Consider the following 72,089-nt stretch of genomic DNA (forward strand, 5'->3'; position numbering starts at 1 on the left):
ATTTTCGATTTCTCGGCTTTTCTAATTCTCAATTTTTTAATGTTTCAGTGTTGAAATTTTTCGACATTATTTTCAGTTTTGAGCTTTTTCCATATTAGCCTTTTTGATGGTACAATTTGTTTATTTTTTAATCTTTCGGTTTTTTAAATTTTAGATTTTTCGATTTCCGGAATTTTTTGTATTTCAGTTTTGAGATTTTTCAAGTTTTTGATTCTTCAATTTTACTATTACTCAACATTTGGATGTTGTTTTGTTTTCAGAATTTTTCAATCCCTTAATTGCTCGATTATTTAAAATTTTCAATTTCTCAATTTATTTATTTTTCGATTTCTCAATTTTCCGATTTACAGTTTTCCGATTCTTCAGTTATTTCAATATTTGTCCTTCACAAATTTTTGGTTTTTCGATAATCGATTATTTTTTGATTTATCGAATTTTTGATTTTCTCGTTTCCCGATTTCTCGACTTTTCGATCTTTAGTTACTCGACTTCCCAATTTCTCGATTTTCAGTTTTTCAGTTCTTAGATTTTTGGTTTTGCAAAATTCTTAAATTTTTTATTTCTTAAGTTTTTTTATTTAAATTTTTCAATTTTTCGGCCTTCCGGTTTGATGATTTTTAAATACTCGTATTTCAAAGTTCCAGTTTTGGAATTTTTCAATATTTCGATTTTAAAAATTTTTTCGTTTTTAGATTTTTTCAGGTGTCAATTATTCCAATTTTTAAGTTTTAGATTCTCCAATTTTTAATGACTCAGTTTCCCAGTGTTGATTTTTTCACTTCTCGGTTTTAGATTTTTCAGTTTTTCAGTTTTTCCATTTACCCAGATTTCGATGTTTCGGTTTTTCAATTGTTCAATTTCCCGGATTTTTTAATTTTTAATTTTTCAGTCTACAAATTTTTTAATTTAAAATTCTTCAAATTTTTAATTTTTCGATTTTGGGCTATTCCAATTTCTCGATTTTTCAATTTTTCGTTTTCCTGTTTTTCGATGTTCCGATTTTCGAAATTTTCGATTTCGTAATTTTTCGGGAATTCAGTTTTTCAATTTCTCGATTTTTTTATTTTTCTGTTTCTCCATTTTTCAGTTTTAAAATGGTCCACTTTCTATTTCTGATTCAAATTTTTTTTTGATATTTTCCGATTTATCAACTTTTCAATTTGTTAATTTTCCAGCATATCAATTTTGGAATATTTTCAATTTCTGGATTTCTGGGTTAATCAATTTTTCTATTTATCAATTTTTAACCATTTTTCGATATCTCGACTTCTCGTTTCCTCAATTTTTGAATTTTTCCATTTCTCAGTTTTTTAATTATTTAAATTTTCGATTTGTCGACTTTTCTATTTCTCAATTTTTTAATGTTTCAATGTTGTAATTTTTCGACATTATTTTGAGTTTTGTAATTTTTCCATATTAGCCTTTTTGATGGTACGATATGTTGATTTTTCAATCTTTTGGTTTTTTAAATTTTAGATTTTTCGATTTCCCGATTTTTCGGTATTTCAGTTTTGGGATTTTTCAATTTTTCGATTCTTCAATTTTTCTATTACTGAACATTTGGATGTTGTTGTATTTTCAGAATTTTTCAATCCTTTAATTGCTAGATTATTTAAAATTTTCAATTTCTCAATTTTTTTATTTTTCGATTTCTCAATTTTCCAATTTACAATTTTTTGATTCTTCACCTATTTTAATGTTTGTCCTTCACAAATTTTTCGTTTTTCAATTAATCGATTATTTTTCGATTTATCGAATTTTTGATTTTCTCATTTCTCAATTTCTCGACTTTTCGATCTTTAGTTTCTCGACTTCTCGATTTCTCGATTTTCAGTTTTTCAATTATTCGATTTTTGGTATTGCAAAATTTTTAAATTTGTTATTTCTTAAGTTTTTATTATTTAAATTTTTCGATTTTTCGCCGTTTCGATTTGACGGTTTTTAAATTTTTCAAAGTTTCAGTTTTGGAATTTTTCAAGTTTTCGATTTACCAGTTTTTCGATATGTCAGTTTTGGGATTTTTTAATCTTTCGATTTTAAAAAATTTTCAGTTTGATTTTTTAGTTGCCAATTTTTCCAATTTTTGAATTTTAGTTTTTCAATTTTTTGATGTCTCAGTTTCCTAATGTTTCGATTTTTCAACTTTTCAGTTCTTCTATTTATCGAAATTCCGGTGCTTCGGTTTTTCGATTGTTCAAATTCCCGAATTTTCGACTTTTCAATTTTTCAATTTAGCAATTTTTTTATAAATTAAAATTTTCCAATTTTTCATTTCTCAAGTTTTTGTTATTCCAATTTTTCGATTTTTCGACTTCTCGATTTCTAAATTTATTTTTCTGTGTTTCTGTTTTGGAATTTTTCAAGTTTTCGCTTTATCATTTTATCAATTTTTCTATATTTCATATTTGGAATTTTTCAAAATTTCGATTTTAAACATTTTTCCGTTAATTATTCCAATTTTTGAATTTTAGATTTTTCAATTTTTTGATGTCTCAGTTTCCCAGTGTTCCGATTTTTTGAATTCTCGGGTCTAGATTTTTCAATTTTTCCATTTACCGAGATTTCGATGTTTCGGTTTTTCGATTGTTAGTTTTCCAACATTTCAATTTTGGAATATTTTCAATTTCTGGATTTCTGGATTAATCAATTTTTCTATTTATCCATTTTCTACCATTTTTTCGTAAGTTTTTTTTTATTTAAATTTTTCGATTTTTCGAGCTTTCGATTTGACGATTTTTAAATTTTTCAATGTTTCAGTTTTAGAATTTTTCAACTTATCGATTTATCAATTTATCAATTTTTGCGATATGTCAGTTTTGGGATTTTTTAATCTTTCGATTTTAAAAAAAAATCAGTTTGATTGTTTCAGTTGTCAATTTTTCCAATTTTTGAATTTTAGTTTTTCAGTTCTTTGATGTCTCAGTTTCGATTTTTCGACTTTTCAGTTCTCCGATTTATGGAAATTCGGTGTTTCGGTTTTTCGATTCTTCAATTTCCCGAATTTTCGATTTTTCAATTTTTCAATTTATCAATTTTTTTTATTTAAAATTTTTCAAATTGTTAATTTTCCAACATTTCAATTTTGGAAAATTTCCAATTTCTGGATTTTCAATTTTTCTACATCAAAAATTTTTGAGTTCTTAAACATAAATTTTTTGATGTTTCGATTTTTCGACTTTTCAGATTTCGATTTTTCGGTTTTTCAATTTTGGGATTTTTAAAATGTTTTGTTTTATTGATTTATCAACTGATAAAATTGATGATTCAATTTTTCATTTGTGTGATTTCAAGTTTTGGAAAAACTGTAACATGATTTCAAATTTGTTGTCACTATCTTGTTATATTAATACTGTTCTAATGAAGTGATCCTTCTAATACCCCTTTTGATTGTGATAACTTTCATTAATTTTTGTATTTAACAAAACTATCTTCTAAGTTAACATTATTTGTTTGTAAACGCAATTTTTAATAATCGTCAGTTTTCTCCGTTATTATTCTTATTATCTACATCTCCTCGCATGATTCCAAGACAGCTCCTAACGGCCGCCCTCGCCTAATCCTAATCAATACAAATTCTCGCACCTCCACTTGTGATTAAAAACCAAAGCAAGAAAAACGTTTTGACAGCGCCGACCCTAAGGGCAACAACCCATCCGTCATCCGCGCTTTCCATGCAAACATTTCCCGGGCGTCTTATGTGCGCTGTCTATGTGTGTGTGTATGTGTGTCTTTTCACCCTTCTTTTAACTAGACTCCCCTACGAGTGGGGGCTCTCATTTTCCATCAGCACTGCCTTCTTTCGCTGGGCTCATTAAGTCTTGTATCGATCGAGAGAGAGCAGTCTTCTACACTTCTTACAGCGTGTGAGAATTTTAATATGCGGCACTGGGTACGCGCTACTCATTAATGCAAAGATTGTTGGAATGTAATAGTCTTTCTTGAAGGGGAGATCCGGAAAAATCCGGGAGAGAATAAGATGAATTCGGAGAATCGATGTTTTCGACGAGAAAAATTATATAATAATGATGATAGTTTATCGGGGCAGGTTGAGGTCGTAATTAGGAAGATCGTTGCAGGCGGTATTAATTAGGTGTTCTACATTTTCAAGGTGTTTTTAGTTTTTATTGGATTGTGTGTACCGGTATTTTTTAGATTTAACCGATTTTGTTATTTATGAGACTGTTTCAGGGTTGCTTTGTTGTACTTTCAGGTGAAAACTTCAAACCTAATACATATCACTTTGGCGCTACTAAATCTACCTAAATGTAGGACTGAAGTGACTCGTTTGAGCCCTTGATTGTCACTAAAACTCGAAGTTATATGTAGAAAAAAAAATGTAAATATGTATGTGGATTATTAAATACGCTTTTGAGTTTTTTCGGCTTTTCGATTTCTCGATTTTTCAACTGTGGATGTCTCAATTTTTTCCATTATTCAAATTTTCGATTTCTCGATTTTTATATTTGTCGATCCAATTTGTAAATATTTCGGTTTTTCAATGTTTCAAATTTTGACGTTTCTAAATTTTCAGTTTTCCTATTTCTGAAACAATCTTTCTTTTCTTTTACAATTTTTCAATTTTTTAATTTCCCAATTTTTGGATGTTTCGTTTGATTTTATGATTTTTCATTTTTTCGACTTTGCTTTAGTTTTTCGATTTCTCAGTTTCTTTCAGATTTGGAATTTTTCAATATTTCGATTTTTCAACTTTTCGATTTTTAGATTCCTCGATTTTTTTATTTCTCTTTTTTTTACTTTTTGGCTTTTTTTTAAATTCTAGGATTTTCGATTTCTCGAGTTTTGAGTTCCTCTATATTTCAATTTTTTTATTTTAAATTTTCGTTTTTCCAAATTTTTCTTTTTCAAAATTCCTCGATTTTTGAATTTCTCGGTTTTTCGATTTTTTACCGTTGGGCTTTTCAATTTTTCGATATTTCAATTTTTCAGCTATCCAATTTTTCAATTTTTCGTTTTCTTAAATTGTAGAGTTTAGATTTCTCGATTTGTTAATTTTTAAATTTTAGATTTTCGAATTTTTATTTCTTGATTTTTTTATATTTGGATTTCTCGATTGTTCAAGTTCTAGATTTTAGATTTTTAGATTTCTTGGTTTTTTGGATTTTTCAGTTTTTCAGTATTTTTATTTTGCAATTTTTCAAATTTTGACTTTGGTAAATTTTCAGTTTTCCGATTTCTCAATTAATCTACATATTTTTGATTTTCCCACTTCTCAAATTCTCAATGTTTTTAGACTTCTGAATTTTTCCGATTTTTAAAATTCTTGATTTTTTCATTTCTTGACTTCCCAAAGTTTCGATTTTTCACTTCTTCAATTTTTCGATTTTTCCACTTTGAATTTTTAGTTTTTCGATTTCTCAATTTTCCAATTTTTAATTTCTCAATATTTTGAATATTTCTTTCAGTTTTGGGATTTCTCGATTTTTTCTTTTTGGCTTTTCAATTTTTCGTTAAACTTTAGATTTTTCAATTGTTCGAGTGTTTTATTACCTCGATTTCTCAATTTTTCAACTTTTCCATGTTTTATTTCGTCAGTTTTTAAAATTCTAAGGTTTTCGATTTCTCGAGTTTTCAGTTCTTCTATATTTAAATTTTTCAATTTTCTGAATTTTTCAATTTTCAATTTTCCAACTTTTCTTTTTCAAAATTTTTCGATTTATCAATCTTTCAATTTTTAACTTTTCTTCTCGCCTTTCAACTCCTGGATTTGTCTGATTTTCGATTTCTCCATGTCTGAGTTTCTGAATTTTTCATTGTTTCGATTTCTGGATTTCTCGGTTTTTCGATTTTTTACTTTTGGGCTTTTCAGCTCTTCAGTTATCTGATTTTTCAATTTTTCAAATTCTGGAGTTTCGATTTCTCGATTTTTCAATTTTAGAGTTTTTCAGTATTTCTATTTTTCAATTTTTCAAATTTTCACGTTGCTAAATTTTCAGTTTTCCAATTTCTCATTACTTTACATATTTTTGATTTTCACATTTCTTGACTTCTCAAAATTTCGAATCTTCAGTTCTTCGATTCTTCGTTTTTTCGATTTTCCGACTTTGCTTTTTTGGTTTTTCGATTTCTGAATTTTCCAGTTTTTTAATTTCCCAATTTTTGGATATTTGTTTCAGTTTCGAGATTTTTCAATATTTTGATTTTTCGACTTCTCGATTTTTGGACTCCTGGATTTTTTGATTTCTCGATTTTTTACTTTTTGGCTTTTCAATTTTTTGTTAAACTTCAGATTATTCAATTTTTCGACTATTTTAGTACTTCGATTTCTCAATTTTTCAACTTTTCCATGTTTTAATTTTTCAGCTTTTAAAATTCTAGGGTTTTCGGTTTCTCGAGTTTTGATTTCTTCTATTTTTCAATTTTTTAATTTTCTGAATTTTTAAATTTTCGATTTTCCAATTTTTTTTTCTCAAAATTTCCCGATTTATCAATTTTTCAATTTTTAATTTTTCTTCTCGCCTTTCGACTCCTGAATTTCTCGATCCTTTGATTTTCGATTTCTCCATGTCTGAGTTTTTTTATTTTTCAATGTTTCGATTTCTGGATTTCTCGGTTTTTCGATTTTTTACTTTTGGGCTTTTCAATCTTTCGATGTTTCGATTCTTCAGTTATCCGACTTTTCAATTTTTCAATTTTTTAAATTTTTATTTCTGGATTTTTTTGATGTTTGGATTTCCTGATTGTTCAATGTGGTAAATTTTAGATTTTTCGATTTCTCGATTTTTGATTTTTCATATTTTCACTATTTCTATTTTTCAAATTTTGACTTTGCCAAATTTTCAGTTTACCAATTGCTCAATTAATCTACATACATATTTTTAATTTTCCCATTTCTCAACTTCTCAATGTTTCGATTCTTCGATTTTTCGACTTTGAGTTTTGGAATTTTTCAATATTTCGATTCTTCGTCTTTTCGATTTCTCAATTTCTTTCAATTTTGGATTTTCTCAATATTTCGATTTTTCGACTTTTCGATTTTTGGACTCCTTTTTTGATTTCTCGATTTTTCACTTTTTGGCTTTTCAATTTTTCGTAAAACTTTAGATTTTTCAATTTTTCGACTGTTTTATTACTTCGATTTCTCAATTTTTCAACTTTTCCGTTTTTTAGTTTTTCTGTTTTTTTTTTAATGATAGGGTTTACGATTTCTCGAGGTTTCAGTTCTTCTATACTTCAATTTTTAATTTTTTGAATTTTTAAATTTTCGATTTTCCAATTTTTCTTTTTCAAAAGCTGTCGATTTATCAAATTTTCAATTTTTAATTTTTTTAATGTTTCAATTTTTGGATTTCTCGGCTTTTCGCTTTTGGGCTTTTCAATTTTTCGTTGTTTTGATTTTTCAGTTATCCGATTTTTCAATTTTTCAATTTTTTAAATTCTGGAGTTTCGATTTCTCGATTTGTCGATTTTTAAATTTTAGATTTTCGAATTTAAATTTTTTCATTTTTTGATTTTTCGATTTCTCTATTGTTCAATATTCTAAATTTTGTGTTTTCAGATTTCTCGATTTTGTATTTTTTAATTAGTAGTTCTATTTTTCAATTTTTTGAAAAACAAAATAAAATAGGACTGAAAATTTTCAGTTTTCCGATTTCTTAATTAATCTACATATTTTTGATTTTCTCATTTCTCCACTTCTCAAACCTTCGATTCTTCAGTTCTTCGATTCTTCGATTTTTCGATTTTTCGATTTCGCAATTTTCCAGACTTTTAATTTCCCATTTTTGGATATTTCTTTCAGTTTTGGGATTTCTTTTTTCTTTTTTGGCTTTTCAATTTTCCGTTAATCGATTTCTGAATTTTTCAACTATTCCATGTTTTAATTTTTCAGTTTTTTTTTAAATTCTAGAGTTTTCGATTTCTCGAGGTTTCAGTTCTTCTATACTTCAATTTTTTAATATTCTGAATTTTTAATTTTTCGATTTTCCAATTTTTCTTTTTCAAAATTTCTCGATTTATCAGTTTTTCAAGTTTTAACTTTTGGATTTCTGGGTTTATCGACTTTTTACTTTTGGATTTCTGGGTTTATCGATTTTTTACTTTTGGGCTTTTCAGTTTTTCGATGTTTCGATTTTTTGTTATCCGATTTGTCAATTTTTCAATTTTTTAAATTCTGGGGTTTCGATTTCTTGATTTGTTGATTTTTAAATTTTAGATTTTCGAATTTTTATTTTTTGACTTTTTGATTTTTAGATTTCTCGATTGTTCAATGTTCTAAATTTTGGGTTTTTAGGTTTCTCGATTTTTTTTATTTTTTAGTTTTTTTTAGCAATGTCAAAATTTAAAAACTTGAAAAATTAAATAAAATAGAACTGAAAATTTTCAGTTTTCCGATTTCTTAAATAATCTACATATTTTTGATTTTCCCATTTCTCCACTTCTCAAACCTTCGATTCTTCAGTTCTTCGATTCTTCGATTTTTCGATCTTTCGATTTCTGAATTTTCCAATTTTTGGATATTTCTTTCAGTATTGGGATTTTTCGACTTTTCGGTTTTTCAACTTCTGAATTTTTCGGTTTTTCGACTGTTTTATATTTCGATTTTTCAATTTTTCAACTTTTGGATATTTTATTTTTTAGATTTTTAAAATTCTAGTTCTCGACTTCTCAAAGATACGATTTTTCCCTTCTTCAATTTTTCTATTTTTCAGGTTTTTGATTTTTCAATTTTTCGATTTTCTCAGTTTACGATTTTTCGACTTTGATTTTTTAGTTTTTCGATTTCTCAATTTTCCAATTTTTTAATTTCTCATTTTCTGAATATTTCTTTCAGTTTTGGGATTTCTCTATTTTTTCTTTTTGGCTTTTCAATTTTTCGTTAAACTTTAAATTTTTTCATTTTTCGACTATTTTATTACTTCGATTTCTCAATTTTTCAACTTTTCCGTTTTTTAATTTTTATTTTTTTTTTTTTTAAATTATAGGGTTTTCGATTTCACAAGGTTTCAGTTCTTCTATATTTCAATTTTTTTATTTTCTGAAATTTTAAATTTTCGAATTTCCAATTTTTCTTTTTCAAAATTTCTCGATTTATCAATTTTTCAATGTTTTACTTTTTTTCTCGCCTTTTGACTCCTAGATTTGTCGATCCTCTGATTTTTCAATTTCTCGATGTCTCAGTTTTTGAATTTTTCAATGTTTCGACTTTTGGATTTCTCGGTTTTTCGATTTTTTACCTTTGGTCTTTTGAATTTATCGATGTTTCGATTTTTCAATTTTTCAATTTTTTAAATTCTGGAATTTCGATTTTTCGAATTGTCGAGATTTTAGATTTTCGAATTTTTATCTTTTGATTTTTTAATGTTTGGACATCTCGATTTTCAATTTTGCGATATTTTAATTATTCCATATGTTCTAAATTTTAGATTTTTAGATTTTCCAGTTTTTTTATTTTTCAGTTCTTCAGTATCTATTTTTCAGTTTTTCAAATTTTGACATGCTATTAAATTTTCAGTTTTCCGATTTCTGAATGAATCTATTTTTGATTTTCCCATTTGTTGGCTTCTCAATGTTTCAATCTTTCGATTTTTCGATTCTTGGACTTCTGAATTTTTCGATTCTTTCTTTTTGAAGGATTGAAAAACTGGAAAATCACAAAATTGAAGGAAATATCCAAAAAATTGGAAATTAAGAAGTTGAAAAATTTGAAAATCGAAAAATCTCAAAGTCTAAAATTTAAAACTTTGACAAATTAAAATATCGTAAAATTACAAAATCAAAAAAAAATAAAGATCCGAAAATCTAAAATTTAAAAATCGAAAAACTGAAAAATCAACAAATCGAGAAATCGAAACTCGAAAATTTAAAAACTTGGAAAATTGAAAAATCGGATAAATCAAAAATTGAAACATCGAAAAATTCAAAAACTGACATCCAGAAATCGAAAAATCAAAAGATCGAGAATCAAGAAGTCGAAAAATCAAAAAATTGAGAAAGTATGGAAAATAAATAACCACCAAAATTGTGACTAAAAATATGTAAAAATTGGTATAAAACAGAACACAATGATTTTAAAAAAGTTAAGTAAAAAATTCCAGCAGTACGCCTAATTGAAGTACTTATTTACCTGCATACTGCCAATAACCAACTGTATTAAGATTGTATTAAAAATAATAGGTATGCATAAAAATGCACTTAACATCAAAATATGCAATAAATGCCTAAATATGGAGAATATGCATATTATCCAAGCCTTATTGATTAGTAACCTTAAAAAACAACTTTACAGTTTTCTTGCTAAATATGCTAAATTGTGTAAGATTGTCGTGAATTCAAATTTCGACCTAATTGTTGCCCCTAAAATATCTTATCTCACATGTAAATTTTATGGGAGGTTAAACTAAGAAACGCTTAATTAATATTTTTTATGACTGTGAATAATAAGACTAAAAAATCGCAATAATAGACACAAAACAAAAATTTTCGGAAAAACCGTAGGTAATTGTCGGAATTAATTAAATATTTTAGGACAAATACCCAAAATCCTTGTTTGGTGAAGCTATATGTATGCTTTCCTTCGAAGAAATATCTTGAAATTTCGTCAAATCATTTAAAATTTCCTGATCGTTCTTCAGATTTAAAACCTCTAGTTTATCAGAATTTCAATTCCGGTTGTCCGTCTCGCCTTACCTTCCCCTACCGCCATCAAGTCTGTTGACTCGAAAAAAGAAAATTCGTATTAGCATCGCTCGAAAATAACTACAGAATCGAGTGGTTATTACGCCGGCAGACAATTAAAGTTTTCCCGGAATTTTCCGGAGGAAGCTCGCTTGACCGGATGCGGAAACAAGCCCGTCGAGTGTCCTCAAATATTTTAAAGTATACCGTGAAATATTATCATATTAATTCTCGTACACAATGGTGGAAATATAGTGAAGAGGCGCTTCTTTGTTTATTTCCCAACCTTCGGGAAATTAGTTTTAATACCGTCAGCCCCACGGCGCACGATTTATTCCGCCGGTCTGAATCATATTTTTAAATATTCATCAATTAGCTAAGTACAAAAAAACCCTCCAAGACGCACCCGATAAAATAAAATTCTCTCGGCGAGAGGGGGTGAATAAACACTGAAGGGTTAAAATGTAGTAAAGGAATTCGGACGGGGCGAGGAGCTTTTACGGTTTTAACCCTTTTTATGTGTTCATTGAATTTTCTGGATTTTTCGCTGAGGGAAGCAATTAGGATTTTATGTTAATTGTTTGTAACTGGCTCCAATAAATTTTATGGGCCCTTACGCAATAGGGTGTGCGTAAAAATACAAATAACTTAATGAACACCCTTACATTATGATTGTTCTTTTTTCGCCCACTCGACCTAATTAGGAGACCCCTTTCCTGCACTCGACTGTCTTTTATTGGGAAAAAATGTTTATTGTTTGCTTTAGAGCGTCGATTTACCGGCGAATCAAACGCTCAAAAGTCGACCTTTTTTCCTTTACGTCCGAATAAAGCGAGTCGTCGTAAAACCGAAAAACTGACTTGAAAAATAATAACAAAAATAAAGTACATTCGTGTTAATCCACGTTTTAAATATGCTTACACCAGTCAAAATACCGTGTGTTCATTTATTTTTATCAGTCTTTGATATGTTCAGCCGCGTTGGTGTCTGAAACGCCAAATTTCCGAATTAAAAAAAAAGTGTAGATTCTACAGTGAATTTCGTCAGTCAAGAAACAATAATAGACATAACTTTTGTACAGGACGTAAATTAGTTAAATCATTAATTTTTTTTTTAATTAAATTTTCTGTTTTTCGATTTCCAATTTTTCGATGTTTTTTATTTCTTAAGTTTTTTTTATTTAAATTGTTCGATTTTTCGAGCTTTGACGATTTTTAAATTTTTCATGCTTTCAGTTTTGGAATTTTTCAACTTTTCGATTTATCAATTTATCAATTTTTCGATATGTCAGTTTTGGGATTTTTTAATCTTTCGATTTAAAAAAAAATCAGTTTAATTTTCTCAGTTGTCAATTTTTCCAAATTTTGAATTTTAGTTTTTCAATTATTTAATGTCTCAGTTTCCCAATGTTTCGATTTTTCAAATTTTCAGTTCTTCGATTTATGGAAATTTCGGTGTTTCGGTTTTTCGATTGTTCAAATTCCCGAATTTTCGATTTTTCAATTTTTCAATTAATCAATTTTTCAAATTTTTTATTTTTCGATTTTGGGCTATTACAATTTTTCGAATTTTCAACTTCTTGATTTCTCCATTCCAAAATTTCTCAATGTTTCAGGATTGGAATTTTTCAAGTTTTCAATTTATCAACTTATCAATTTTGCAATATTTCAATTTTGGAATTTTTCAATAATAAATTTCAATTTTAAAAATCTTTCAGTTCTTCGATTTTTTCAGTTGTCAATTTTTCCAGTTATTAAATTGCATATTTTTCAATTTTTTTGGTGTCTCAGATTCCCAATGTTTCCATTTTTTGACTTCTCGGGTTTAGTTTTTTAAATTTTTCAGTTTTCCGATTTATCGAGATTTCGATATTTCTGTTTTTCGATTGTTTAATTTTCCATTTTTCAATTGATCAATTGTTTTTAATCAAACATTTTCCACTTTTTTAACTTCTCGATGTTTCGAATTTTCGATCATTCAATTTTTCGATTTTCGGCTTTTCGATTTCCAATTTGTCCATGTTTCGATTTTTTAATTTTTCGATTTTCCAATTTTCCTGGAATTCCGTTTTTCGATTTATCGATTTTTCATTATTTCAATTTTTAAATTTTACATTTTCCAATTTTTAAATATGTATTTTAACATTTTCAACTTTCGGTTTTTGTTTTCAAAAATTTTTCTATATTTCCCGATTTATCAACTTTTCAATTTCTCAATTTTCCAACATTTCAATTTTAGGAATTTTTTAATTTGTGGATTTTTCAGCTTCTCTATTTTAAAAATGTTCGATTTTCAGATTTAGATTTTTCGGTTGCTCAGTTTTTAGATGTTTTCGTTTTGGGATTTAAGAATTCTTTGATTTCTCAATTTGTCAAATTTTCGGTTTTTTAGTTTAATTTATGGCGTTCCGGATTTCTCGATTTCCGTTTTAATTAATTTTTCTATTTATCCATTTTTTACCATTTTTCGATTTCTCGACTTCTCGTTTTCTCAATGTTTGAATTTTTCCATTTCTCAGTTTTTTGATTTTTCAGTTTTATAATTATTTAAATTTTCGATTTCTCGACTTTTCTATTTCTCAATTTTTTAATGTTTCATTGTTGAAATTTTTCGACATTATTTTCGGTTTTGAGATTTTTCCATATTTTAGCCTTTTTGATGGTTGATTTTTCAATCTTTCGGTTTTTTAAATTTTAGGTTTTTTCGATTTCAAGATTTTTCGGTATTTCAGTTTTGGGGTTTTTCAATTTTTTGATTCTTCAATTTTTCTATTACTCAACATTTGGATGTTGTTTTATTTTCAGAATTTTTCAATCCTGTAATTGCTCAATTATTTAAAATTTTCAATTTCTCAATTTTTTAATTTTTCGATTTCTCAATGTTCCCATTTACAGTTTTTCGTTCCTTCAGTTATTTTAATCTTTGTCCTTCGCAAATTTTTGATTTTCTCATTTCTCCATTTCTCGATTTTTCGATCTTTAGTTTCTCGACTTCTCGATTTCTCGATTTTCAGTTTTTCAATTCTTCGATTTTTGGTTTTGCGAAATTTTTGAATTTTTTATTTCTTAAGTTTAGTTTATTTAAATTGTTCGATTTTTCGAGCTTTCGATTTGACGACTTTTAAATTTTTCATAGTTTCAGTTTTGGAATTTTTCAACTTTTCAATTTATCAATTTATCAATTTGTCGATATGTCAGTTTTGGGATTTTTTAATCTTTCGATTTTAAAAAATTTTCAATTTTTCAGTTGTCAATTTTTCCAATTTTTGAATTTTAGTTTTTCAATTTTTTGATGTCTCAGTTTTTCAATGTTTCGATGTTTCAATTTTTCAATTAATCAATTTTTTTTATTTAAAATTTTTCAAATTTTTAATTTTTCGATTGTGGGCTATATCAATTTCTGGATTTTTCAACTTCTTGATCTCTCAATTTCAAAATTTTTCAATGTTTCAGGAATTGAATTTTTTCAAGTTTTCAATTTATCAACATATCAATTTTGCAATATTTCAGTTTTGGAATTTTTCAATATTAAATTTCGATTTTAAAAATCTTCGAATTTTTCAGTTGTCAATTATTTTTTTATTAAATTTTGATTTTTCAATTTTTTTGGTGTCTCATATTCCCAATGTTTCAATTTTTTGACTTCTCGGTTTTAGATTTTTCAATTTTTCAGTTTCCCGATTTATCGAGATTTCGATATTTCTGTTTTTCGATTGTTTAATTTCCAGAATTTTCCATTTTTCAATTTGCCGTTTTTTTTTTAATAAAAAATTCCCCATTTTTTAACTTCTCGATGTTTCGAATTTTCGATCATTCAATTTTTCGATTTCCAATTTTTCGATGTTTCGATTTTTTAATTTTTCGGTCCCCCAATTTTTCTGGAATTCAATTTTTCGATTTATCGATTTTTCATTTTTTCAATTTCTTAAATTTTACATTTTCCAATTTTTAAATATTTTAACATTTTCAACTTTCGGTTTTTGTTTTCAAAAATTTTTCTATATTTCCCGATTTATCAACTTTTCAATTTCTTAATTTTCCAACATTTCAATTTTGGGAATTTTTCAATTTCTGGATTTCTCAGCTTCTCTATTTTAAAAATGTTCTACTTTTCAGATTTAGATTTTTCGGTTACTCAGTTTTTGGATGTTTTAGTTTTGGGATTTATTGATTTCTCAATTTGTCAAATTCTCGGTTTTTTAGTTTAGTTTATAGCGTTCCCGATTTCTCGATTTCTGGATTAATTAATTTTTCTATTCATCCATTTTTTACCATTTTTCTATTTCTCGACTTCTCGTTTTCTCAATGTTTGAATTTTTCCATTTCTCACTTTTTTTATTTTTCAGTTTTTTAATTACTTAAATTTTCGATTTCTCAACTTTTCTATTTCTCAATTTTTTAATATGTTTCGGTGTTGAAATTTTTCAATATTATTTTCAGTTTTGAAATTTTTCCATATTAGCCCTTTTGATGGTACGATATGTTAACTTTTCAATATTTCGGTTTTTAAAATTTTAGATTTTTCGATTTCTCGATTTTTCGGTATTTCAGCTTTGGGATTTTTCAATTTTTTGATTCTTCAATTTTTTTATTACTCAACATTTGGATATTGTTTTATTTTCAGAATTTTTCAATCCTTTAATTGCTCCATTATTTAAAATTTTCAGTTTCTCAATTTTTTTTTTTAGATTTCTCAATTTTCCCATTTACAGGTTTTCGATTCTTCAGTTATTTCAAAGTTTATCCTTCACAAATTTTTGGTTTTTCGATTAATCGATTAATTTTCGATTTATCGAATTTTTGATTTTCTTATTTCTCGATTTCTCGACTTTTCGATCTTTAGTTTCTCGACTTCTCGATAATTCGGTTTTCAGCTTTTCAATTCTTCGATTTTTGGTTTTCAAAATTTTTAAATTTTTTATTTCTTAAGTTTAGTTTATTTAAATTGTTCGATTTTTCGAGCTTTCGATTTGACGATTTTTAAATTTTTCATGCTCTCAGTTTTGGAATTTTTCAACTTTTCGATTTATCAATTTATCAATTTTTCGATGTCAGTTTTGGGATTTTTAATCTTTCGATTTTAAAAATTTTCAGTTTGATTTTTTCAGTTCTCAATTTTTCCAATTTTTGAATTTTAGTTTTTCAAATTTTTATGTCTCAGTTTCCCAATGTTTGGACTTTTCAACTTTTCAGTTTTCGTGTTTCGAATTTTCGATCATTCAATTTTTCGATTTTCGGTTTTTCGATTTCCAAATTTTCAATGTTTCTAATTTTTAATTTTTGGATTTCCCAATTTTTTTGGAATTCAGTTTTTCAATTTATCGATTTTTAATTTTTTCAATTTCTTAAATTTAACATTTTCTAATTTTTAATTGTTTTAATATTTTCGACTTTCGGTCTTTGTTTTCAAAAATTTGTCTATATTTCCCGATTTATCAACTTTTCAATTTCTTAATTTTCCAACATTTCAATTTTGGGAATTTTTTAATTTCTAGATTTTTCAACTTCTCTATATTAAAAATGTTCGACTTTTCAGGTTTAGATTTTTCAGTTAATCAGTTTTTGGATGTTTTAGTTTTGGGATTTAAGAATTCTTTGATTTCTCAATTTGTCAAATTTTCGGTTTTTTAGTTTAATTTATGGCGTTCCCGATTTCTCGATTTCTGGGTTAATTCATTTTTCTATTTATCAATTTTTTACCATTTTTCGATTTCTCAATTTTCCCATTTACAGTTTTTCGATTCTTCAGTTATTTCAATCTTTGTCCTTCACAAATTTTTGGTTTTTCGATTAATCGATTATTTTTCGATTTTTAGTTTCTCGACTTCTCGGTTTCTCGATTTTCAGTTTTTCATTTCTTCGATTTTTGGTTTTGGTTTTTCACGATGTTTCGAATTTTCGATCATTCAATTTTTCGATTTTTCAGTTTTTCGTTTTCCTGTTATAATATGTTCGACTTTCATCCACAAACAAAACTTTGTAGGTTTAAATGTAAATAATAAACCCTTGAACTAAATAAAAACTATCTGAGTGATGGTATGTAGGTCAAAATTTCATGCACATACATTCTGCCCTTGAAAATGTAACTAACTCTTATCGCATAATTAAATTTTACGCCAAACTAACTTACGGAACACTAAAATGACAACGTGAACAGTCTTCACGATGCAAGTATTCAAGCTAGTCTTCTTCCTTCTAGCCTTATTTTCGTTTTTTTCGGGACATTTTTGTGCAGAAGGTAAGTAAAAAGAAGTTGAATCAACAATTATTTTTTTTGTTCTACGTGAAGGAAATGCAGATTGCCCATGTCCCAGAATCTGGGACCCCCACTGTGGTTCTGACGGAGTGACGTACAGCAACGAATGTGTGTTTAAATGTGCACAAGATCAAGATAAAGATCTGAAACTTGTTGAAAAAGAGGAATGTTAAAAATGTTTCTAAAATAAACAAAACTTGCTGAAATAGTGTGTTTTTATGACTCTTTTTCAATTTAATTATTATAGTGAAACGGTGCTAAAATATTTGTTTGAAGTTAATAATCGGAAAAACGTATTTGAGTTTTTAATATCCTTGTATTAATTCGAAGTATAAAATTGTTTACTTTTAAGAAAACAATTTTAAAAGCGGTTTAACTCTTATCGCACACTTAAATTGTATGCGACACACTAAAATCACGATACAATTTCTACAATGCAGGTATTGAAGCAAGTGTTTTTACTTCCAGCCTTATTTTCCTTCTTTTCGGGACACTTTTGTTCAGAAGGTAAGTAGAAGAAAGTTGTATCGACTTATATTAATTCCATTTTGACAATTTAAATCGATTTTATTAACTTAATAGTAATCTACATAAGGGGTTCGTATGTTGAACAGGATTTCTATAAATGATTATAGGGTCGAAGTATGTCATGAAAACGTGCCGCCTCTCAATTGCAGACGTTACTAAATTCCTTAAATGCTTCTTATCTTATTAAAAACTAAAACGAAAGCACCAAGAGTTTTGGAAACGATTGTTTTGTTGTTTTGAGCTTGGATCAACGAAAATTACAATAATACAAATTTGAAAAACGTTAAAACAATAAAAACTGTATAAATGATTTCATTGGGTTAATTGTTTTGAAGGAAATACTCGAAAAAGTTGTTTTATTTCTAGACGGACCGCGTCTAGATTGTCCATGTCCAAGAGATTTGCAATACCACTATGGATCTGACGGACGAGTGTACACCAACCATTGTTTCTTTTTGTGTGCACAAGCAAGAAATAAAGATCTGAAACTCGTCAAACAAGTGGACATGTATGACTTTCTTGGAGGAAAATAAATAAAACTTGCATGATTATTGTGTGTTACTGATTGCGACTTTTTGTTCAAACTACCCAGTAAACACAGTTACGTCGTAGCGATGTTAATGCCACTTAACTCTGCCTACGATCTTGTTAGCTGTTACATCCCAAACTGCGTACATTTGCTTTCCCTGTGCTATGTAATGTAATCAACAGTGACCCATGCTTGTAACATACTGGTGACATCCACATTGTTTCGGACTAGAGACGTGCTCGCTGGTACATCATCATAAGGTTGTGTTAGTATGTCGCTAGATTCTCTATATTTTGATGTATCTGTTACGTTTTATTTTAAACGCCAATATAACGTATTAAATGGGCATAGACGTTACGTATATATCGCAACATCGTAAACATATTACTCTCAGTATATTTTATTAACATGATCTATGCGATATGAATAGGCATTTCAAAAAGTCTAGTTACCATTTAGGGATATGGATATGGAGAGTAAAATTTAGAGCTTACAGTAAATTATTATTTTATTCAATGTTTGAAAAAATATAATATGTAATAAGTAATAAAATACAAAAATTAATATAAATTCATAATATAAATAAATAAATATATATATGATTTCCTAATTCGAAAATAATACAACATAATTTACACTTAAAAAAAGACACAGAAACTATAAACTGTCGTTGTTTTTTCTTTTTTCAGGCGTTGACTAGAATGCCTTAGCCACTCTGAGCAGCGTTGTTCTACTTCTTTTTCTCTTGCGGAATGGGTCTTCATTGTAATTTCTTCAAAAATAAAAATTGTAATAATGATATTTATTGCAAAAAAATACCTTTCATGATATTCATTGTTTTTGTCCCAGCCATTTTGGAATTTTCCTACCGAACAAACAAGCTACAGCAAATTCGCTGAATTTTTTTTTAAATACACGCCCCACATTGTTCTTTTTCCCATTACCACCTATCTGGGACAATAGCAGTTCCTGAAATAAGAAAAGAAGAAAATATTTTTATGTGTATATATCGAGTGACTCTGAAATAAGTTCGGAAAATAAAACCACAACATCACGAAGTAGAGAAAATTTTAAGTAATTTCTTTTATCTAGTCCTAATTCAGGGGAAAAAATATCAAGATCTACACCTCATTCAGTGCCATTTGTTTTCATCTAAGCAACACACAGCAAAAACAAAGAAAACATTTAGTCACAATGGAAACTGAATAAATCATTGCCGCATCATTTACATTTAACAAGATGTTCCGTATTTGTTTCTTGAAACTGGAGCAGCAATTTAATTACTTTGAATCCGTGTGACAATTAAAGGATTTTTTTTCCGAATCTATTTGGAAGTCACCGCGTATGTATAACATACAGGGTGCTTCACTTAAGACTTTTCTGCAACCCACTATGTATGTAACGTGTTAAGCGAAATGTGTCATGTTTAGTAGGTTCCTAAAAAGTGTTATAGTATTACAGGCATCTACCTGTATATAATATCCAAAATTATGTTATATGTAAGTACACATAAATTTATTGTATTCTTTTAACTTACAAAGAAACCTGCTTGTTGTAGTAGGGAGAGATAATCTTCTAATTCCTCAAAATTTGTTTACCTGTGGTCTTGGCGGCATATCTTCTATCACTGTTTTCTTTTTGATTTGTCACATTTGATGACGTTTTCATATTGGAGATATGTTCACTCGTTTCCTTTAGAATTTCTTTTATTTCGCACATATTTTTTGTATTTGTTTCAAGTCTAGAGAAAAATTATGTTCATTAGCACCTAGTTCATTAAAAATTGCAGTAACATACCTTTACAACATGTTATGGCAAACCGTAAGTTCTTCAAAATCAGCGGGAGTATCTTCAGTGATTAATGGTGGTATTTCCAGCTTATCTGAAAAAACTATTGTTGTTATTTACGTACAGTTATCAAAAACAACAGAAGCATGTAAAAATTAAAATGATTACTTCATTAGAATTGTATTAACTTACCTAGTGTAAATACAACCCACACTGAATGGCACAATTTTCGCAAAACTGTATTAAAAATGAAGTGAGTTACGGATTCACGAGAAAGGTTCGGTGGTTGTGAACCAAATGGCCAAATGGAATTCGACAGCTTCACTGTGAGTCTGAAGTGCAATAACCATAAATACGGAAAAAAGGGATCGTCCGACTCATAGACAAACCAAACCAACAAAGGTCCGACTGCACCCCCCAAACATCTGCTGGATAATAAATGCAGAAGTTGAGCGTTATTTTTTCATTAGATGAAATAAATTTAATAAAATCAAAATTAACCACTCTCTAATTTTTTTGCTACCCATCATCGCTTTATAAACGTCTTTATAAAATCAAAATTCGACGAATGAACTCTTCAAAACCTTGTCCCGTTTCAGGGACAATGGGCAAAGAATTTTTATGGGTTTGTTTGTGTCGTTGGGTCTTCCCTATATTACCCCAGTTGTTTAAGGTGACCAGACGTTCCGATTTGATCGGAACTGTACCGATTTCAATACTCTAATTCCTATTTCAAATTTCGTCCAATAAATGTTCCGATTTCTGTAAATCTGATAAGAATAAATATAAATCCTCGGATAAATCACTAATTTTCATGAATAGTAATTTTATTTTGTGAAAAATTGGGAACAAAACTTGTATCGATACGGTTGTCAGCACTGTTTTAAATGTCAGCTAATGTCAATACTGTTAGTATATTACAACTAAAAATTTTCAAAGCAGTTATATATCAGATTACGATGGAAATGGAATCTAATGTTCCGATTTCAGACTTTTGAAATCTGGTCACCTTACAGATGTTCTATTTATAATTTGCCAAGCAGGTACTTACAAAATAACATTTCAAGTGAACAAGTTTACAGAAATAACTTGTCTTTGGTGTATTTCTAATAAAGCCGTTGTATTTTTCGCTCTGAATATAATTATTAATTAAGCATTACGAACTCACTGACGAAAGTCACTTTTTAAAGAATACGACGACCCACATCTAATTGACCATATAATCTTTAACAATAAATTTCAAATAATACCATAGTGGTTTTTTTTTTAATTTTCATAAGGTGTTGTAAAACTATTTCTGTTTCTGTCTTCACTCCAGATGTTGTATTTACGTGGGCAAAGGATGCCGTACGTGGGATTTTAGGGGCGGAAACGTATACCTGCTTAAATACTGTAAATACAGTGGTGTCGAACGAAAACAAAAACAGAAACATATCCGATGTATTGGTTATTATTAGAGAGCGGATTTTATGAAATTTGCATATCCGTTATTTTTTGCATATAACTCTTGATATTCAATATGTGAACGAATCATGCTAATTAAAAATGAATACAGCTATAAAAAATTGCATATTTGCATACATTTGCCTCCTGCTGCATATTTCACGTAACGGGTGCATATTTTGCATTTTTATCAATTTTTGTGCTACTTTGAAAAAAAAAACTGTAATTCGATCGGCATTTTTCTAGAAAGACGAAATTTCATGAATCATATTGCAAATATTGTCCTGAGCTTCAAATAACTGGGAAAGGTTTGGGTTTTATGGTAGTTTGGAGGAACCACTGGGTGTTAAGCCATCCTTCCAGGTAAATTCGGGTCATAATTACTTTTGGAAATACCGTTCATTTCAATATTTTTGTTCGTTACTTAAGTGTATTAATGGTATGTTTTATGGTGGTCGAAGGGACGTTATCCTATTATTTTTCATCGTGAGTTTGCATTTAAGTATTTAAAGCGATAGAGATGTGTGTCAATATGTAGATAACTCAAATTAATTTATGAATTAAACTTTTTCCTGAACTTATTCTTCAAGAAGAAACTGTGTTTTGTTGTGCCTGCTCTAATCCGATAAGTATTTTTACATCTGTGGACGCAGTACGCAGTTTTTCTATTTACAGATACATACTTTAGAATCACCGGAAAAATTTTTGTTAGAATATTTCGAAAAATATTTAAAAATAAATTGTTACCAAAATAGTAATTAAATAGTCGATTACTACTATTTTTTAATTCGTTCTGTTTACCTATATTTATTTTTTAGTATAAGAATATTATCTTAAAAAATGTCATTTATTTGTCAGTGAGATCTAATTAAACACTTTGCAATGTGATTTATGTATTTTTTGTAATAAAAGGTTTTTGCAATTTGTAAATAAATTTAGTTCGGTTATTACGCTTTTTTTATTTTTGGAGCATATGCAACTGCATATCTCTGCATATATTAAGAAAGTTATTGCATATTTGCATAAATTTGATGCATGTCATATGATCATATTTCCCAAAATTTTGCTGCATATTTTCCGCTCTCTAGTTATTATACATACACTCTATTGCTGCTTTATTATCAGTTTTCATTTAGCTACATATTGGATATGAAATTAAGTGAATTTTTTGAATAAATAATAATTTAAAGATCAACCACGAAAATACTCAATTATAATTATACATTATACATTACCAGTTTATTTTAGAGCCCAAGAGTACATTGGAAAAATCTAAACTTTTGAAAATTTAATGTTAAACAGATATACCTATAACTGAGTGCCAAAGTCAATACACAAAACTCGATGCTCAATTATTGTTTCGTATTCAAATTATTATTTATTTTCCTTACGATCAAAGTGAAGAAGTTATTTAATTCATTTTTATTTAAGAACAATATCGCTGACCTTGAAATAGATTAGTTTTTTAATTTCGATTTTTTTCTTTGTGTTGCTTTTGTTGCCGATCAACATATTTTGCATTAGAATTAATAAAATGATGAAATATATCATTTTATTTTTCGAGCTCATTTCAAAATTCTGTATATGTATAATTGTTCCCTTTTGGCAGTGACGCATAGGCAGAGGTTAAAAAATAATGTCACATGTCTTAATTGGTATTACCTGTTAGATGGGACATTTTTTAATTCTGATAATAAACTATGTGCATTAAGTCTCTTCTTCTGTTTTATAAAGCGCAGGTCGTTATGGACGTATAAAAATAAAATTATAAATACATGTAATTACAGGAAGATTTAAGACAGGGAAGAAATTTCTTTTTTTAAGACTCAGCATCTTTTGTTTATGAATATACTATTTACTTGCAACACAAACATAAATAATAAATATAAAATAGAGCTATATAATACTCGATATGTATGTTTTTAAATGTTTTTTGCTGTTGCCCTGTCAGAAACGTGAATTTTCGATTTAACATGCCATTTTATAAAATGAACTGAAAAACACTTTACATAATTAACTAATAACAATAAAACATTCCGAAGCATGTATATATATATTAATCAGATATCTAGTAACTATAGTTAACATTACTTATTGGTTACATAACCGTAGTACTCCATTGTGATGTTATATAGCTTACGTTCCAGGTATATCGTTAAGACATATTCATGCGATGTACTTATTGTTCTTTTGTGAGTACGTACCTGTCACGTCAACATCACAACTGTATTTACTGGGTAATACGAAAAGCAGGAGTTGAACCTTTTTTCCGTTGATATAATTTATTTATAAAAATTTGACACCGATCGGGATCTGAGTTCCGAAACCTGCACCGGCCCTCCTCCTTCCCGAATAAATACATAAAAACTCCCATAACCCCTTCCGAACCGAATTTCCTCCGTCGGTTTCTGTAAAATTTCCGTGTTTGTAGTCCAAACAGCGTTTTTGCAGAATCGGTAACCCTAACTGCGCCGTCAATAAGGGCGCGGACTCTCGAAATTGCATTTCGGTAACACGAACCGTTAATTAAGCAAGTGAGTATTGGTTAAAATGACAAACCTTCTTCCGTCCCTCGTCACCGCTTTATTTTATTTCCAAACACAACAAAAATCCCGTGACGTCTGGGCGCGCGTTAATTATTTTTTAAGCTAATATATTAAGGCGAAGCCGGTTAATGAGATTCCTGTAAATTGTAAATTAAAACCGCGACCATCATGAGTGTGCTCGCCGAGACGCGGGGAGCAGAGATGCAGTATTTTATATTTGCTGCAGACGCCGAGAGCGAAGCATTTTCCAATAAAATAACCCAAGATGGAAATTAATTTTTATCTGCATACATCCGAGGAGTCCTTCAGTGGATCCTGGGAGGGGGTGGCCGCGTAATGGCTCCGATCGCGGTCTACACCGAGAAAAGTGCACGAGGATTCCGGAATTACTGACGACATTTTTACACCTTATGCTACTACAGGAACAATTCTAACGATTAAGGAAAAATCTTGACAAAATTAGATGATAATATGGCAGACGAAATGATTTGAAAACATATATGCTTGCGGAAATGTGTTGTCATCTGACTAGAGATTACTAACACCCGGGAACACACAGGCAGTGATTGGAACAATTACTTTTAAAAAATAATTCGTTACAATTAATTAATTACTTTTTGGACTTTGAAGAATTTGATGAGGAGACAATTTTAGATATTTGTTGTATGGGTCCAAAGGGTCAAGAAAAAACGTGTTAGAATGAAAAAGGCAGTGAGTGATTTATTTTACTAACGCATTTGTTATATATTCATATCAGTAATAATAATAATAATAATAATAATAATTTATTGTCTGTAAGGGCTGCAATCATTAGACTTGTCAAATTTAATAAATAATAATATAAAAAATACAAAAAACAGAGATGCACATATAAACGTACTAACATACATATAAACACCTACATAGTAAGGAATTCATTTTTTGAGTAGACAGCTTTTTCCGTTAACAAAACTTTCACGGATTTAATAAATTTTTTGTCATTATTGATTACTTTAATATTTTCTGGCAGATGATTGTACAGTCTCACCGCTACCTCTCGAGGACCTTATTGTACTAATGTAAGATTACATTTTTTATTATATAATTGATGGCTCATTCTTGTTTGGTACTTATTTATATCACCATTAGTCTTGAACATATGTAGATTTCGTTTTACATATCCAATGCATTCCAAAACATATATGCTGGGTATTGTTAATATTTTATGCTTTATAAAAAGTTGACGACATGAACCTCTTTGTAGTAGATTAAATATCAATCTAAGAATTTTTTTTGCATAATAAAAATTCTATTTACAAATACAGAGTTGCCCCAGCACATAATTCCTTACGAAAGGTAAGGGTTTATACATCCATGATAATATTTCATAAGTGTTGACACATTTACGTTTTCTTTTAACTGCCTTATACAGAAGCACAGGCTAGTCAGTTTTTTAACTACTATATCGATATGAGGTTCCCAAGTTAAATGTTCATCCACAGTCACACCTAAAAAATTTACAACATTAGTATGTTTTACTGAAGCTGTAGTGGATTTAATTAATACGCTAAAGTTTTTTTGCCTAGGATAAGCCGAAAACTGCAAATATGATGTTTTGTTTTTATTCAGAGATAAAAAGTTTTTAGAGCAATACGATTCCATACTTAAAACACATTTACTTCCATGAACACTTAAGGATGCTATATCATTAGATGTAACAATTGCGGATGAATCATCTGCAAATTGTCGTAATGAATAGTTCTTTTGGGAATGTATACAATCATTAATAAAGATTATAAAAAGGACCGGGCCCAATATGCTTCCCTGAGGTACGCCGGTGCTAATGGCTTTTTTATCTGATAAATAGGGTCTCTGATTTTAAGTAACTTTTACCACCTGTTGTCGTCCTGTTAAATAATTTTTTACCCATTGTAAAGCTACACCTCCGATTACGTATGCTTCCAGTTTATCACATATGAGGTTATGATTCAAAGTATCAAATGCACGGCTTAGGTCAAAATATATCCCTACTACTTTCTTTTTATCATCTAAAGAATCAAATATCTCCATTAACTTTGACACAATAGCATCTTGTGTTCTTCCTCCTTTTTTAAAACCAAATTGTTTGTCACTTAGAATATTGTGTCTTTCTATGAAGGAATATAATCTACGATAAAAGGCCTTTTCAAAAATTTTTGAAAAAATTGACAACAATGCAACAGGTCTGTAATTATTCATTTTTGATGTATTACCTTTTTTATGTATAGGTACAATTATTGCTGTTTTGAGCTCATCTGGGAAAATTCCTGTACTAAATGAAGTACTTATTAAATTTGTTAACACACCTATTGTGGTTTCAGGAACATATTTTAATAAATAATACGGTATCCCATCTAGTTCTTTCGATTTTTTATTAGCCACAGATGAAATAATGTAATATACCTCTGGTATTACTACAGGATCTAAAAACATTGAGTAGAAATTAAGTTAGTACTTGCTAAGATAAGAGTGACTTTGGCAAATGAGAGATCCTCTAAGAAAACAGGGGGCGGGTGCGCGGGGTATAGTACCCGTTAAAATAAGACCGACTTTGACAAATGACATATCCGATAAGAAATTTCACTAAATTATTATAGGAAAGGACACTAGAGGCTCTAAAGCACTTTCAAATTCTTTCCAAACAGGAACACCTAGAATCTCAAGATTTTACGGTAGTCTTAAAAAGCTTACAAGTTTTCAGAGCATTCGGTTTTACAATTTCAAATTGTAACATATTGCTATACAAGATTGATTTTTTTCAAAAATCTGGTTGCTAAAGATAAAAACTCAACACGGATTCATAAATCACGACATATAGAAATATGTTAATTTATAAATTTAATTAAGTTAGTCGTTAGAATGAGAAGAGAGGGGGTGTGCGGGGATAGTACTTAATAAGATAAGACTGTTTTTGACAAAGGACATATCTTCCAAAAAAATAAGGGCGGGTGGGCGGGGCTAGCATTTTATAAGAAATGACTGATTTTGAAGTTTTCAACGTTTTTTTCAACAATTTTCGAAAATCAGTTTGCCATTTTTTTGTAGATTTACACATCCAAATATCATTTTCGGCTTCGTTTCTTCAAACATTTCTGTCGTTTTTCCAAAATCGTCAACTGAAATATAGGATTTTTTATAGTTCCAGTTGGAAATAGTAAAACAAAAAATTTAGGATTAGCGATTTTTTTTACCTTTTGCATACCCTAGATTCTATTCGTTTCCATTCCCACTCCATTGAAGGATATAATTAGCCCCGCCCACCCACCCTGGCTTCATTTCAGTGATTAATTTCATTCGGTTTGAATATAATGAATGATCTTATTCTGCGCAGAAATAAAATTAGTCTTTAAAATGATAAGACTCGGGGTGGGCGGAACTAGTACTTAATAAGATAAGACTGTTTTTGGCAGATGGCATATCTTCCAAGAAAATAAGGGCGGGTGGGCGGGGCAAGCATTGTATAAATAATGACTGATTTTGACATTTTCAACCTTTTTTCAACCATTTTCGAAAATTAGTTTGCCATTTTCTTGTAGATTTACACATCCAGATATCATTTTCGGCTTCGTTTCTTCAAACATTTTTGTCGTTTTTCGAAAATCGTCAACTGAAATATAGCATTTTTTATAGTTCCAGTAGCAAATAGTAAAACAAAAAATTTAGGATTGGCGCTTTTTTTACTATTTGCACATCCTAGATTCTATTAGTTTCTATTCCCACTCCATAGAAGGACATAATATATGTAGTCGTCTTTTCAGGACAAGAAACTTAAAACATGGTTAAGATATCCATTTTTGCAAGGAATAAGGAATTTTGCAATTATGGGGCGGAGTCTAATTGCATTTTCCTTATACAAATTTTCCATTTTAAACATGCTTTAAGCTTCTTGTTGTGAAAAGAAGTCTATACCATGTTAAAACAAACAGGCAAAATATAAGCCCGCCCACCCGCCCTGTCTCCATTGTGATCATTTTTATCTGCAAATACTTATTAAATGGAATATTTTGTAGTCTATTTGTGTTATCATTACGGGTATTTTTAAAAGTTTTTGTTATATTCTGTATTGAATTAATAAAAAAGGAATTGAAACTATTTGCTACATTTAAACAACCTGTTATATTTTCATTTTAAGAATTTTCTAATGTGTCTGGTAAATTATTTATTTTGCTATTAGGACGATGCGAATTTATTATTTTCCAAGCATCCTTACCTATATTCATCGATGTTTTTAGAATATTGTCATAATAATCTTTTTTTGTTTTTTTGACTATAATTTTATGTTGATTTTGAAGGATCTTGTTGTGTTTTAGAACCTCAGGGTAAATTTTTGTGATTTTATGCATATCTTGTAATCTTCGCCTACTGGCAATAATTTCATTATTAAGCCAAGGTTTTGGGTGGATGGTTTTTTTTATATTGATTTCTTTTTCTTGGTTTGGGAACGCCAAATCAAAATAGTAGTCAAATAGTTGAAAAAATTTTTGGAATTTATTCCATTCACTCTCACCTTACTTACAGTTTCTTCAGTCATATTTGTACTTTGTGACAAAAAATATGCTCATATTAAATGTCTTGATACAGTCTCGGGAGCTTCGAACACTAAAAGCTCTTGGATTTGTAATACTTACTCCACTTCAGATAGTCCGATTTCTCTTTCGGCTATAGAGCAGATACTTCAAAAACAATTCAATAAGCTAAAAACGGAGTTAAAATTTGAACTGGCTCAGGTTATTAGCGAGAAATTTCAGCAAATTTCCGATAGAATTCAAGTGGTTGAAGACAACGTGGAAAAACTTCAATCTGAGCTTAATCTAATAAAAAATAAGGATGACATTGATAATGCGGTATCTGAAATTAATGATCGTATGGATCATAGCAGGAATGTGACCTTATTCAACGTGTGAAAGAAGATTTACAACATTTTTGTGAAATCGTTAATCCTTTTGGTTCTTTAGATTCTTTCCCTAAGCCAAAAAAGATACTGCGTCTTGGTATTGCAAAGCCTAATGTTATGCGTCCTATCAATTTATTTTTTGAAAATAGTGATGAGGCGATGACTGTTTTACGATCAAATAAAAATAATCCAAATAAACAAACTCACTTCCGCCCGGATCTAACAATATTGCAGAGAAAATGTAATAGTTCTGTTATTGGTCAATTCAATGATAGGAAATCTCGAGGTGAAAAGAATCTGGCTCTAACTTATCGTAATAATTTAGCTCAAATTATTCATAAAAATAATAATGATGCCAGACACTCAAAAAACTAACCCATTTTCATCTATATTATCAGAATGTCCGTGGCTTACGATCTAAGTTGCATCCTTTCTACACTAGTACTTTAGATGAATTTTGTGAAATAGTTAGTATAACTGAAACATGGTTAAATGATTCAATTTACAACTCAGAACTCTTTTCTTCAACTTACAATATTTCATTTTGGGCCAGTCTTTAGGGGGTGGAGTTTTAATAGCCATAAAGCAGTCAATTAATTTCGATACCTTGGACGTATCATTTATAAATGTGTGTAAATGCTGGCTGGATAATTTTACCTTGTGATTTTATAGTACTTTTGGAAGTTCTTGAATCCTTGTTCCTGAGTAAAGCTGTTATTTTCATTGGTGATTTCAATTTAACCTACTTCAGAAGTGATGTACCTCTGCCTCCCTCGAATATTTTACAAAATTTTTAGAATTTTTGTCGATTACTTAATTTTGAACAATTTAAAAATATACTTAATGTCAACAATAGGTTGTTAGATCTCGTCTTATCTAATATAGAACTCGACATTGAAGTTGAGAGAAGTTGAGAGTAAACAGTTGGGGATATAACTTTAAAAAAGCTAACTATGATCAGTTATATTATGATATATTCAGTGCTGATTGGTCTGAAATTGAACTAGTTAAAGATGTGAATACTGCATTAGACATATTTTATAACATTCTTTACAAAATTCTGGATTTGTCTGTGCCTAAATATTCTCCAAAAATGTCAAATTTTCTAAAATTGAAGGAGCCATATAGAAAAAAGTGGAAGAAATACGGCAACCAATTTTATTTTGAGGATTTTAAGAGACTTCGTGTGTTATGCAAACAAATGATTAACGCTGCTTATGCATCTCACTTGAAAAAGATTGAGCATGAACTGTATGTTTCTCCTAGAGATTTCTGGAAATATATTCAATCAAAGAAAGATACATCTAGAATTCCTGGCAAAATGACCTATGAAGGAAAAAATTTTGAAAATCCACAACAGATTGTTGACATTTTTGCTGATTATTTTGTTAATATTTTCGTCGACAAAACTAATGTTACTGACACCGATGTCGCATCTGACAAAATTAGCTTCAACATGAGACACGTTACGGAAGATTTGCTTGTCTCATTAATGTCAAAATTAAGCAACAAACCTACTGCTAGAGATGATGATGATGATGATGTTTATTAACGGTCAAAAAAAAAAACAACCAATTACAATAATAAAAACATACAAAAGTTACAACACTAAATTAAAATCTTCCTGTGGATCGATGATTTAAACCTGGTGTAAGAAATTCCCACAAACTCAATTTCATTATAGGTAAGTGTCAGTCTAGCAAGACGACTAACAGGCGATTGAAACGCGTACAAAGTACGATGATATGGAATTGAAAGTAAGTGAGAATTTCTTACTTGACGAGATGGAACATGTATCATAAATAAAATTAAAATATTTGAACAAGTAACAATACCAGACAATACTTTATAAACAAAACACATATCAAACATTATTCTTCTCTTAGACAGTAACGTAAGCCCAAAATAACTTATTATCATAGTATAATTATAGCTATTGAAAAATATTTTGAACTGATAGTATACAGAAATTTGACGATTTTTTTTTTTAATTTTTTCAATTCTTTGACTGTGCATCTTATAATAAGTAGACCATATAGTATATAGTAACACCGTATTCGAGGATCGACCTTACAAAAGATGAAAACAAAACAATAAAAGATCTAAGATTTGTGAACTCACTACAGGTTCTTTTTACTAATCCTAACATTTTATTTGCTTTAGAAACAATATTAATTATGTGAAAAGTAAAAGAGAGTTTTTTAATAGAAGACAATGGATAATTATAATGTTCCGAACATAATTTGCGACTAAATCTTAAAACCTTACACTTAGGTATGTTAAATTCTAGTCCATTTTTCTTACACCAAAATTCTAAAAAGTTCAAATCAGATTGTATCATATGACAATCAGAGGGGCAAGTAATTTTTTTAAAGATTTTTAAATCATCTGCAAATAGTAAAAACTGACTAGATTTTATAACATCTTTGATATCATTTATAAATATAGAGAAAAGCAAAGGCCCTAAATGGGAACCTTGCGGAACACCAGAAGATGGAATTATACATTTTGATTTAAACCCATTTATAATTACAAATTGCCTTCGATTACTTAGATATGAATCTATCCATGATAGTAAAGGATCACCAATTCCAATCTTAGCCAATTTTAATAGTAGAATACGAATATTCACACTATCAAAAGCTTTTGCCAAATCAGTGTAAATACAGTCAGTATCGTAACCATTTTCCATATTATTAACTATATAATTAGTAAATATCATTAAATTAGAAGTTGTCGAACGCCCTTTAAAGAAACCATGCTGTTCCTCTAGGATGATATTTTTTACATGGAAAGACAAAATGTCACATGTAATTGAATCAAATATTTTGGCTACAGGTGAACCATTACTAATAGGTCTATAGTTTGAAATATCACTACGATGACCTTTCTTATAAATAGGTGTAACATAAGAAATTTTCCATAGTGTAGGAACTTTGGATAATTGTAAAGATCTTTTATATAAAATTTGTAGGGGAAAACATAAATTGTGAGCACATTGTTTTAAAAATAGTGATGGAATACCATCTGGACCTATTTTAACAGAAGAATCTAAGGAAAGTAATTTAGACAAAACAAGGTCGGTGGATATTTCAAATGAATTAATATCAACAAGATTGTCTTTCCAATTTGATGAACTCATATTAACATCAGTATCAGCTACCGTATAAGTATACAGTTTGAAAATAAGTAGCAAACAAATCTGCAATGGATTTAGAAGAATCAGCTATGATATCACTTAAGAACATAGAACAGGGAAACCCCACTGTATTAAATTTTGATTTCTTGACAAATGACCAAAAACCATTACTATTAACAATAATATTCTGCTCAACACTTCGAATATGATTTCTCCTACACAAATTCATAGCCAACTTACATGTACGTCTAAGATCACAAAACTTTACATAATCTGAATATAATCCAGTTACCTTAAAATTCGTATGAGCTTCTTTTTTTTCACAATAAGAGATCTTGTATGGTTATCAACCCAATAAGGAAAATTGTTCTGAGTTTTTTTTAACAACAATATGAACAAAACGAGTTATAAGAGAATTTATATGCGAATGAAAATAATACATCCAATCATCAAGATGAGAAAAATTTTTCATGGTAAACCAATCAAATTGCTCCAGGTAGGTATTAATTACATCAAATGACGCGTTCTTAAAATCCAAATAAGATGTGTGTATAGTATGATCTAGTAAAGGCAAGAATATGTCACTAATTTTAATAATAAAGGCAGGATGATTTATATCTTTCGGTAATAAGGATAAACATTCTTCAATGATAAGTGCAGTATTACTAAAGCTTAAATCCAAAATTACATCATTTCCATTCAATATAAAGTTGTATTGAAAAAGACCACTTACAGCGAAATTGTCACAAATTAATTCTTCAATCATTGAAACAACGTTAACAGGTATTAAATAATTACAATTAGTATCACTTTTCCAGCTCAATCCAGGCAAATTGTAATCACCAACAATACATACTGTAGTTTCAGGATAATCAGCAATTAAAGAATCAACCGAAGATATATGGTCAGAATACACAGCTAAGGGTGAATTAGGAGGAAAATACACAGTTCCAATTATAATTTGAATGCCATTAAACGAGATTAGTATCCAAACTTCTTCTGTTTGAAGAGTATCAATTTGCAGTAAAGTAGAAGGAATATTCTTTATAACAGCTATCATTACACCACCACCACGTTCTTTATTCGTCTCTAAAAAGGATCTATCCTTTCTGTAAACAATATATCTATCATCTATAATTTCCCCATTAAAAAATGTGTCATTAAGCCAAGTTTCTGTTAATGAAATTATCGGATAGTTCTCGCACAATACATTAGAATATAAATCACTGATTTTAGTTCTCAACCCTCTAACATTCTGATAATAAATAGTTAACTCTGAGTTTGATGATCTGAAAATTTGATTGTCTTCGTACACTACGAGGACTAAAATATTTACGAACAGCAATACCGATTGCCCAAAAAGATGGATCCAAAACTTTTTCAATTAATGAGAAATCGATTGATAATAATTTAAAGGAACTGTATTTATCAGGGAACTTAGAATTTAATTGTTTAAGTTCAAAGGATTGAATATTGTCCATATTGTCATTTGCGCTACAAACACACTGTAATTTATTCCTAATGTAATCTTCAATCTTACTAATATTAACCCCAGGATTTACTCTTGTGACATGAATGTCCCTTTTTCGTCGCCTAGTGACAGCAACAAACTCATTACTACGATCTTCAAGAGCATCTCCATTTTCATTGGTGACTTGAGAAGTACCAATTATCAAGGTCTTCATTACCCTCGTTTTACTGGTAGCATTAGTAAAAAATTGGACTTTACTGGAGCATTTTTATTGGGTTCATACACGTTTTGACTATCTTCCACAACAGCTGAGCTAAGGTTTACATTTCTTTTAAACGATGTTTTATCCAGGTTTTTCTGAGGACCGTTTTTGTCACTATTATCACTAATTGTGAAGACATTACCTTCAATTTCATTACTAGATAAGACTGATGATTTTTCAGATAAACGATCATCATCCCAACAAGGCAGTTTTAAAGAACTATACGGGGTTTCTCTTGTTGACATATTCGCCATCTCGAAAATACTTGATTTTAGAATCTGAACCTCATCTCTAAGTTTTTTAATTTCGATCATTAGAGGAGACACAGCCTTGTCGACCATTTTATTTAACAGATTGGAAAATTCATCACTATTCAAGAACTTTAAAACATCTTGAGCAGAAGATGTAGAACTATTGGAACTTACAGATTCATTCGAATCACCACAGCACTTATCACATACTAGCTCATTATTCGACAGAAAAATAAGCTTGTTATTCCTTTCCACTAAAGCACAGCTTTTATGAAAGTACGTATGACACTTAACACATGACCAGGCATTAGACACTTTGTTTTTACATTTTCTGCATTGCTTATCAACATCATCATTTATTTTAGAAGACTGTATGCGACACGCTTACACTCGCCGACGCCATCTTGAGTCTATTCTCTTCTTCATTCCATTCAAAATTTCTGCCATCTACAGTTAACTTTTTATATCCCATTCTAACCATTTTTCCTTTATTTGTCCCTTTTGTTGCCTGTTCTTTTATTTTGATTTGAATTTTTCTTTCCGTTCTCGTCAGATTATCGTTTATGTAAATTGACGACCCTTTTAGGTTCTTTCTTCTCATTACATTTATTTTTTCTTCTCTATTTTCTAATCCATTTATAGTTTTCTTGATTTTTCTATTTTCTTCATCTAGTTTCTTAGTTTCCGCTCTTGCATTTCTTCCCTGCATTCTCTTTGTTAGTTTATTATATGTATTTCCCTATGCTGGAATATGCTTTAGCTCACCCTTAAAATGATGAAGAGTTTATGTATATTATGGTTACCTGCTTAATCTACTCTTTGTGGGGACGAACCAGGTCAGGTAACCGATTCGTAGAAAAAAAACAATATTTTTGAGTATTTGGGTTAAAAGTAATTGCAACAAGTAATTGTAAAGTGACTGAATTACTTATAATTGAATTGCTTTCAACCACTGCTAAAATCGAATCTTTCATTCTTTACAGTGTCATTTTTTGTAAGGATGATGTAATATGCTACTCTTCAAAAATCCAAATTTAGAAGAACGATTAGTTATTGACTTAGATAAGACTGTTTATCAGTCCGTTATCAACAGTCCACAACTTACCACCAGCCATAAAAAAAACATTAAATACAAAATTCGTGATATTGAAAATTGTTTTAAATTGTGGAAGGTCAAATGTGGAAAATGCGCATACTAATCAATACATTTTTATGAAGCATATCCACATAAAAGTGCAATGAAGTAAAAAGTCGTGTTACAATAATTACAACTTATATGATAAAAAAATATATGTTGGCGTCAACAACGCGTTATTTATTCTTGGTAGTCAGTTTGACATTTACGATGAATAACTGTCAAACAATCTATCAAACAACTGCATCATAATAAATAATTATCTTGAACATATTTCTTGAGTGACACGATAACGAAATACACTTAATTGAATGTATCTTTTTGCGTTAGCATGGACACTTAAATTCTCGTAAAATTTGAAACACCGTAAACAGTTATTTATATCACGAAAAAATGCAAAAACCAAGAAAAGTCAACATGTTATTAATGTCACCACAAAACACTAGAAGCGACATTATCACAACAGACGTCCTCGACGAATACATCAAATTCATAGTTAAATTTTAAATATTTCTAGTATTTTGCATAATTAGCCCTTATCGCATGTATAAAAGTGAGCACCTTGTTTCCTTCGTCATTGTTTTTAAACCACATTCAAATAAACAGTAATAATAATGGAAAATTTTAATCGGAAACTTTTGTTTCTGAGTTTTTTCTTGCTACTGGTCTGGCCACAGTGCTCCTATTCACAAAGGGACCCATGTGCGTGTACCAAAGAGAGGGATCCTGTATGTGGTACAGATGGAAAAACATACGCAAATAAATGTCTGCTCGAATGTGAAAAGCAGAAACCTGGGCACGAAAATCTGGAAATTAAACATCCCGGAGAGTGTTAGCATGTAAGGAATTTCAAAAAATTTGTTAATTTCGAGTAAAAAATGTTATTCTCAAATAATTTGTCTTTGCTTTTTTTTACACCTTTCTTTTGCTTGTTTCAAAAAGTTTGTAAAAGTTTTTTTGAAAAACTTTGACCACTCGATTTTTGCCCTAGAAAATTTGAGTGGTACGGTGCATTGTCCATTACCACCAAACTTTTATTTATAAAATTGTAATAACAGCAGCGGCATAAAGTTATCCGTCACCGTTAAATTAGTCTTCATCGCGTCTATAAAAGTAGTAGCAGCGTGTTACTGTGTGTTTATTACAACTACCTACCTACAAACACGGCAATAAACGGTAATGAAAACAGTTTTCATTTTTAATAGTCAAATAACTTTTCGGTTATGGTTTTGACGGCATATGGTATGAAAAACTGTAAAAAACTCTGTGTGCAAAGTTTAAAAATTTTGTAAAAATTTGACTCAGTTCCATGTAGCCTGCGATAATTGCAAAATTAATTATGAAGTAATACTTTTATCGCATCCGTAGGTACAATGTGGTTTATTGTTTTGTGTTTGCAAAGCATATGTTTATTTGGTGAGTTTACTGCTTATTCCTCAATTAAACTTGTTTTTAAAATGATTGTTTATTGATTGTTAGCACTTTTATTTATGGTTATTGATTGTTTCAGTTATTATTATTTCATCCACTATATCACTGAGCATCAATTAAATTACCTCACAACATTTCATTTATTGAGTTCCCACAAATTTATGAAGAGCACGATCGGTTAACAATTTGAATTACTAAACTTCATAAAATTCGATGCTGTGAAATTAAATGATAAAACAAAAAAGGCAAAGAGAGTAGAATAAGTAAAAATATAACAACAGATAGACTGAAATATCAAAAAGTGAAAGAAGAACACGAGGGAAAACAACATAAGAGACAGAAATTTTTGAGCAACTATAAAAATCTTTAAAATTAATTTTACACAGAAGCGGAGACAACAGGAATAGAAATAAAAAGAGACAAAAAGTACGTACAGAAAAAGAAACTGGAAGTGAATTTGGAAACAACAAAAACGGTCGTGTTTGGGATGAAAGTAAGAAAGGAGAAGGAAGAGTGGGCATGGAAAGGGAAGAAGATTGAACATGTGAAAGAATTCCGGTACTTAGGATATAGATTAAAGAGCAATAATTCAAATAGAGCGCATATTCAAGAAATGGTCCGAAAAGCGAACAAAGTGATAGGAATAGTATGGAGAATAGGAGAGAGAAAATTTGAACATGATTATAAGAGAAGAATGATGATGTTTGATAGTTTGATCAAAAGTGTATTTATGTACGGAGCTAAGATTTGGGGATGGAAGGAGTATGAAGAAATAGAGAGAGTGCAAGAAAAATACTTAAAATGGACATTGGGATTGGAAAAGTATACGCCGGGGTATATAGTGAGAGAAGAAACAAAAAGGGAGAAAATGATAGTGGAAGCGGGTAAAAGAGCGGTTGGATTTGAAGAGAAGTTCAGTGAGAGAGATGATTGTAAAATATTGCAAGGATATTGAAAAGAAACTAGAAAGGAAGGGGGAAAACATGTGTTACGGACCTCCCATTTTTATTAAAAATATGTTACAATATAATCAATTAATGTTAAATTTATGTAAATCGAGTTCACAAGTTTCCACTGTTTGCATCTAGTATTTGTATTCAATGACTGTATTTGTATTTGATAGCTGTAGTTCTCCGTAACTCATGTGACTGTTATCAGAGATCAAGTATTGTACTTTCTTTGTTTTCAAGACATATAAATTGGTGATCAGTGTGAAGACATTTAGAATACGAATAATTAAAAGTTAATTACTGTCGGTGCTGTTTGGTACGCCTGATCTTTGCGATCATAACTTGTCGACTCGTTCCTGAATAAAAGTAGTATTGGTGAAGAAGCTGTCTTAATTACTAAATTTTCCCTACGCGAATAAAAGTAACGTGGTGAATAAAAGTGTCTTCTAACAAATTGGAAGAACCCTTTGTTGTGATCGAGGTCCACAACACATGTTTGGAACGAAAGAGACAAGGATTATGAAGGAAAGGGATATGCATGTGAAGAAATAGAGAGAATGAGAGAAATGGGAATGAGTATGAAAGAAGAACTGAGCGTAATTGATAGGGATATAGATAAGCAAGAACGCAGATCGAGAATATCGGAGTCTAGATATATTGCAAAGTATAGAAAAATCGTAAAGGATGAAGTACCAAAGTACACACACAGGGAGTGTATAAAGGAGAAACCAATGATGGCGATTTAGGTGTGGAAAAGAAGAGAAAAAAAATAATTTTTGGATGGATGAAACTGACAGAAACAATAAAGCATATGCTGGAAGGATGTGAAGGATTGAGAGAATCGAAGGAAAGTAGGGAAGAAGTGCTAAACGAGGATGGAAGAGGACTGGACTGGATGAAAGAAGTATGGAAGATAAGGGAACTAAGGCAAGAGGTGGGCAGGCAGAAAGAATAGAACAATTATTAATAAACAAAACTGGAATATTTATTTTATTTTATTTATTTTTATTGATTTATTTGTAACATGTGGATTAAGTTAAATTGTACCCCTACTACTACAAAATTCAAGAATATTGAAAATTTGTTTTAAATTTTGCACTAGCGTTGGAAGGCCAAATGTGGGAAATGTGCACACTAATCAACATATTTTTATGTAGCATGTCGACATAAAAATGCGAGTAATTAAAAAAGTCGCATTACACTGATTAAAATTTACATGCTAAAGAAAATTATGTTGGTGGTAAACGCGTTCATTGCTCTTGGTAATCAGTTTGACATTTAGGGTGAATAACTGTCAAATAAACTGTCAAACAACTCTATCATAGCACAATTTCTGAATAAATTTGCTCTGAAATGTAAATAATTATCTTGAACATATTTGTTCAGTGACACGATGGCTAAATGTATTCTTTATGGTTTAACATGAGCCCTTAAATTTTCGTAAAATTTGAAACACCGTAAACATTATTATCTATTTATATCATGAAAAACTGCAAAAACAGTTAAGAGCAATATTTAATACTAAAAAAAAATCAAAATGTTATTCATGCCCCGCACAACACTAGAAAAGACATTATCACAGTGGACGTCTTTCAGTAAATACACCAAATTCATAGTTAAATTTTAAATATTTATAGTATTTTGCATAATTAGCCCTTATCGCTTATATGAATGCGATAGCAGCTTGTTTACTTGGTCATTGTTTTTAAACTACATACCATTGGAAATGAAATGAAAGTTGTAAAATATGAAAGAGGAACATAATTTTTTATAGATAGTATTAAAGGTACAGAATTTAAAAAAGATTTAAATTTAATTTTAATTTTATTTCTGCTTGCTCAGCCAATAAGAGATCCTTTACAGATTTGATGATGTAATGGTTATTTAAGTTGGAATAATAACGTAAAACGTTGTTTATGACATATCCAACTAAATATGAAAATGACAACAGTCAAATCCATTTGTCGCAGGTTTTTGTCATGTACAGAACTACGAATTGAAATTTTATTTTGCAGATAGTGAGGCTCATTATGAGGTCGGATCTTTATTATGAGTTTGATAAAGTGATGAAAACGTCTTTCATGCATTTTCATCCAGCCTAAATTCCGTACAAAAGGTGTAATGTGGGTCTCACGTGGAATAGAATAAATATATATCACACAAAAGTTTTGAATCTTTTGCAAACGATATTTGTCCACACAAGATAGACAAGGACCATATACTATGTCAGCATAGTTTAAATGTGATCAGTCAACAGGCGTTTGGAGCGAATGTCTAAAAGGTTCTTATAAGGGGAAATCAATTTGAATCCATTAAATGTAGTTTGGCAGATCTTATTTATATGGTCAGTAAATTTTAGCTGATTATCAATATGTAACCCAAGACTTTGAACTACTCGGGCAGAAGAAATAGTGGTACCTCCAATATGAAGATTAAGATCTGAGTTTCTTGCTCTTATTTTATTTGGTGTACCCAAAATAATTGAAATAGTTTTTGCAAGATTTAAGGAAAGACAGTTCTTACAAGTCCATTCACGTCAACGTTCAAGATCTGAGTTAATTTTTTCTGGAGCGTTATGTTCAGATACAGGATTAAAAGAATAATAAATTTGAAAGTCGTCAGCATACATATGAAGTTGACAATGTTGAAGATATTTAGGGAAGTCAGCCGTATAAATAGAAAACAAGACAGGACCTAGTACAGATCCTTGAGGTACACCACTTTTTATTGTAAGAGGTTTAGAAATAGAACCATAACAGGATACGACTTGAGATCTATTAAGAAGGTAGTTTTCGAGCCAAGTTACGCAGTTTTCAGAAAGCCCATAATATTTTAGTTTAGCAAGCAATAACTTAAAATTAACCGCATCGAACGCTTTAGACATGTCCAGTAAAGTAGTGAAGTTACTTTACTGTCACAGCAGCCTTTCAATACGTCATCAATCAGGGAACTTAAAACAGTGGTCGTGCTAAAGTGAGTTCTGAAGCCTGATTGAACAATAGGAAGAGTATTTGCCTGAGATATAAATATATTTAATTGTTGCAAGAGGGCTGATTCTGCTATTTTCAGCAATGTACCTACTAAGTAAGCTGATTGGTCTGAGATCTTTAAGGCAGGTTGGAGCACCTTTTTTTGGAATTGGTTTTGCCAAGGCACATTTCCATTGGCTAGGAATTTGACTTAGTTCAAAAGAGTAATTGATGATGTGAGTTAGAGGATGTAAAATCCATGGAAGAGCAATTTGCAACATTTTACCTCATACTCCATCAAGGCCAGCAGAGTAAGACTTTTGTTTTGAAATGAGTTCACTAATCGTGTCAGTATTTACGGGATGATAAGAAAATTTTGAATTGTTATCAGTCAATTGCTAAAACTAAATCAGACGTTTTAAAAAATTTTGATCCTCTTACGGACATCAATATTGGGAAAGTGAAAAATCTAAAAGATGGTGGTGTGCTCCTGCAGTGTGACAGTTCTAGTAACTTTAAACAAAGCGCCATGAATAACCTGTCAGACCAGTATGATATTCGTGAAGTCAAGACTATTGGCCCAAGAGTTAGAATTACAGGTATTCCTGACTACATAAAAAAAGAAGACATTGCCTTATATATGAGAAAACAAAATGAATCAATCTTTGACGAAAAATCAATTTGTACTTTGTTAAAATATGGCCCGGTTAAAAAAAATAATACCATTTTTCAAGCTGTTTTTGAAGTGGATTTGTTGACATATAAAAGGGCACTAACATTGGGACACTGCCTTGTTGGTCTCAATGGTTGTACTATATACGATGCTATTGACGTTTCCAGATGTTTTAATTGTAACAGCTATGGTCATTCACACAAATTTTGTAAAAATTCTTCTTCTTGTCCTCGGTGTGCTCATCGTCATAATAGGAAGGAATGCCAGGCAGATGTTGAAGCTTTTAAATGTGTCAATTGTTACAACTTCAATCTCAAAAATAATAATCATGACGTTAATATTAATCACGCACCTTGGGATCATGACAAATGTCATTCGTACAAGATGGTCATTCAAAAACTCAAACAAGATTTGTTTGGACTTTCCATATAGCAATCAAATGTTTGTCCTCTTTTCCTCCCTGATAGTCCAACAATACCCCGCTACTCGTGTGACATGAACACCAATAATTCAATGCATGATTCCTCTACTCCAGTTGCTTACTACCAAAATGTTAGGGGTTTAAACACCAAACTCCCGGAAATATATAATGCATTGGCTAGCTGCCATTATGACATAATTGCTTTTTCTGAAACTTTTTTAAACGACTCTGTCCATAACTCAGAAATTTCTAATAATACTTACACAATCTATAGGAGTGACAGAAAATATTCAGATGTTCATTGTCAACGTGGTGGTGGTGTCCTTCTTGCGGTTAAATCAAATTTTGCCTTGTATAAATATGATTTAAATAACTTAAATTTTAGTGATTTACTTGTAATAGATATTCTTGTGGTCAAGATTTTTATAGGTCACAGTATTGTTTATTTTATTGTAGTATATATCCCTCCGGCCAACAGAGTTAGTGCAGCTGATATAGATTTGTTCTTTGAACTTTTATCCTCTCTATATATTTTATTACATGATAGAATCATTATTGTTGGTGACTTCAATATACCCTCTTACTCTAGTTTTCTAGCAAACCCCTTGATACGCGATGCTAAAACAGAATCACTTTTAAATTTTCTCGACTTGATTGACTGTAATCAGCATAACTTTGTACGTAATAACAATGGAAGAATTTTGGATTTGGTTATTTCAAATAAACAAACCACTGTCAATGCAGCAGTTGATATTTTATTAACTGAAGACTCCCATCACCCTAGCTTAGTAATTAATTTAAATAATTTAATTAGAACGAAAATGTTCTATGACAAGCCCTTGCATAATCCCGGATTAAAATCTTTTAACTTTTGTAAAGCTGATTTTTCACTTTTGTACAACTTGCTTTGTAATACTGACTGGTCTTCCATGTCTAAACATACTGATGTAAATACCATGTGCTTGCAGTTCTATTCAAAATTATATGAGATCTTTGACAATTCTGTTCCTAAGACTAAACGCTTTAAAAAACGTCAATATCCTCCATGGTTTGATGCTAAAATAATTTCTAAACTAAAACTAAAATGGAAATTGTGGACACGTTACAAACGACATTCTGATTTGCAATCTTATGATAATTTTAAAATCCTAAGAACTGAAGTCAAAGCAGATATTCAACATGCCTATACCAATTATATTCAAAAAATTGAAAACAACATTCAATCTGATCCTAGCAGCTTTTGGCGCTTTATTCATAGTAAGAAAAAAGACAATAGTATACCTAAACTGATGACCTATAATAATGAAATACTAAGTCGTCTTTTATTCTTTCTAATCTATCTGTAACTATATTTTCTTCAAATTGTCCTCTTTTGTTAATCAAATCGTTTAATGAATCTGAAGTATTTAATGCCCTACGGAAGATGAAAAACAAAACAACAGCTGGTCCTGACGGCATACCCTCGTTCATGTTAAGCGACTGTGCAACTGTATTTGCTTCTCCCCTATGTGCTATATTCAATCTAGCAATTAAACAGTGTGAGTACCCGTCCATTTGGAAACAGTCGAATATATGTCCAGTTTTCAAAAATGGAAACAAAAATGTAATCGAAAATTATCGACCCATAACCTTGCTCTGCAATTTTTCCAAGGTATTCGAAATGTTGCTTTATGATGTTATTATCGGGCATGTTAGGCCTTATATATCTGATTTACAGCATGGTTTTCTCAATGGCAGATCTGTAGAAACAAATCTTTGTACGTTTACTCAGTTTGTTTCCGAGTCTTTTGATGCTAAATGTTCGGTGGATTGTATATACACCGATTTCTCTAAAGCATTTGACAGATTAGACCACTCTAAATTGATTGCCAAGTTGGATAGTTTTGCTATGTCAGATTTCCTAATTAAACTTTTTAGTTCTTATTTAATTGGCAGGACGCAGGTTGTTACCATTGGCGGTTTTCAGTCAACTGAGGTACATGTTACTTCTGGTGTACCGCAAGGGTCCATTCTTGGACCTCTGTTCTTTATTTTGTTTATTAATGACATTAGTATCGGCTTTAGCTCTGAGTGTCTTCTATATGCTGACGACCTAAAAATCTTTAGAAAAATAACAACATTTTCTGACCACCTTCTCCTTCAAGCTGATCTTTATAAATTAGAACAAGCATGCAATGTAAAAGACATATTTCTTGAGTGACACGATAACGAAATACACTTAATTGAATGTATCTTTTTGCGTTAGCATGGACACTTAAATTCTCGTAAAATTTGAAACACCGTAAACAGTTATTTATATCACGAAAAAATGCAAAAACCAAGAAAAGTCAACATGTTATTAATGTCGCCACAAAACACTAGAAGCGACATTATCACAACAGACGTCCTCGACGAATACATCAAATTCATAGTTAAATTTTAAATATTTCTATTATTTTGCATAATTAGCCCTTATCGCATGTATAAAAGTGAGCAGCTTGTTTCCTTCGTCATTGTTTTTAAACCACATTCAAATAAACAATAATAATAATGGAAAATTTTACTCGGAAACTTTTGTTTCTGAGTTTTTTCTTGCTACTGGTCTGGCCACAGTGCTCCTATTCACAAAAGGACCCATGTGCGTGTACCAAAGAGAGGGATCCTGTATGTGGTACAGATGGAAAAACATACGCAAATAAATGTCTGCTCGAATGTGAAAAGCAGAAACCTGGGCACGAAAATCTGGAAATTAAACATCCCGGAGAGTGTTAGCATGTAAGGAATTTCAAAAAATTTGTTAATTTCGAGTAAAAAATGTTATTCTCAAATAATGTGTCTTTGCTTTTTTTTTATACCTTTCTTTTGCTTGTTTCAAAAAGTTTGTAAAAGTTTTTTTGAAAAATTTTGACCAAGGTCACTCGACGTTTCCCCTAGAAAATTTGAGTGGTACGGTGCATTGTCCATTACCACAAAATTTTTATTTATAAAATTATAATAACAGCAGCGGCATAAAGTTATTCAGTGTGGTGGCCGTCATCGTTAATTAGTCTTTATCGCGTCTATAAAAGTAGTAGCAGCGTGTTACTGTGTGTTTATTACAACTACCTACAAACACAGCAATAAATGGTAATGAAAACAGTTTTCATTTTTAATAGTTAAATAACTTTTCGGTTATGGTTTTGACGGCATATGGTATGATAAAAAAAAATTTGGAAAAATTTGACTCAGTTCCATGTAGCCTGAGATAATTGCAAAATTAATTATGAAGTAATACTTTTATCGCATCCGTAGGTACAATGTGGTTTATTGTTTTGTGTTTGCAAAGCATATGTTTATTTGGTGAGTTTACTGCTTATTCCTCAATTAAACTTGTTTTTAAAATGATTGTTTATTGATTGTTAGCACTTTTATTTATGGTTATTGATTGTTTCAGTTATTATTATTTCATCCACTATATCACTGAGTGTCAATTAAATTACCTCACAACATTTAATTTATTGACATCCTACAAATTTATGAAGAGCGCGATCAGTTAACAATTTGAGTTACTAAACTTCATAAAATTCGATAGTGTGAACTTAAATGATAAAACAAAAAAAGACAAAGAGAGTAGAATAAGTAAAAATATAACAACGGATAGACTGAAATATCAAAAAGTGAAAGAAGAAGAACACAAGGGAAAACAACATAAGAGACAGAAATTTTTGAGCAACTATAAAAATCTTTAAAATTAATTATACACAGAAGCGGAGACAACAGGAATAAAAATAAAAAGAGACAAAAAGTACGTACAAAAAAAGAAACTGGAAGTGAATTTGGAAACAACAAAAATGGTCGTGTTTGGAAAGAAAGTAAGAAAGGAGAAGGAAGAGTGGGTATGGAGAGGGAAAAAGATTGAACAGGTGAAGGAATTCCAGTACTTAGGATATACATTAAAGAGCAATAACTCAAATAGAGCGCATATTCAAGAAATGGTCCGAAAAGCGAACAAAGTGATAGGAATAGTATGGGGAATAGGAGAGAGAAAATTTGGACATGGTTATAAGAGAAGAATGATGATGTTTGATAGTTTGATCAAAAGTGTATTTATATACGGAGCTGAGATTTGGGGATGGAAGTAATATCAAGAAATAGAGAGAGTGCAAGAAAAAAACTTAAAATGGACATTGGGATTGGAAAAGTATACGCCGAAGTATATAGTGAGAGAAGAAACAAAAAGGGAGAAAATGAGAGTGGAAGCGGGTAAAAAGGCGGTTGGATTTGAAGACAAGTTTAGTGAGAGAGGTGATTGTAAAATATTGCAAGAATGTTGGAAAGAAATAAGAAAGGAAGAGGGAAAACATGTTTGGAACGAAAAAGACAAGTATTATGAAGGAAAGGGGTATGCATGTGAAGAAATAGAGAGAATGAGAGAAATGGCTAGGAGTATGAAAGAAGAACTGAGTGTAAGAGATAAGGATATAGATAAGCAAGAACGCAGATCGCGAATATCGGAGTCTAGATATAATGCAGAGTATATAAAAATAGTAAAGAATAAAGTACCAAAGTACATAGAGAGAGAGTATAAAGGAGAAAAGAATGATGGCGAGATTTAGGTGTGGAAATGAAGAGAAGAAGAATTTTTGGATGCATGAAACTGACAGAAACAATAGAGCATATGCTGGAAGGATGTGAAGGATTGAGAGAATCGAAGGAAAGTAGGGAAGAAGTGCTAAACGAGGATGGAAGAGGACTGGACTGGATGAAAGAAGTATGGAAAATAAGGGAACTAAGGCAAAAGATGGGCAGGCAGAAAGAATAGAACAATTATTAATATACAAATCTGGAATATTTATTTTATTTTATTTATTTTTATTGATTTATTTGTAACATGTGGGTTAAGTTAAATTGTACCCCTACTACTACAAAATTCAAGAATATTGAAAATTTGTTTTAAATTTTGCACTAGCGCTGGAAGGCCAAATGTGGGAAATGTGCACACTAATCAACATATTTTTATGTAGCATGTCGACATAAAAATGCGAGTAATTAAAAAAGTCGCATTACAGTGATTAAAATTTACATGCTAAAGAAAATTATGTTGGTGGTAAACGCGTTAGTAATCAGTTTGACATTTAGGGTGAATAACTGTCAAATAAACTGTCAAACAACTCTATTATAGCACAATTTCTGAATAAATTTGCTCTGAAATGTAAATAATTATCTTGAACATATTTGTTCAGTGACACGATGGGTAAATGTATTCTTTATGGTTTAACATGAGCCCTTAAATTTTCGTAAAATTAAAAACACCGTAAACATTATTATTATTATTATTATTATTATTAATTATTAAGTTGAGCGACCGGGCAGAGGCCGAGGCCTGTTATGCCCGCGCTGGTGAGCGGGTTCTAAATCTACTAGTGCATTACTGCGTTGTTTGGGCTCGATAGTGATCGTATCTTTTTTTAAAAACTTGTAGGGATTGACTCTGAATGACCTCGATCGGAAGCATATTCCAAGAATTAAAAACCCTGTTCGTAAGGAATACTTGACGTGGTGTTGTATAGAACTTTTGCTTTTGCAACTTGAATTTGTGTCCTCGCAGTCTAGGGTCCAGGTTCATCATGTATAATTGCCGGATGGGCGATGTAGGGTTTGTGAGAGCCTGAAAGGTAGTGATAAGGTCTCCTCTTATACGTCTATCCGAAAGGGTGGTTAGCTGCATTAAAGAAAGTCTTTCATGGTACTGCGGTCTGACTCTCCCAAAAGGCCTTCTGGTAGCTTTACGTTGCACGGATTCTAGCAAGTGGATATCACGTTGCAAGACTGGGGTCCATATTGAATTACCAAACTCTAAAATTGGTCTTACAAAGGTTTTGTACAGTTTAGAAAATGCCACTGGGTGTATTCTAGAAAATGCCTTCCCCAAGAGAAACAGTACTGAGTTCGCTTTCTTGACAGTATGCGCTATGTGGTCAGACCACGTTAGTTCTTGGTTTATGAAGATACCCAAGTCCCGACAGCACTCAGTTTTGGTTAATTCGTTTCCACCTAAATAGTACTTACACTTTGGGTTTTTCTTTCCGATATGAAGCACGTAACATTTCTCACAATTCAGTGGAAGTAACCAATCTTTAGACCAGTTGTATATTGCGAGCAAGTCCTTTTTCAAAATTATATTTTTACAGCTATTATTATATAATTTGATGTCATCCGCGTACATTGCAAATGGCGACTCAATACTGATTTTAAGGTCAGCAGTATATGCAATAAAAAGTAGAGGGCCCAAAACCGAACCTTGTGGTACTCCACTTAATACGTTTACAGGTTTGCTGAGACTGTTTTCTACTTTAACGCGGAAGGTACGATCAGTTAGGTATGCATCAATCCAATTGTAAAGCTTACCCGATATACCGAGGTGCTTGATTTTGTGAAGTAGTCGGCGCTTGGGAACCCGGTCAAATGCTTTGGAGAAATCTAAGTATAGTACATCGTTCTCCTTAGTCCAGTCTGATAGACAACATAACAGGTTTGACTGAATGGATTTGCCAGGTAAAAATCCATGTTGCTCTATTGGGATTAATTGATGTTCATTTAGAAATTTTATTAATTGGTCGTATATAATGGATTCCATAAGTTTGATAACAATAGAAGTAAGACTGATTGGCCTGTAGTTGTTAGCATTGAATTTGTCACCCTTCTTGAAGATAGGTCGGATTAAGGCGGTCCGCCAGTCAAGAGGGAGCAGGCCAGAATGAAACGACTGAGTCATGAGAATGCATAAAGGTTTACAGAGGGTATCAGCACAGTTTGATAAGCATTTGGCTGTGATAAGATCTGGTCCTGGAGATTTGGAAGCATCTAGACTCGCCAGCTTTTTGCGCACCACGGTAGGGGTAAATACGATCTCGCTAAGTGATGTAGGGTTGCTCGAACCGAGTATTTTGGGGATATGACCAGGAGGCTCATTTGTAAACATGTGAGAAAAAGCATCCGCGAATGTATCCGCGATGTCTTTACTATTTTCTATAATATCTCCGAAGGGACTTTGGATCTGTATCTTACCAACAGGACCCGAGAGCTTAGTATGGAGATATTTATACAGCCTTTTAGTGTCTTTAGACTCCGCGATGTTTGATTCGTAAACGCATCTGGCCTCTTTGATAGTGGCCGATAGTCTGTTTGAGAACTTCCTATGAGTCTTGTAGTCACATTCGGAGCCAGTTCTTTTGTATACACGCCACAGCGTTCTTTTGTTCCTTATTAAACTTAAGATTTTTGCATTAATCCATGGCTTTTTGGATGATCTTTTATCGTTAACGAAGGTGGTATGTCGTGCAACAGTACTGTGAAGACAGCTCTTGAAAATTGTCCAGTTGTCAGTGACTAAAGATTTGGATAGCAATGAACGCCAGTCGAATTTACTTAGGGCCCGATTAACTGCATTATAGTCTATTACTGCCCTCTTTAATGAGACAGTTCTCGTCCGAGATGACTTGCAAATTTGGAGATCAACTGTTAAAACGATATGATCCGATTTTCCGATTGGGTCTAGATAATCAAGGTTAGTTAAGGAATGTTCATCCGATGTTATTACAAGGTCAAGCGTGGAGGGGCTCTGACCAAGTCTGTATCTCGTGGGTTGGGTTACCAACTGATTTAAGTGTGTACTTGTTATCATGTCGACAAGAAACTGCGACGAGGGTTTATGGTGTCGACTAGGGTCAATTGGCCAACGTATGTCGGCCATATTAAAGTCACCAAAAATGAAAATTTTTTCATGAGCAGCCGTTAAATTGAGGATCAGTTCTATTAGAGTTCTGTCATTATCAATAGAAGTTGAGGAAGGTCTATAGATGCACCCTAGAACAAAACTAGTAGTATTAGTAGTTAATTCTAGAAACAGCGATTCAACGCCACCTAAATCAGTACCGATGTCTTTAATGTGAAATTCTGAAAATATTTGGTCAGCTAAGTAGATACAAACTCCGCCTCCTTTACTCCGATTTCGGTCGCTACGGTAAATTGTGTATCCGTCCAAGGCAATGATGCCATCCGGTACTGATGCGGATAACCAGGTCTCTGTCAGTATGATAATAGAAGGTTTATCTTCCTGAACAAACGCATTTAGGTCGTTATACTTTGCCATCAGAGAAGCTATATTAGTGTAAGCTATTGAGCAAACAAAGTAATTATTGCTGTTATGTACGAGTTTGAATTATTATCTATTTATATCACGAAAAACTGCAAAAACAGTTAAGAGCAATATTTAATACTAAAAAAAATCAAAATGTTATTCATGGCCCGCACAACACTAGAATAGACATTATCACAGTGGACGTCTTTCAGTAAATACACCAAATTCATAGTTAAATTTTAAATATTTATAGTATTTTGCATAATTAGCCCTTATCGCTTATATGAATGCGATAGCAGCTTGTTTACTTCGTCATTGTTTTTAAACTACATACCATTGGAAATGAGATATGAAATGAAAGTTGTAAAATATGAAAGAGGAACATAATTTTTTATAGATAGTATTAAAGGTACAGAATTTAAAAAAGATTTAAATTTATTTTAATTTTATTTCTGCTTGCTCAGCCAATAAGAGATCCTTTACAGATTTGATGATGTAATGGTTATTTAAGTTGGAATAATAACGTAAAACGTTGTTTATGACATATGCAACTAAATATGAAAATGACAACAGTCAAATCCATTTGTCGCAGGTTTTTGTCATGTACAGAACTACGAATTGAAATTTTATTTTGCAGATAGTGAGGCTCATTATGAAGTCGTATCTTTATTATGAGTTTGATAAAGTGATAAAAACGTTTTTCATGCATTTTCATCCAGCCTAAATTGCGTACAAAAGGTGTCATGTGGGTCTCACGTGGAATAGAATAAATATATCTCACACAAAAGTTTTGAATCTTTTGCAAACCATATTTGTCCACACAAGATAGACAGGGACCATCTACTATGTCAGCATAGTTTAAATGTGATAGTATCAAGGCATCAGTCAACAGGCATTTGGAGCGTCTAGCGTCTAAAAGGTTCTTATAAGGGGAAATCAATTTGAATCCATTAAATGTAGTTTGGCAGATCTTATTTATATGGTCAGTAAATTTTAGCTGATTACACTGGTCAACAAAATTTAATTTTTTCTCTCTAACTTTGACATAATTGTAATGTTTTCGTTTAATTTGTCTCTGTGTTTGTAACAAAGGGCATAAACCTTGTAACTTAGCTCAATTAAAAAGAAAAATGCATATTTGATGTTAAAAACAAAAAATCAGGTAAAACAATGTAATTTTTGTATCTTTAACTGGAAAAAGTGATGTATTAACAAAAGAACAACCATAATTAAGAAAAAAACAACGATTGTAGTTTAAAAAACGAAAAAAACAAAAGAAACAGCTAAGACCGACGTTTTTTCGGTTGCCTCCGATAGATTTCATTGAAGATCTCTCGCTTGATGGTCCCGCAGTATTCTGCAAGCATTTAGGTGTTCCATCGATCTTGGTAACGTTTTTCTATCGACAAAATGCCCAGATGGAAGCGTTCTCCATGTTTGTCACTCACGTCGTCATAATTTTTGGGGAAAAAATCAAGATGCGAATGCATAAAATGCACTTTTAAGAATATGTTAATTTTAAATTTTTTATATGATGATAACATGTTTTCTACTTGCTAAACGTAGTTTTCTTATTGTTTCCCAAGAAGTTTGTAGCAATTTGATCACAAAAAATACACCTTATAGAAAGTTTCCTATTACTTAATAGTACGATTTTTGTATTTTTCAAAGGATAATATTTTAACATTACTTTTAAATGAGAGCTAAGTTTTGGTTTAGCCGTTTATAATATCATTTAAAATTGTTAATTAAATAATAATTGGCTGCTATAATAAAAGTTAGAGCTTAGCTGTTGACCAGTGTTATCAATATGTAACCCAAGAATTTTAACTACTCGGGCAGAAGAAATAGTGGTACCTCCAATATGAAGATTAAGATCTGAGTTTCTTGCTTTATTTTATTTGGTGTGCCCAAAGTAATTGAAATAGTTTTTGCAAGATTTAAGGAAAGACAGTTCTTACAAGTCCATTCACGTCAACGTTCAAGATCTGAGTTAATTTTTTCTGGAGCGTTATGTTCAGATACAGGATTAAAAGAATAATAAATTTGAAAGTCGTCAGCATACATATGAAGTTGACAATGTTGAAGATATTTAGGGAAGTCAGCCGTATAAATAGAAAACAAGACAGGACCTAGTACAGATCCTTGAGGTACACCACTTTTTATTGTAAGAGGTTTAGAAATAGAACCATGACAGGATACGTCTTGAGACCCATTAAGAAGGTAGTTTTCGAGCCAAGTTACGCAGTTTTCAGAAAGGCCATAATATTTTAGTTTAGCAAGCAATAACTTAAAATTAACCGCATCGAACGCTTTAGACATGTCCAATAAAGTAAGTGAAGTTACTTTACTGTCACAGCAGCCTTTCAATACGTCATCAATTAGGGAACTTAAAACAGTGGTCGTGCTAAAGTGAGTTCTGAAGCCTGATTGAACAGTAGGAAGAATATTTGCCTGAGATATAAATATATTTAATTGTTGCAAGAGGGCTGATTCTGCTATTTTCAGCAATGTACTAAGTAAGCTGATTGGTCTGAGATCTTTAAGGCAGGTTGGAGCACCTTTTTTTGGAATTGGTTTTACCAAGGCACATTGCCATTGGCTAGGAATTTGACTTAGTTCAAAAGAGTAATTGATGATGTGAGTTAGAGGATGTAAAATCCATGGAAGAGCAATTTGCAACATTTTACCTCATACTCCATCAAGGCCAGCAGAGTAAGACTTTTGTTTTGAAATGAGTTCACTAATCGTGTCAGTATTTACGGGATGATAAGAAAATTTTGAATTGTTATCAGTCAATTGCTAAAACTAAATCAGACGTTTTAAAAAATTTTGATCCTCTTACGGACATCAATATTGGGAAAGTGAAAAATCTAAAAGATGGTGGTGTGCTCCTGCAGTGTGACAGTTCTAGTAACTTTAAACAAAGCGCCATGAATAACCTGTCAGACCAGTATGATATTCGTGAAGTCAAGACTATTGGCCCAAGAGTTAGAATTACAGGTATTCCTGACTACATAAAAAAAGAAGACATTGCCTTATACATGAGAAAACAAAATGAATCAATTTTTGACGAAAAATCAATTTGTACTTTGTTAAAATATGGCCCGGTTAAAAAAAATAATACCATTTTTCAAGCTGTTTTTGAAGTGGATTTGTTGACATATAAAAGGGCACTAACATTGGGACACTGCCTTGTTGGTCTCAATGGTTGTACTATATACGATGCTATTGACGTTTCCAGATGTTTTAATTGTAACAGCTATGGTCATTCACACAAATTTTGTAAAAATTCTTCTTCTTGTCCTCGGTGTGGTGATCGTCATAATTTGAAGGAATGCCAGGCAGATGTTGAAGCTTTTAAATGTGTCAATTGTTACAACTTCAATCTCAAAAATAATAATCATGACGTTAATATTAATCACGCAACTTGGGATCATGACAAATGTCATTCGTACAAGATGGTCATTCAAAAAGTCAAACAAGATTTGTTTGGACTTTCCATATAGCAATCAAATGTTTGTCCTCTTTTCCTCCCTGATAGTCCAACAATACCCCGCTACTCGTGTGACATGAACACCAATAATTCAATGCATGATTCCTCTACTCCAGTTGCTTACTACCAAAATGTTAGGGGTTTAAACACCAAACTCCCGGAAATATATAATGCATTGGCTAGCTGCCATTATGACATAATTGCTTTTTCTGAAACTTTTTTAAATGACTCTGTCCATAACTCAGAAATTTCTAATAATAATTACACAATCTATAGGAGTGACAGAAAATATTCAGATGTTCATTGTCAACGTGGTGGTGGTGTCCTTCTTGCGGTTAAATCAAATTTTGCCTTGTATAAATATGATTTAAATAACTTAAATTTTAGTGATTTACTTGTAATAGATATTCTTGTGGTCAAGATTTTTATAGGTCACAGTATTGTTTATTTTATTGTAGTATATATCCCTCCGGCCAACAGAGTTAGTGCAGCTGATATGGATTTGTTTTTTGAACTTTTATCCTCTCTATATATTTTATTACATGATAGAATCATTATTGTTGGTGACTTCAATATACCCTCTTACTCTAGTTTTCTAGCAAACCCCTTGATACGGGATGCTAAAACAGAATCACTTTTAAATTTTCTCGACTTGACTGACTGTAATCAGCATAACTTTGTACGTAATAACAATGGAAGAATTTTGGATTTGGGTATTTCAAATAAACAAACCACTGTCAATGCAGCAGTCGATATTTTATTAACTGAAAACTCCCATCACCCGAGCTTAGTAATTAATTTAAATAATTTAATTAGAACGAAAATGTTTTATGACAAGCCCTTGCATAATCCCGGATTAAAATCTTTTAACTTTTGTATAGCTGATTTTTCTCTTTTGTACAATTTGCTTTGTAATACTGACTGGTCTTTCATGTCTAAACATACTGATGTAAATACCATGTACTTGCAGTTCTATTCAAAATTATATGAGATCTTTGACAATTCTGTTCCTAAGACTAAACGCTTTAAAAAACGTCAATATCCTCCATGGTTTGATGCTAAAATAATTTCTAAACTAAAACTAAAATGGAAATTGTGGATACGTTACAAACGACATTCTGATTTGCAATCTTATGATAATTTTAAAATCCTAAGAACTGAGGTCAAAGCAGATATTCAACATGCCTATGCTAATTATATTCAAAGAATTGAAAACAACATTCAATCTGATCCTAGCAGCTTTTGGCGCTTTATTCATAGTAAGAAAAAAGACAATAGTATACCTAAACTGATGACCTATAACAATGAACTACTAAGTCGACCGGAAGACATTGTCAACTCTTTTGCTGACTTTTTTCAAAAATTTTTATTCTTTCTAATCCATCTGTAACTATATCTTCTTCAAATTGTCCTCTTTTGTTAATCAAATCGTTTAATGAATCTGAAGTATTTAATGCCCTACGGAAGATGAAAAACAAAACAACAGCTGGTCCTGACGGCATACCCTCGTTCATGTTAAGCGACTGTGCAACTGTATTTGCTTCTCCCCTATGTGCTATATTCAGTCTAGCAATTAAACAGTGTGAGTACCCGTCCATTTGGAAACAGTCGAATATATGTCCAGTTTTCAAAAATGGAAACAAAAATGTAATCGAAAATTATCGACCCATAACCTTGCTCTGCAATTTTTCCAAGGTATTCGAAATGTTGCTTTATGATGTTATTATCGGGCATGTTAGGCCTTATATATCTGATTTACAGCATGGTTTTCTCAATGGCAGATCTGTAGAAACAAATCTTTGTACGTTTACTCAGTTTGTTTCCGAGTCTTTTGATGCTAAATGTTCGGTGGATTGTATATACACTGATTTCTCTAAAGCATTTGACAGATTAGACCACTCTAAATTGATTGCCAAGTTGGATAGTTTTGGTATGTCAGATTTCCTAATTAAACTTTTTAGTTCTTATTTAATTGGCAGGACGCAGGTTGTTACCATTGGCGGTTTTCAGTCAACTGAGGTACATGTTACTTCTGGTGTACCGCAAGGGTCCATTCTTGGACCTCTGTTCTTTATTTTGTTTATTAATGACATTAGTATCGGCTTTAGCTCTGAGTGTCTTCTATATGCTGACGACCTAAAAATCTTTAGAAAAATAACAACATTTTCTGACCACCTTCTCCTTCAAGCTGATCTTTATAAATTAGAACAAGCATGCAATGTAAAAGGGTTGTCGCTGAATCTTCCTAAATGTAGTGTAATGACATATTCTCTAAAGCATATCAATAGTATATATGACTATAAAATTGGCGGCTTCATTTTGAAACGTGTTTCCACTATGAGAGATTTAGGCATTATATTTGATCAAAAATTATCCTTCATTAATCATTATGATGAGATATTTTCCTCATCAATTAGGGCGTTAGGATTTATCATTCGTAATTGCAAAAGCTTTCAACTTAATAGTACTCTCCTTAGTTTATATACTTCGTTTGTTAGATCAAAACTAGAGTATGGTTGTGTTATTTGGTCCCCAGGGTACGATGTTCATTGTCTCAAATTAGAAAAGTTACAAAGGAAATTTTTAAAATTCCTCCATTTCAAATCATTTGGCTATTACCCTTGTAGAGGTTTTCCTCAAAATGAGCTTTTGGTACTCTTTTCCATTCAAAGCTTGGAAAAGAGGAGAGAAACTTTGTCTCTCTGTTTTCTTTTTAAATTGGTGAATGGTGTTGTAAATTCAAGTGCTTTAGTTGAAAAATTATGCTTTCTAGTTCCCCGGTCAAACATTAGAAATCCTTTATGTTTTTATACTGAAATTTCTAGAACTAATGTACATGTGTTCTCGCCCATTACAACTATGTGCAGAATTTATAATAATTATCGGAATAAATTTGATATCTTCAATTGTAGTTTAGGCCAGATCAAAAATGCACATCTATAACAGTCTCCTAATTTTTAACTATTTAATTATGCATTTCCAACAATCTAAGTTAGCCCTAATATACCACCCTAATAATTGGTTTATCTGTAGGGGTGGTCAACAATAATAAAAATAAAAAACAATAATAAAAAAAATAATAATAATATTGATATGAGAATTCGGATAGATACTCGACATCAGAAGTTGATTGGGGAATACTTCCGATAAAGTATTGATTTATGAAACCTACGTCATTAAAAGGGTGTACCTTAGGTAAATCATTGTCGTACGTCATATTACTCTAGGATTTTATTTTTTTCCAGAATAAGGTCGAGTTACGGCCACATGAGGCCAGACTGTGACGGTAATATGCTCGTTTTTCTAGTATTATAGCAGAATTGTAATAGTTTCTTAGTTGGCAATAATAATTTTTGTGTTCAAGTTTTAAAGTTTTTTTGTAACGATTCCACGCCTTCTGCTTTATTTGTTTTAGGAATTTCAAATTATCAGTAAACCAGGGATAGTTGTTGCGCATTATTTTTACCGTTATAACCGGAGCATGAACATGAAACAACGACAGTAAACAGCCGTTAAACCAATCTACCTTTTCATCTAGGCCAGAAATATCATAAATTTTATTCCAATTCATTTTAGCTGCATCATCGAAAAATAACTCAGAATTGAACTTCTTAAAAGATCTAACTCTTTTAAACTGAGGCAAGCACTTAGACAAATCTACCGCTAGTTCACATGAAATTATGTTGTGCTCTGATAGGCAACAATCATGAACGCAGCTATTATAGCAAAGAATATTAGAAATAATAAATATTAAATCTAATAACGATTCACTCGTAGAAGTAACACGTGTTGGAGAGTCAATTAATTGTGAGAAATTATAGTTATTCATGAGATTTAACAAATAATTTGAATCACGGTCATCTACAAGTAAATCTGCGTTAAAATCGCCAAGGAGAATAATGTTCACGTAGTTATTAATTGCTAGAAAATTAAAAATATCTTCTAAGACAGCAAAACAAGAATAATGAATTTTTGAGGGTTTATAAATCACACCAATAATTAAAATTTCTTTTTTAACAATGGTTTTGACAAATAGGAATTCTAAATCAGTTGGAATATTAATAGGTATATCAATAACTCTAAAATTAAACATTGCTGGTACATATAATGCTAACCCACCTTCTCTAGATGGATAATCTTTACGTATCATATTATAATTAGGAATAGAAATTATAGAGTCTAATATAAGTGGTTCAAGCCATGTCTCTGCAAAAACAGAGAGGGGATTTTGAAGAACGAAGTTTCTAAAGATATCAAATTTGTTGACTAGAGATCTTACATTCATATGAAAGAACATGAGCCTTTTACATTCTCTGTTAAGATTAAAATTATTATTATTAGTTTGTACACAATTTACGTAGTTAAAAGATTGAGATTGGTTTGGGGAAAATTTTGTTTCATACGCGGCAGGAAATATTTATTTACATACGAATTTGCTGGCCAGAAGTCAGAAGTCAGTCGAACAGTTTGATGTATGAGAGGAGCTCGTATTGTGAACACACTGGACGTACTTCTTTTGTTAAGATGTTCAGGTTTTTCGACAATAAAATTGGCTTCACTATCAAGTTCGTGTAGGACATCAAGAATATCTTGGACAGTTTGCGATGGACTTAGATTTGATACATAAATCCAGCAGTGTTTATCAACGGGGTGAATTTTGGCTCTAGCCCCCGTAAGAGGATTCTGATTGCAGGAAATAATTTTTTTCCTAGATTTTATCTGAGTATTTCTTTGCTATTGGATGAGACACGCAGATTAGATGCGACACCATGTTGTGTTGTGTCATTTTTATTATAGGTCCTGACATTTTGAGAAATATTGGGAAAGTTTTTAGGTAATTCAGAAGAAAGTCGCATCTATAAAAGCGGTAGCAGCTTGCCTACTATGTTATTGTTTTTAAACTACATATAAATACGCCAGTCAATAATAATGAACACTTTTAATCGAAAACTTTTCTTCCTGCTTTTCTTCTTGTTGCTAATCTGGCCACAACGCTCGTGCTCAAAATACGTGTTTTCTTGAAGAAGAGAGACCTGGGAATGAAAATCTGGAACTTAAACATGATGAACAGTGTTAACATGTAAGCAGGTTCATGAAATCTGTTAATCTGTTGCCTCGAGTAAAAAATATATTATTTTGAAATGCTTGAATGTTTTCATTTATTCTATTTTAGAATCATAACCTTATTTATAAGCACCCAAATGCGGACATAATAGCACAAATCTGTCAAAAATTGCTAAGCAACGATTGATTATTCATTTACTTTAATTAAATATTCGAACAAGCTCAATATTCAACACTTTTATTGAAGACTAGCTGACCCCGTGAACTTCGTTTCACCTACAATTTAATTTTGAATTTGCAAAACCGAATGCTTTAAAATCTTGCAAATGTTTTAAACATATGACAAGCATAATAAATTTTTATTCAAAATATATTTACTTATCCCCTCCAAAAAATTGATGACGCCAGCCCAAAATTTTGCCAAATGTCCAAAATAGGATGAGACTATACTTGTGACTTATCATTCCATTCATATTTTTTAGTTTTGCTTATAGGGGGTGTCTCAAAAAAATTAATCACTGAGTCAATTTATTTTATCGATTGAATCAAGAATTGCAAGACTGAATTTTGAAATATTCCAGACGTTTGGAAGTTACTGTTTGACATGGTACGTTTTTAATCAAAATATATCTGTTTATCAAGCCCAAAAACTTGATGCCGTCATCTCAAGATTTTGCCGAATAAGTCCTGTCTAAAATGCGCAAAATATCATCAGTATATTTTCGTAATTTATCATTGCATTCATATTTTTTGGATTTGCTTTTACAGTGAATCAAAAAAATATTTGGATCTGTCAATTTATTTTAGTGAATAACTCAAGAGTTGCAGAAATGAATACTTTGAGATCTTGCAGACGTTTTAAAGTTATTGTAAGCATGCTAAATTGTTAAGAATATTTATTTATTCCCCCCAAAAAAATTGATGGAACGGCTCACTCGATTTTCGCAGATAATTTTGGGAATACAATACAGTTATTTTTAGTATTACACTGCACCAATCCAACGTGGTACACGACAGGTCCGTGAGGAACGCCAACTATTGAAATTAATTCGAAGTGGCGGTTCCCATACAAAATTTTTAGATTTTTTTTTCAGACTTTTTCAGGCAATTTTTTTAATTTTTCTCTCCGTAAGAACCATCCTCATACTTCAACGAATATTTGAAAACCAAAATTAGCCGAATCGATTGAGTCGTTCTCGAGTTATGCGCTTACGGAAAGAAAAATTTTAAAAATTGCAGAAACTAAGCGCCCATTGAAATCTTAGTCGGTGCTGATATAGCAGGAAATTTCTTCTATGGTGAACAACATATTCTAAAATGCGGTTTAGTTACCATGAAAACTCAACTAGGCTGGACTCTGATGAGTAAAGTTGCTACTACTCTTCCAGATGCCCAAAAATCCTATAACATTGTCGCTCTGTCACTTTTGTTAACAGCACCAAACTTGACAGATTTATGGACTCTTGATGTTTTGGGTATTGAGAATCCAGAAGAGCAGAAATCTAACCAAGAGCACGAACAAAAAATCCTTGATAATTTCAGAAAACAGTGACTAGACAACCGAATGGAAGATACTAAGTCTCAATGCTATGGATTCAGGGACACAAACTACTACATGATAACCTAAACCTAGCTAAGGAAAGACTCGACATTCTCGAGGCAATTTACCAGAAGACACCATTTTGAAGTTGAGGAACTCCTTTTACGTTGACAATTGCGTAACTAGCATTGACACACAAGAAGAGCTACAAGAATTCATCAAAGAAGCTACTGAAACTTTTCCTGGAGCTCAGTTGGACTCACGATTATTTATGGGAGTTCACGATACTTGACCCTACTTACGAAGAAAACCTCATGTCTTCCGTACTGCGAATGATCTGGAATAGAGACGATGAAAATTGAAATGTAGGAAAATTAAGAAATTGAAAAGTTGATTAATCGAAAAATTTGGAACAAATTTTAAATCAAAAACCGAAAGTCGAACATATTATTAAAACAGGAAAACGAAAACTGAAAAATCGAAAAATTGAATGATCGAAAATTCGAAACATCCTGAAGTTGAAAATTCGAGAAATTGAAATAGCCCAAAATCGAAAAATTAAAAATTTGAACAATTTTAAATAAAAAAAATTGATGAATTGAAAAATTGAAAAATCGAAAATTCGAGAATTTGAACAATCGAAAAACCGAAACACCGAAATCTCAATAAATCGGAAAACTGAAAAATTGAAAAATCTAACACCGAGAAGTCAAAAAATCGGAACATTGGGAATTTGAGACACCAAAAAAATTGAAAAATTTAAAATTTAATTACTTCAATAATTGACAACTGAAAAAATTGAACTGAAAATTTTTTAAAATCGCAAGATTAAAAAAACCCATAACTGACATATCGAAAAATTGATAAATTGATGAACCGAAAAGTTGAAAAATTCCAAAACTGAAACTTCGAAAAATTTAAAAATCGTAAAATCGAAAGTTCAAAAAATCGAACAATTTCAATAAACAAAACTTAAGAATTAAAAAATTTAAAAATTTTGCAAAACCAAATATCGAAGAATTGAAAGACGAAAATTGGAAAATGTAAAATTTAAGACATTGAAAAAATGAAAAATCGATAAATCGAAAAACTGAATTCCAGAAAAATTGGGAAATCAAAAAATTAAAAAATCGAAACATCGAAAAAATGGAAATCGAAAAACCGAAAATCGCAATATTGAAAACTTAAAAAAGGAGAATTTTAATTAGAAAAAAAAATGATAAATTGAAAAATGGTAAATTCTGAAAATTAAACAATCCAAAAACAGAATTATCGAAATCTCGATAAATCGGAAAACTGAAAAATTGAAAAATCTAAAACCGAGAAGTCAAAAAATCGAAACATTGGGAATCTGACACACCAAAAAAATTTAAAAATCTAAAATTTAATAACTAGAAAAATTGACAACTGAGAAAATCGAAGAACTGAAAAACTTTTAAAATCGGAATTTAATATTGAAAAATTCCAAAACTAAAATATTGCAAAATTGATAAGTTGATAAATTGAAAACTTGAATAATTCCAACACGGAAACATTGAACAATTTTGAAATTGAGAAATCAAGAAGTCGAAAAATCAAAAATTTAAATATCAAAAACTTGAAAACGAAAAATTGAAGAATTGACAAAACGAAAAAAACTCATTGTCTTCCGTACTGGGAATGATCTGGAATAGAGATGATGACACTCTACACCTCTGTCTAGAAAATTTGAAACAAGTTGACAAAAGTTGTATAACGAAGAAGCTAATTTTGTCCCTCACCAACAAAATGTTCGATCTACTTGGATTTGTGTCATCTGTACTTTTACTGCCGAAAATGTTACTTCAGAGAACTTGGATGATGGAGTTGAACCAGTCCCTGAAGACTTAAAACAACCTTTTTTACGATGGTTGAACGATTTGAATATTCTTTCATCACTGAGTATCCCTAGATGGTTTTGCACAAAGAAAAGAACTTGAACTGAAACGAATTTAAAGAATTTTACAATCTGGAGAAAATCGAATGGAAGTTCAATCCTCCAACTGCCGCACTATCACAAGGTTCGTTTAGTAAAATGCTGTAATAACAGGTCGTCAGTTCATATCAATTAATAAATAAACCAAAAAAAAATTAATAAGACATTTATAAATTATAAATACAAACAAAATCAACAAGAGAAAAATCCAATAAAACATAACCCACTAAACACTAGAGAAAATGTTCAAAATTCCTGCATTTTGATCATTTTTTGTAAAAGTTACTCATTAATCCACAAATTTTACTACCAACCAATATCCCGATCATTTCTTGTTCAATCGTCAGGCACAAGACGTAAGACATCTAACTTTCTAACTTTGAAGTACATGTGGTCCTAGAACGACCTCGATCATGGAACTGGGATTAAAAAGCAAGTTGCCTGTTTCCCTCAATTTTGCGTCCAGTTCGAATAATTAATTATTACTTACCTTGGAACCTATAGAGTAATCTAAACAGGAAGACTTTCTTGTGTTTGTTGACAGCACATCTTGGCACCAAAAATATTCCTAGAAAATGTAAGCTGAGTGACGTTACTGATCAAATTTACATAATTTTTTCAAATTCCGTTATTAAGTTGCAAAACGTAAATTTCAACTAATAAGACTTTATTTTAACAAATTTTGAGATGACCGCATCAAATTAGTAGCGAAGGCTCAAATCTGGCAAACCTGCCTACCCACCAACACAGGTTTATGCTGACTCAAGCGGTTATCAGCTGGCGATAAGCTATTAAAAAAATAAATCTAGTCGGCAATTAATACTTTTAATCGCGTCTATAAAACCGCTAGCAATTTATGTACAACACTATATTTTAGCTTTTACTACGAAGAAGTAAGTCACTTGAAAAAGATGAGAGTCGCTAATGTGCAGCTTCTATGTGTGACATTCTTGTTGTTGTTCGGCAGAATACACAACGACGAGATAATTGGCAGGAGGCAGTGTCCAAGATGTCCCATAGAACGTCACTACATATGTGGTACAAACGGTAGAACTTACCAAAATAGATGTGTGCTCGACTGTGAAAACGAAATTCTATGGCTCAAAACAAAGGGTCAACATAACTATACCGGCATATACCAGAAGAGAATGTGTTTGTGGGACCGAGAACACTGGAATTGGAATCCGTTAAGTTAAATCCCGTTTACAGTCTATTATTATTATCAAGGATGTACTTACTATAAACATTTATAAACATATTTAGCATTTCTGTTTTTTTTTTCTAATTCCCAGTTTTACTTTTTAATATAAAGACATAATGTTTGTTTTGACGCTACACAGGGTCGCTAAAGTATGGAAACAATTGAATATCGCAAGAACGGTTTGTTGAATCTTCTTCAAATTTGGGTTGTGCCTAGGAATACTCAAGTTCTGCAATTTTTTCAAATTTTATACTCCATTTGTTTTTGAGCTGCAGGGCTAAATTAATTTTTTTAATAGCACCAGTACTCATATGTTCCGTTTTTAAATAATGCATTTTTTTTCTAAATTTTGAAATGTAACGCATGCATTATTTAATTTTTCCCAAAATAGTTATTCTAGTGCCGAATCATTGTTACCATTAGACATAGAACTGTATGTACAGAATTCTACACATTTTTCCAACAACTTTACACAAATCAAAAATAAACCTATTTTAAATATTCACGTTGCAAATGTACTACGTCAATCTATCATATATATGGACAATTAAATAAAACATACGTTATTTTAACGCTTCAATTGAAACGCGACTTTTATGTTCTGTCGACAAAGCAAACATTATGTAGATACTTGCTGCTAGTTCTAACATTTCTTACCTCATTACCAGTTTTTAAAGTATTAAGATCATACTTAAATAATTGGTAACGAACCTAATTTCACACTCTCTAACAACAGATCCACACAAAAATGTTAGCAAATAACTTAATTACGTGCTAGTTAGATTAAGTCAACCATTCGCGCATTTACGGCCCAGGAGGCGTTTTACGCTGTGATTGGTATTGCCTATTTTTTTTAATTTACAGCAGTTATCACACAGCTCATTAATTAAACATAGGTGGATTCTGAACACGTACTTAAATAATTTTAATAGTTTAAATCATATGACGTCTACAAAAGCGATAGCAACATTTGTTCGAAATATGCACACTTTTTGATAAACCCACGTTTTTTCTTTTGCAAAACAATAGTTTACACTGAATACAAGATTCGAAAAAGAAATGAAATCAGAAAAACATTGGGTGAAAGTTACTTTTCATGTTTATAGTGAGTTTTTTCATAAGGGCACATATATCAGTTTAGTATTAATAGACTCCTTACGTAGAGTTTTGACATCCTCGAAACCTTAGAAATTTAGAGTAGACTTTGAACTTCCTAAGCTTTTGAAATTTCCAGAAGTTCCAGATTTTCTAATGTTATAAAAATTACAGTCTTCGGATATGCTAGAATTTAACATTTTCCTCAGTTTTCAAGATTCCTAGATCTTCCAGATTTTTCAAACTTTGTAGATATTTCCAGATTTTCTAAAATTAATAGACCCCAAGAGTGTTTAAATATTTGAAATTTTTGGAATCTCTGGAATCTTTAGAGATGTATATAATTAGTGTGTTCAAAACACCTAATACTTGAAGGATTTATAAAAATTAAAGGAAGCGTTCTTCAGATTTTTACGATTTTTAGATTTTTAAGATTTTTGTTTTGTTTAGAGTCGTTGGACTCTTTAAAATTTTTGTCATGTTAAAAGTTCATGGGTTTTTTAGCAATTATAGAATTTTTGAAATATTTGGAACAGAATTTGAAAAACCTTTTTAACGTTTGAGACCTTAGAATATTTAGAACCTTTAGAGATTTCAGAGTCCTTAGAGTCTTAACAATATCCGGAAATGTCGATACTTCAGAATTACTAGAAATTTTATAAAGTTTCGAATTTTTACAATTTCTAGGAACATTAATACATTCGAGATTTTTACAATCTTTAAGATTTTGTTGGATGTTTCTTCAATTTAGAACATAAAACTTTGGTTTATTTAGCGTCTTTGGTGTCTTTACAATTCGCAAATTCTAGTGTATGAAAACTTTAAGATTTTTACACTGTATCAGCTATATGCAATTGATGGGAAATCTGCAATTGGGCGAACTAACTAGTTTAAAGATACTATCTTTGGTATACCATTGACGTATCTTATCTTGAGATCTTTTTCACCATTATTTAATCGATCCTTCAGTTCCAGCTTCACTTGTTTATAGAAATCTATTTGTTTTTTTGTCCCGTCGAAAGAAAGAGTTATATTACCAAAATTTGGGTTATCCTTCAAACATTTAGCATTCTTTATGACATCTAGAACAACATTCCTGGAATTTAGACAAATCTTAATTGGCCTCCAACAAGCATTATTTTTGTTATATCTTCCTAATATTTTTATTTGAGATGTTTGGGGTCATTAATTGAGGATCTCGCTTACCACTGCCACATCCTTATTTTGACGTTCTTCAGGTGTTCGAGCGGGTTCAGTGTTTTCAGGTATTTCAAAGATTATAACATTATTTATGTTTTTGTTGCCGTTCAAACACCTCATGAACTATTTCCTCGAATTCTACCGAGTTAGACGAGCCAGTTTTCGAGGAAAGGGTACTTTTTAATTTACTGATTTCATCCTGAAAACTTTGCGTATTTTATCCAATGATTTCGAAAATTCCTCACGTAGCGTATCAACAATGGATTTGACATTCTTGTATTGAGTAATATTTATGCTATATTCATTGCAAACCACTTTTACCGATTTAGATTTGCTCCTTGTCATTTTTATGTCATTCTCCGATAAATTAACACATTTAAAATGAACAGCATTTTGACAGACGTCGCAGTTAATGTGAGGGGTATTATGATTAACGGATGAATTGCAATTTGCACATGAATTCATTATAATTGCTATTACATAAAAGGATTAGATTAACAAGGGATTACAAAGCTTCACACCTTAGGGTCTTTTAAGGTGGCTGATAAGCAATAACATACAAGGTGGAGCAGACCACGGTCAAGTGAACAGTAGAGAACAAAGGAGGATTATAATACTTTGTCAAGGCTAACAGTGGTCCATAAAACACTGCAAATACTAATCGAAGAACTAATCAGAAGAGATAGTAGGTACAACACCTTGTGCACAATGAGGCCTATAAAAAGCTTGTATTACCCAGGTTTTCAAAATTCAAAAATTAAATCAGATAGCTTACAGTTGACAGCTGAATGTATTACTTCACAGCTTATATACTTTGTTCGGTCAGTTTATCCCCACAAAAACATCAGTAATATGATGCACTTTTACACTCTTCACTTGGCAGGCTAATGTGATGAGTATGGACTGAAGCTATAAGAAATTTTGAATGCGAAATTTAAAGAAATTGTGAAATTTTGCGTTGAGGTAAATTCTGTACCTGTAGAAGAAGGTCAAATTATTTATTTATATCAAATTATCAACACACGTGGCCTGCGATAACATAATACAAAACTGAACCTAATTAAAGATATCACACGTCCAGTAAGAGCAATTATTGACACTGAATCACACCCGTCATATATCAGCAGCGGACAGATACTTTGAAAGTATCTAGATACAGATACAGATATATGGAAGATAAAAGTATCTAGATACAGATTGTTTTCGATTTTTTCGAAACGTATCTAGATACAGATACAAGAAAACAGATACTTTCTGAAGCTTTGGCGAATAAAATAACTGAAAACATGTTTATCTATTTTTTATGTATTGTTTAATGAATTTTTTAAAATTAACAACATTTCAAACGTATCTGTCACCTAAATTATTTCTTCTTGGTGTCAGAATTTGGTTTCCGCTGCTAAACATCCATTCCGCAGGTGCAGAAAAAGGGATTGTGGTATTAAATTTAAAAAATAAACATTTTACTGTGGCATAGTTATTCAAGACTGAAAAATCTTTTCTTTTTTCCTCCAAATAGGCCATCGCTTCGCTGTTTGATATGTTGCAAATTGTGCAATATTTATTACGTACGCTTAAAAAGAATATTTTTTTTTGTTTTTATTCCCATACTACAGTGTCCAAATTGTGTTTGAGAATATCTAATAATTATCTCCAGCATTAAAATTAATATTTCAAAAGAATACGGGAAATGATTATTCTGTGTTGAAGGTCTGTTGTCGGCAACCTGTCATAAATTATTATTCTTCAATATTGGCTTACGATGTTTTTGTGACCATGTCTGCTAATCGTCTATCCCGGTGCGGCAGGTATATACATTTTAGGAAGAATTGTTGGGTCCGTTTAAGGCAAAATAAGTACAAATTCTTAAAAAGGTATTTAAATCCCTTACAGGATCAAAGGCTGCCTAGCAGGCCGGAATCACCAGAGTGCAACTTTAAATTTTCAGATTTTTGTTGAAACTCATTTTATTTTAATCTCGTTTCACGATTTCTGAGAATATATCACGATAAATTGTTCTACCGGGGGTTGTTAAAATATTAATTTTATTGCCCAAGATTTACACTTAAACATAATCGGCACATTCTAGGGCAAAACGGACCTGCCAAGCCCGCCTCGCGTTAGGTCCAACAATGAAAAAGTGAAGAAATGACACATGTGGCAACAGGAAAAGATGCTACATTTGCCTGAAAAATAAAGGTATAAAACAGTAACAAATATGCGATTTATGTGAGAGAAATGTATGTATTGAACATTCGATTAGTCGATTACAGAACTAATTTGTGCTAATTAAAAAAATTAATCATTATGTAACATGCAATTATTCTTTTCTAAAAATAATAACATACCTTAAACAAATATTTTTACTATTAAAATTACTCTTATTTAATAACACAAATACAACCAGCGGGCCTACCGAACCCGGGTTGCACAGGTACACAGATTGTGGTTTATGGTTTTTAAAATACCATCTTACCATAGCTTAGATTTATTACCCCTCAGGATTATATTTAAAGATGTATAAGTACTGAAGGCTACAATGTAGGAAATGATGGTATATAAAATATGAAAATCTCCGTGACAAAACACTATTAGTCGACCTCTTACCTCTATTTTTGTTTATGTGCCCAAAATCACCAATATGAAGCATCAATAATTACTACTAGTATAACTCAATTAATAACTACCGAAAAAAAAGTGAAATAAAAAATGTATCTGTATCTGCGCCATTAATTTGTATCTAGATACATATACTAGATACCCAAAAATGTATCTAGATACTTTATTTAAATACAAGTATCTAGATACTGCCCAACACTGAGCAGCGGAGCAGCCAAAGAAATGGGTTACGAAATCCTTAGAACAGAAGAACTTATTCATGCTTTGTTTGGAGGTCTTTCATCTGAAGTCACTTTTCATAATTACTATCCTATCTATTTGGAAAATCCTGATAAAAGTTACACTTGTCATTTTGAAGCCTTGGACCAATCAGTCATTTGTACTAATGTATTCGGTATATGAAATAGTCCATGGATGAAAGAACTGCAAGAACTTAACATCAAAATCAACGACAGAAGCCAAGCACCCATTGAAATCTTAGTCGGTGATGATATAGCAGGAAAATTCTTCTATGGTGAACAACATATTCTAAAACGCGGTTTAGTTACCATGAAAACTCAAATAGGCTGGACTCTGATGGGTAAAGTTGCCACTACTCCTCCAGATGCACAAAAATCCTGCAACATTGTCGCTCTGTCACATTTGTTAACACCAAACTTGACACATTTATGGACTCTTGATGTTTTGGGTATTGAGAATCCAGAAGAGCAGAAATCTAACCAAGAGCACGAACAAAAAATCCTTGATAATTTCAGAAAACAGTGACTAGACAACCGAATGGAAGATACTAAGTCTCAATGCTATGGATTCAGGGACACAAACTACATGATAACCTAAACCTAGCTAAGGAAAGACTCGACATTCTCGAGTCAATTTACCAGAAGACACCATTTTGAAGTTGAGGAACTCCTTTTACGTTGACAATTGCGTAACTAGCATTGACACACAAGAAGAGCTACAAGAATTCATCAAAGAAGCTACTGAAACTTTTCCTGGAGCTCAGTTGAACCCACGATTATGGGAGTTCACGATACTTGACCCTACTTAGGAAGAAAATCTCATGTCTTCCGTACTGCGAATGATCTGGAATAGAGACGACGAAAAATTGAAATATAGGAAAATTAAGAAATTGAAAAGTCGATAAATCGAAAAATATCGAACAAATTTTAAATCAAAAGCCGAAAGAAAAAGATATTAAAACAGGAAAACGAAAACTGAAAAATCGAAAAATTGAATGATCGAAAATTCGAAACATCCTGAAGTTAAAATTGGAGAAATTGAAATAGCCCAAAATCCAAAAAAATAAAAATTTGAAATATTTTAAATAAAAAAAATTGATTAATTGAAAAATTGAAAATTCAAGAATTTGAACAATCGAAAAACCGAAACACCGAAATTTCGATAAATCGAAGAACTAAAAAGTTGAAAAATCGAAACATTGGGAAACTGAGACATCAAAAAATTGAAAACTAAAATTCATACATTAGAAAAATTGACAACTGAAAAAATCAAACTGAAATTTTTTTAAAATCGAAATATTAAAAAATCCCAAAACTGACATATCGAAAAATTGATAAATTGATAAATCGAAAGGTTGAAAATTTCCAAAACTGAAACTATGAAAAATTTTAAAATCGTTAAATCGAAAGCTCGAAAAATCGAGAAATGAGAAAATCAAAAATTCGATTAATCGAAAAATAATCGATTAATAAAAAAAACAAAAATTTGTGAAGGACAGAGATTGAAATAACTAAAGAATCCAAAAATTGTGATTACGAAAATTGAGAAATCGAAAATTAAAAAAAATTGAGAAATTGAAAATTTTAAATAATCGAGCAATTAAAGGATTGAAACATTCTGGAAATAAAACAACATCCAAATGTTGAGTAATAGAAAAATTGAAGAATCAAAAAATTGAAAAATTCCAAAACTGAAATACCGCAAAATCGGGAAATCGAAAAATCTAAAATTCAAAAAACGGAAAGATTGAAAAATCAACATATCGTACCATCAAAAAGGCTAATATAGAAAAATCTCAAAACTGAAAATAATGTCGAAAAATTTCAACACTGAAACATTAAAAAATTGAGAAATAGAAAAGTCGAGCAATCGAAAAATTAAATAATTAAAAAATTAAAAAATGAAAAAAGCATTGAGAAAACGAGAAGTCGAGAAATCGAAAAATGGTAAAAAATGGATAAATAGAAAAATTGATTAACCCAGAAATCCAGAAATTGAAAATATTACAAAATTGAAATGTTGGTTAAAAATCAACAAATTCAAAAGTTGATAAATCGGAAAATATAAAAAAAAAATTAAATCTAAAACCGAAAGTCGAACATCTTAAAAGTGAAAAATGGAGAAACTGAAAAATAAAAAAAATCGAGAAATTGAAAAACTGAATTCCCGAAAAATTAGGAAATCGAAAATTTGGAAAATCGAAACATCGAAAAACAGGAAAACAAAAAACTGAAAAATCGAGAAATTGAAATAGCACAAAATGGAAAAATTAAAAATTTGAAAAATTTTAAATTAAAAAAATTTGATAAACTGAAAAATTAAAAATTCAAAAATCCGGGAAATTGAACAATCGAAAACCGAAACATGGAAATCTCGGTAAATGGAAAAATCTAAAACCGAGAAGTCAAAAAATCGGAACACTGGGAAACTGAGACATCAAAAAAGTGAAAAATCTATAATCTAAAAATTGGAATAGTTGACAACTGAGAAAATCGAAAAAAGAATTTTTTTTTTAATCGAAATATTGAAAAAATTCCAAAACTGAAATATTGATAAAGGGAAAACTTGAAAAATGCCAAAACTGAAACACAGAAAAATTTAGAAATCGATAAGTCGAAAAATCGAAAAATTGGAATATCAAATACTAGAGAAATGAAAAATTAGAAAATTTAGATTTAAAAAAATTGATGAATCGAAAAATTGAAAAATCGAAAATTCGATAATTTGAACAATCGAAAAACCGAAACACCGAAATTTCGATAAATCGGGAACGCCATAAATTAAACTAAAAACCGAAAATTTGACAAATTGAGAAATGAAAGAATTCTTAAATTCCAAAACTGAAACATCCAAAAACTGAGGAACCGAAGAATCTAAATCTGAAAAATCGAACATTTTTAGTATAGAGAAGCTGAAAAATCAAGAAATTAAAAAACTCCCAAAATTGAAGTGTTGGAAAATCAAGAAACTGAAAAGTTGATAAATCGGAAAATATAGAAAAATTTTTGAAAACAAAAACCGAAAGTCGAAAATATTAAAAATATTTAAAAATTGGAAAATGTAAAATTTAAGAAATTGAAAAAATGAAAAATCGATAAATCGAAAAACTGAATTCCGGAAAAATTGGGAAATCGAAAAATTAAAAAATCGAAGCTTCGAAAAATTGGAGAATTTTAATTAAAAAAAATTGATAAATTGAAAAATGGAAAATTCTGGAAATTAAACAATCGAAAAACAGAAACATCGAAATAAATCGGAAAACTGAAAAATTGAAAAATCTAAAATTTAATTACTGGAAAAATTGACAACTGAAAAAATCGAACTGAAAATTTTTTAAAATCGCAAGATTAAAAAATCCCATAACTGACATATCGAAAAATTGATAAATTGATAAACCGAAAAGTTGAAAAATTCCAAAACTGAAACTTCGAAAAATTTAAAAATCGTAAAATCGAAAGTTCGAAAAATCGAACTATTTCAATAAACAAAACTTAAGAATTAAAAAAATTAAAAATTTTGCTAAACCAAAAATCGAAGAATTGAAAAACTGACAATCGAGAAATCGAGAAGTCGAGAAACTAAAATCGAAAAGTCGAGAAATCGAGAAATGAGAAAATCAAAAATTCGATAAATCGAAAGACAATCGATTCATCGAAAAACCAAAAATTTGTGAAGGACATAGATTGAAATAATTGAAGAATCGAAAAACTGTAAATGGGAAAATTGAGAAATCGAAAAATAAAAAAATTGAGAAATTCAAAATTTTAAATGATCGAGCAATTAAACGATTGAAAAATTCTAAAAATAAAACAACATCCAAATGTTGCGAAAAAGAAAAATTGAAGAATCAAAAAATTGAAAATTCCCAAAACTGAAATACCGAAAAATCGGGAAATCGAAAAATCTAAAATTTAAAAAACCGAAAGATTGAAAAATCAACATATCGTACCATCGAAAAGGCTAATATGGAAAAATCTCAAAACTGAAATTAATGTCGAAAAATTTCAACAATGAAACATTAAAAAATCAAGAAATAGAAAAGTCGAGAAATCGAAAATTTAAATAATTAAAAAACTGAAAAATCAAAAAACTGAGCAATGGAAAAATTCAAACATTGAGAAAACGAGAAGTCGAAAAATCGAAAAATGGTAAAAAATGGATAAATAGAAAAATTAATTAACCGAGAAATCGAGAAATCGGGAACGCCATAAATTAAACAAAAAAAACGAAAATTTGACAAATTG

The 72,089-nt window shown here is 30.8% G+C and overlaps 1 protein-coding gene across 1 annotated transcript; it reads right to left on the minus strand.

Moving 5' to 3' along the window:
* Nucleotides 1-25,496: 25,496 nt before the first annotated feature.
* LOC135123217 (uncharacterized) lies at nucleotides 25,497-26,307 on the minus strand. Its single transcript, XM_064047711.1, has 4 exons — nucleotides 26,274-26,307; nucleotides 25,956-26,165; nucleotides 25,630-25,808; nucleotides 25,497-25,559 (listed from the first exon to the last, which is right to left on the minus strand). Exons 1-4 carry the CDS (start codon nucleotides 26,305-26,307, stop codon nucleotides 25,497-25,499), a joined length of 486 nt encoding a protein of 161 aa, XP_063903781.1.
* Nucleotides 26,308-72,089: the final 45,782 nt, after the last annotated feature.

Source organism: Zophobas morio, unplaced genomic scaffold, assembly GCF_036711695.1.
Source record: "Zophobas morio isolate AGI-343-1 ecotype UQ-CSIRO unplaced genomic scaffold, CSIRO_AGI_Zmor_V1 ptg000006l, whole genome shotgun sequence".
Classification (NCBI taxonomy): Eukaryota; Metazoa; Arthropoda; class Insecta; order Coleoptera; family Tenebrionidae; genus Zophobas; species Zophobas morio.

What these genes read in the sequence shown, in the direction of transcription:
- LOC135123217 (XM_064047711.1), bottom strand. Translation starts at nt 26,307, where the DNA reads ATGTCATTTGTCAAAGTCGGTCTTATTTTAACGG. An exon ending in TGTACCTATACATAAAAAAG is followed by an intron (nt 25,809 to 25,955) that starts GTAATACATCAA and finishes GTTTTAAAAAAG; the next exon opens with GAGGAAGAACACAAGATGCT. An exon ending in GAGGTGTAGCTTTACAATGG is followed by an intron (nt 25,560 to 25,629) that starts GTAAAAAATTAT and finishes CCTATTTATCAG; the next exon opens with ATAAAAAAGCCATTAGCACC.